Here is a 60948-nt window from a genome sequence, read left to right as displayed (position 1 = left end):
ATACTTTTATAAAAAGTAAAAATATCTGCCATTCTGGAATTCAGTGTCCTAGTATATTCCTGAAAGGAACCAATATTACAGTTCTCATGCTACTTACTACATAGATGGAGATTTGAGTGACATGAACCACTTAATATTGCAAAGCCTTCTTCAGATTTCTTGTGCAACTACTTTTAAAAATACATTTCTTTCTTTTTAAAAAAAATTTTTAATTAGTTAATTAATTTGGCTGCCCAGGTCTTAGTTGCAGCATGCTGGATCTAGTTCCCTGACCAGGGATTGAACCCAGGCCCCCTGCATTGTGGCCGAGGATTAGATGGTTAGATAGCATCACTGATTCAGTGGACATGAGTTTGAGCAAACTCCAGGAGACAGTGAAGGACAGGAAAGCCTGGAATGCTGCAGTTCATGGGGTTTCAAAGAGTCAGACATGACTTAGTGACTGAACTATGAACAACAGCAACAACCCCTGCATTTGGAGCATGGAGTCTTAGCCACTGGACCACCAGGGAAGTCCCTTGTGCAATTATTTTGAATTCCATGGTAATTCACAAGGACTTTGAGAACCACAAATGGGAACATAAATCACGTCAAGATCATAGACACTTGGGACTTCTGGGAAGTTATTTGTTGTTGTTGTTCAGTCACTAAGTTGTGTCTGACTCTTTGTGACCCCATGGACTGCAACACACCAGACTTCTCTATCCTTCACCATCTTTTGGAGTTTGCTCAAACTCATGTCCATTGAGTTGGTGATGCCATCCAACCATCTCATCCTATGTAGTCCCCTTCTCCTGCCTTCAATCTTTTCCAGCATCAGGGTCTTTTCTAATGAGTCGGCTCTTTGCATCAGGTGGACAACGTATTGGAGTTTCAGCTTCAGCATCAGTCTTTCCAATGAATACTCAGGGTTGATTTCCTTCCAGATCAACTGGTTTGATCTCCTTGCTGTCCAAGAAACTCTCAAAAGTCTTCTCCAGCACCACAGTTTGAAAGCATCAATTCTTCGGCACTCAGCCTTCTTTCTAGTTCAACTCTCACATACATATATAGCTACTGGAAAAATGATAGCTTTGACTAGATGGACCTTTGTCAGCAAAGTGATGTCTCTGCTTTTTATTTCACATAATATTCTTGCATAATCTGTTATTGTTGCAGCATGGGTCTCTGAGAAGGATTTGACTAATTGATTTGCCTTTCCCAATCCTTGTACCTCAGTGGCTCACACTCCCCGAGGTGGGGCTGCTCTGCTTGAGAGCAACACAGCACAGAAACTGTGTCACCTTGGGTTTCAGGATGAAGAAAAGAGCTGTGGGGAGGTGTTTACCTGGGGCCAGACAGTGTTATCTCTGAGGGCGGTAGAGCCATTGGTACCATTATGTGTTCCCTATGCCAGCATGAAGCACCAGAACTCCAGCCACTGGAGGTACCATGCGTTCATTGTGTCTGTTGGATCTGTGGGGCCCTGCCCTGGACAGAACGGATTTTATGCAACAGTGTGTTTAGCTTGATGTGTCTCTTCTGAGTATCTGGATATATGCAATGCGAGCCTTCATTTGCCCTTTTGTCCTGGGCGCTGCAGCATTGGAGGTGGTCTGAAGTTGGAGGGACGGATCTACGGGTCACTCACAGAGACCTGGTTATCACACAGAGAAAGCGTGAAGAGGGAGGAAAAGCCAGCATATATGATGGCTGACATCCCACTTTTCTTTACAACATGTGCTTCTTTCTTTGCTCCACTCTGCGTTCTTCCTCTGATTTCCCAATCACTTTCTCTTTTCCATTTCCTTTTTAGTTGACTCCTTCCCACGTGTCAGAACTCCTATTGGCATCACGAGCCTCGATTATCCCCAACAGAGACTGTTCCCTGAGCTGGATGGATAGATGCTTGGGGGAAGGGTGGGGACACTGAACCTTGAAAATATCCACCTTTGGGGAAATAGGGGCTTCTCTGGTAGCTCAGCTGGTAAAGAATCTGACTGCAGTTTAGGAGACCCTGGTTCGATCCCTGGGCTGGGAAGATCCCCTGGAGAAGGGAATGGCTACCCACTCCAGTATTCTGGACTGGAGAATTCCATGGACTGTATAGTCCATGGGGTCTAAAAGGGTTGGACATGACTGAGCGACTTTCACTTTCACTTTGGGAAAATAACAAGTGCAGACAGTGAATAATCTATGGTTGAGAATACTTCTAATATGTGTGCTGGCAGGACAGGAGCATATTTTATAAGAAGCTTATTTTCAGGGTCTATTTCTCATTCTCTAAGTATTGTCTTTTATCTTATTTAGAGTAGTTGAACCTTCATGCTGTTTAGCCTCAAACTATACTCACTTGAGATATTCAGTCTTAGATCCACAACCAATCAAATTAAAACAAAATCTCTGCCCTGGCTTAGAATGAGATGTTTAGAATATGATGAAACAAATATTATTGCTGATGTTGTTTGTGCTGATACTTTGTTGGGGTTATCTCTGATTTAGTTTGGGAAGGCTTTTTGGAAGAGATGATTCTTTTGTTATTGCCTTGAACAGTTTAGAAGGCTAAAATAAATAAAGCAATGTGATATATATTTTAAGGCAAATGAAAATTGTGCTAAAAGTGTATTACATCTTTGGCTAGCTTAAACATTATGAGCATCTAGCTAGCAATAGAATTGCTTTAGCCTCCTATTATGATTTTATCAAACAAGAATGCAGTAATGTGAACATTATCAACCTCTTGACACACCCAGATGAAGCCATCTGTACACAGTCTTCAGTAGAATAATTCTGGAGTAGTTGATTTTGTTTAACTGTAGGCTGGTAAAACTAATCTTGAGAATCTTTTGAGCTCAGTAAAAACTCTTATGTCATTGGCCAAGATTCAGAAAGTGAGCTAATTCCTGTGCTAGGAAACAACACATAATCACTTTCAGGGGAGGTAATACCTCTGCCCACAGAATATCCAAAATGTAAATTAGCAAGTAGCATTGAGTTAAATAAAAATATAGTCCAGTTAAATGTCAGACTGTCGTGTTAAACCCAGAACCCCACATGTAAATGAGGTTAGGCTGTGACGTTGAAAGTGTTAGGAAATTATCAGCAGTGCAATTTGTACATTGTGATGCTCCTACATTTGGCCAACTCTGCTGAAGTTGGTGGAGGGGCTCCCACAGTTATCACAGGGAGAATGACTCTCAGATGATGCTCAGAATCTAGGAATAAATTTGTAGATAGCCCAGGCATTTTTCTTCTTCTCTCCTGATACTTGCCCTGGTTGCTTTACTGATCATGGCTATAGGAGGCTAGGGAGGGAAATTTTTGTAACAATAAGTCTTATAATCACAGCTACTCCTTTCTTGAGAACTATGTGCCGGGCATTGAACTAAGCACTTCATATTCACTGTTTCATTTAATCCTCTCTAAATGAAGATGGGGTACAAGGTTCCTGTGTCTGTAAGGCATGGCTGGAAAAGCTGAGATTTAGGGGGTTTTCGGCCTTTTGGCTAAGGTTAGGCGTAGTGTGGGGGCTTCCCAGGTGGCTCAGTGGTAAAGAATCTACCTGCCAATGCAGGAGACAGAGGAGACGTGGGCTTGATCCCTGGGTCAGGAACATCCCTTGGAAAAGGAAATGGCAACGCAGTCCAGGATTCTTGCCTGAGAAATCCCATGGACAGAAGAACCTTTCGGGCTATAGTCCATGGGGTTGCAGAGAGTCGGACACCACTGAGTGAACCCAAGAAACTTGCCCAAATTTGCATTACCATCAAGATAGCAAAACCTAGATTTGATCCAGATCACCATGACAAGAAAACCTGGACTCTTAACCACGTGCTATACTCTACTATTCCCCTTTCATGGGGTGTGGGTGAGGTTGATAAGATTGGGGCATGAGTAACAAATCAAAACCACAGTGAGATAGTTGACACCTACTTGGATGGCTATAATAAAAAATTTTGTTGTTGTTGAAAGAGAAAAACCCACAGAAAACCAAGAAGTGGTAGCAAGGATGTGGAGAATTTGAAACCCTTATTCATTGCTAGTGGGAATGTAAAATGCTGCAGCTGCTGTGGGAAACAGCCTGGTAATCCCTCAAAAAGTGAAATAGGATGACCACACAATGGAGCAATTCCACACTCAAGAGAACTGAAAACATGTTCATACAAAACTTTGTACAATGATCTTCATAGCAGTGTTATTTATACAGTCAAAAAGTGGAAATGACTCAAGTGTCCATCAACTGATGAATGGATCAACAAAATGCAGTAACCCTACAGAATGGAATAGTATTAAGCCCTGAAAAAGGAGGAGAATACTGATACATGCTGCATCATGGAAGAACCTTGAAAATACTAAACTAAGTGAAAGCAGTCCAACACCAAAGACCAGCTAGCATATGATTTTATGTATAAATATATGAAATGTCCAGAACTGGCAAATTCATGGAAACAGAAAGTAGATTAGTGGCTACCAAGGGCTGGAGGAAGGAGGATTGAGGAGTGATGCTAATGGATATACAGAGCTTCCTTTTGGACTAACAAAAATGTTCTTCAATGATATACTGGTGATGGCTGCACAATATAGTGAATATTCTAAACTCCACAGAAATGTACACATTTAAACAGGTGTAATTTATGTATGGTTTCAAAGGCTGACTATATATATATATATTTTTTTTTAAACAATTTCAGATCAGATCTGGAAAGTCCTTGAATACTGGACTACAGAGTCCAGGTTTTCTTTTATACACGACAGGAAGCCATGAACATTTCTAAGGAGGTTGATGGCATAATAGGAGTTGTAGAGACATGTAAGGGGCTTCCCTGGTGGCTCAGATGGTAAAGAATCCACTTGCAATGTGGGAGACCTGGGTTTGATCCCTGGGTTTGTAAGATCCCCTGAAAGAGGGTATGTATTAAGCACAAATGCCTGCATGCTAAGTCACTTCAGTCAGGTATGACTCTTTGCGACCCTATGGACCCCAAAGTGTGCCAGGCTCCTCTGTTCATGGAATTCTCCAGGCAAAAATACTGGAGTGGGTTGCCATTTCCTCCTCCAGGGGATCTTCCTGACCCAGGGATGGAAACTGTTTGGATCTTATAGAAAAACATCTGTCTTACTGGAAATCACTCTTCCTCTTAGTTCCCTTACTTGTCTTCCTGAGGGCCCCTAGCTGGACTCAGTGTTTTAGCATTTTGAAAGCATTCTCCTCCTCTTCCTGCTCTGCCTCCTCTCCTGATCCTCTTATTCTTTTTTTTTAAATTTGAAATAATAATTTTCTAAAATCCTTCATTGGCTTCCCAGGTGACTCAGTGGTAAAGAATCCACCTGTAAGGGTGGGAGAAGTGGGTTTGACCCCTGGTCATGAAGATCCCCTGGAGAAGAGAATGGTAACCCACTCCAGTATTCTTGCCTGGAAAACCCCATGGACAAAGGAGCCTGGCAGGCTACAGTCCATGGGGTCACAAAGAGTCAGATATGACTTATTGACCAAACAACAATAACAACAAAAACCCTCATAAATCACAGCTTCACCCAATGAAGTCACCAGCCACATGAATTCTGTTTCCTTTGTCTCCAGTTCCCCTCCATTTCTTTCTCCTTCTTCCATCTCACCCACACAGCAAGCACAGTCAAAAGGAGTCAAATTGTCCTTGGTTAGACTTGCTGATAATTTGGCCAGACTCATAGCTCCAACGTTCTTATTTGCATAATACCCTCTTCCTCCTCCTCATCATCATATCAACTCTTAGGGATCATTTGCAGCTTAGTTACTTCTCTGATGCCTGGATCATCAGCTGCAGTAAATAAATTATAGCTATAGCATCACTAGTACTATGGTGATTAACCCTGTTATTATAGGGTTAAGGGGTAGTAATTGACAGGAGTGCTGATCTTTCTTTAGAAGTGGGTTTCTTCCCTCAAATCTCCAATATGTTGGTGGTGGTTTACTTGCTAAGTCGTGTCCGACTCTTGCAACCCCATGGACTATAGCCGGCCAGGCTCCTCTGTCCATGGGATTCTCCAGGCAAGAATACTGGAGTGGGTTGCCATTTCCTTCTCCAGGGGATCTTCCCAAGCCAGGAATCGAACCTGGGTCTCCTACATTGGCATGTTCTTTACCAGCTGAGCTACAAGAGAAGCCCGTTGAGGGCTTCACATATATTGAGGATGCCTTAAAAGCTTTAGCACAGAGAACTACTTTCAAGTGACAAAATCCATTTGCCAAAGTCATCTGAAACAAACAAACAAAAATACCCTAACATTAGGGGGCTGCTTTTAGTTTGAATTGCGTTATCAAGTGGGGACAGACCTCTAAGGGACTTTAAGGTCAGCAAATACCAAGTGAGCTATTATACCTCTCAGAGCTGTCTCTGGGGATTTCCCACAAGGCCCCGCCCCCGCTGAGTCACCAAACTCCCTCTGAGAGTCTTTGACCTGCAGCTCTTCTCAGCTGCAGAATCTCACTGCTGTGAAGATCAAGAAGCAAAGTTCTTCAGCAGCCCTGCAATCTCCAGGTTTGTCCATTTGGGGCAGATGGTGCGGGGAGGAGAGGAAGAACCGAGTAGGGATGAGGATGGGAGCTTTGTTCCCTTTGTACATTTCTAGACTTTCTTCCCTTCTAATTTCTAATGACTTTCATTCCACAGCCCATTAAATAAAGACCAGGAACCTGGCCTCTAGAGATTGTTGGACTCTAGTTTTATGACTTCAAATCTCAAAATGAACAAATACATATCTATTAAGAAAGTGTGATAGTGAGTTCAACAGGGTGGTCTTTCAACATTTTCGCAATTAGGTGTTGTAATTCCACATACTGTTTGGACAAAGGAGGAATTTTAATAATGAGGTGTCTTCTCATAGAGCTGAACTGTCAGATTCTCTTTTTAAAGACTGTTATTTCAGTGACAGTATGCCGCTGCCATTGTTGAAATCTAGATGCTAATGCTGAATATCTATGAAAGTCCCCAAAAGTTCTTGCTATTGTTATTTCTGCATTTTGGCAAAGCATGTTGGAAAGTGCACTCATAGACTTTGGCAAATCTGCACAAAGCTGTGTGTTTAATCATGCAGGTCTTATCATAGAAGTTTCTATGAATTCACTACTTTTCCGTGGTATTCCATCATTAATTGCTCTTGAAAATCCCTGAGTTGTGATCTTGTAGAAATGCACAGGTAATAAATAGGTGAACTGTTGATAATTATGAAAGGAGAAACCACCTCATCCTTGAAACTTTTTACCTTCTGCAGAGTGGATATTTGTGAAACCAGCTACTTTGATTAAAATTCTGTTGGACTCCGCTTGGCTAATAAATCTATGCAAGATTTCATCATGGGAAATGGCTATTACAACATAGTGGCTACTGTGCTATTGGTCATGAATCTTGAGAGGACACGATCATTGCAGGATTTCTGTAACTGTTCAGCAGGTAAGAACCAAATTATCACGTGTGCTTGATCTGTTGAAAACATGGTTCAGTTAGTCTGCTAGTGAGAGCTAATTAGCTCTGTTTTAATGATCCTTTTTAAAAATTAAACTATAGTTGATTTATAATATTGCATTAGTTTCAGTGTGTTAGCTCCTCAGTCATGTCTGATTCTACCTCATAGACTGTAGTCCGCCAGGCTCCTCTGTCCATGAAATTCTCTAGGCAAGAATAAGGAGTGGATAGCTATTCCCTTCTCCAGGGAATCTTCCATGATTCACACACACACATGTATATGTCTGTGCTTGTGCATGCTAAGTTGCTTCAGTTGTGTCCAACTCTTTGTGACCCCATGGACTGTGGCCCACCAGGCTCCTCTGTCCATGGGATTCTCTCGGCAAGAATACTGGACTAGGTTGACATGCCATCCTCCAGGGGATCTTTATATATATATATATATATATATATATATATAAAGATATCTATATATATATATATCAGTGTATCTATTAATCCCATACTCCTAATTTATCCCTCCCCTCCATTAATATCTTTTATTCATTCATTTACAAATATTTCTTGGATGCTGCATCTTAGCTGTGTGAACATAGCCTTGTCACTTAATCTCTTGTGTCTCAGCTTTGTCATGTAGGGGTGATATGAGGACCTATCATAGGATTGATTGCTGGAAGGACTGTATGATCGGCTTAGATCAGTGCACAGTACAGGAAAAGACCTTAACAAAAAGCTTGGTATATGAGGACAAATATTCAGACCGGGGGTGCAACAAGGAATAAGCAAGTGGCTTAACAGAGTGGGAAAAGGCAGACACATTTAAATGTTAGTGTGCCAATAAAGGACATTGATCTCCTCCTTAATCCAGTCATACTGGTCTCCCAGATCAATCAAGAGAAACTCTGTTTTATTCAATAGATTAAAAAAACTGTGTTTTCCTGTTGATTTGTTTGGTGCTCTATCTACACTTTGCTATTTTTAATTCTATGATCACACTTAGGGCAACCTTGCAAATGGATTTTTTTTGGCTGTACTGTGTCTTCGTTGCCGTGTGGGCTTTTCTCTAGCTGTGACAAGCAGGGTCTGCTCTCTAGTTGCGGCACGCAGGCTTCTTCTCATTGTGACGGCTTCCCTTTTTGCAGAGCATGAGCTCTAGGGTGCTTGGGCTTCAACAGTTGTGGCTTTGTGGGCTCTAGAGCACAGGCTTAGTTGCTCCCAGGCATGTGGGATCTTCCCAGATCAAGGATCATACCCGTATCTCCTGCATTGGAAGGTGGATTCTTTATCACTGAGCCACCAGGGAAGCCCCAAATGGATAATTTAAAACAGTCGATCAACAAATAAAGTGCGTTGCTATGTTACCTAGAAATCGAATCTTTATTTCGTATTCTGTGAACCTCATAATACTTCAGGTGATGACTGTCCATTGAAAAACAGGAACAGCTCTTATCTTCCCTTTTTAGGTACTTTCTGTGGGAAAAGCAGCCTGGAGCCTTGCATTTCTTGTCCTTTAAACAGTTTCTCCAGCACAAGTGGACAGAAGTCCTGTGACATATGCAGAAAGTGTGAAGGTATGATTTTAAAAATGTAGTCTTTATGCCGATATGTGTTGGGAAGACAAGTTTTTATTCCCTAGTGTACTGATCTTGCCTGAATGTCTGAAGTGTCGGGTTGGCCGATTCCTCTGCCAACAGGCAGGGTCCAGTAAAATAATTTACTGTAAGAGCCAACACTGGTGGATTGAGCTTTTTAAATATTAGAGGGAACACTCACTGGACAAGAGAGAATTCTTTTAATAGCAGAATGTAAAATGTCTTCTTTAGTTATTTAAAAGTAAGCTTTGTACTCTGAGGTCGTTGTTTGTTCGGTCGCTAAGTCGAGACCAACTCTTATATGACCCGTAGACTGTAGCCCATCTGGCTCCTCTGTCCATGAGGTTTCCCAGACAAGAATACTGGAGTGGGTTGCCATTTCCTTTTCCAAGGGATCTTCCCAACCCAGGGATTGAATCCAAGTCTCCTGCATTGCAGGACGATTCTTTACCGCTGAGCCACCAGGAAAGCCCCTGAGGTCATTAAGGAACGTTAGAAGTAGAACGAGCATAGTCTTTATTGCAGAACATGAATTTGCTTCCTGCTTTTGGAGGTCAAGGGTCAATGTAACCCTGACGGACTTTGTAGGTATTTTCAGGATCAAGAAGCCGTGTTCCCCCACCAGCGATGCAGAGTGTGAATGCATTTCAGGATTCCACTGCCAAGGGGCAGGATGCTCCATGTGTGCAAAGGACTGTAAACAAGGTCAAGAATTAACAAATGAGGGTAAGTTTCCTCTTGTAGGGTGCAAATTTGTTATCTAGACTTACATCATTCGCTTAGTTCATGGTCCTTTGATTATAAAACAGATTTGTAGAACCTTTAAGTAATAAATAATGAACCATGGAGTCACATATCTGATATTTGCAAAATTACTTTTCAGTCAATGAAACTAATTTGAGATGACAAAATTTTTCATCAGAACCATGCTTTTTGCATGCATATACAATACTATACATATAATTAGAATAAAAACCTTTAGTCATATTAGGGTTTCATTTCAAGAAAAACTGTTGAACAATCTGTGTAGATTGTATTAAGCTAATAACTTTATTACAGGATTATATTTATCATCTACTGTTCAAGAAGAATTGTTTATCACTAATGAAATTCAGGAAGAATTGTTGGATAATCAGCACAGATCATATTAAATTAATGACTTTATTGTTATGAGATCATGTTCATCTCAGGGAAAGTTTAAAATGATAAAAATGCTTCCTTTTATTATTCCTTTAATTTTTATAAAAGGTTGTAAAGACTGCTCTTTTGGGACATTTAATGATCGGGAACACGGCATCTGTCGACCTTGGACAGAGTATGTATCATTTCTTTTTGCTTAAAAGTAAAGTGTCTGGGTTAACTTTTCCAACTGATGCTTTTAAAATTTTTAGTTAATTAATTATTTTAATTGGAGGATAATTGCTTTGCAACGTTGTATTGTTTTCTGCCATGCATCAACATGAATCAGCCATAGGTATGCATATGTTCCCTCCCTCTTGAACTTCCCTCCCACTCACTGATGCTTTTTTAAACCTGTCAAGTGTAAATATGGAGTAACTGTGCAAATAGGCAGCATGGGAATGGTATGAGGTCATTGTGACTGGTTTGCCAAAATGGGCATTTTCTCCAGGAGTAATGCCCAGAACAGCTAAGTCAGATTTGCCAGTGGAACTTAGTTACTGTCTGCCCCAAGAGTTCTTCTGTCTCCCTCCAATCTCTTTGCTGCCTCTAATCTTTCCTTATTGATCAGTCCATCTTCAAGTGCTCGTGCCAGTACTGATAATGATATAGAAGAGGGTAAAATATCTTTCCTTTCCTTGGAATCATTAACATAGACTTGGGCAAATAAGACCATCCCAGGCAGTCAAACAGCCAACAGTGTATTTTGTATGTCTTTGTTCCTTTTGCATTTTATTTTCTTACAAGATCATTTTTATTATTATTTTACCTTTACATTCTTATTGTGTTTTACAAAAGTATTGATTCATAGCACATTAGAAAGTTTTGTTATTTTATTTTTGTTTTTTGTCTTTTGACACAAATAGTTCTGAGCAGCGAAGTGAGTCTGTGTGGAAAGTGGGATTGAACTGGCTTTGGGGAATGGGTGGGTTCGTGTTAGGTAAAGGACAGGGGAGAGACATAGGGCAATGATGATGTTGATGATGACCACAATCATGTGCTTCATTGCTCAGTCGTGTCCGACTCTTTGCAATCCCATAGGCTGTAGCCCACCAGGCTCATCTATTCATGGGGATTCTCCAGGCAAGAATACTGGAGTAGGTTGCCATGCCCTCCTCCAGGAGATCTTCCCAACCTAGAGATCAGACTCAGGTCTCCTGCATTGCAGGCAGATTCTTTACCATCTGAGCCACCAGGGAAGTCCCAACAATGATTATGGCTACAATTAATAGGGAGTGAGCCAGGCACATAAAATCATTTACTCTTCACAACAGCCCTGGGACATGGATATCTTATTTTTCAGATGAGCTGTAGAGAAATTTCCTAACTTGCCCAAGGTCATTCTGCAAAAAGACCAACTCAGGACTCAAACTCTGATCTGTCATATGCCAACACATCATGGGGTTAGGAAATCCTAACCCTATTAAGGAGACCCAGGGTTCGATCCCTAGATTAGGAAGATCCCTTCAAGAAGGGAATGGCTACCCACTCCAGTATTCTTGCCTGGGAAATCCCACAGACAGAGAAGCCTGGCTGGCTACAGTCCATGGGGTTGCAAAGAGTCGGACATGACTGAGCAACTGTCACACACACCACTACAACCCTAAGCTAAGTTGTCTGTCCTTTCTGTGTGCCAGAGATGCTCAAATACACTTAAGAAGGTGGAGGTGACAGACTAACCAGGCAACAGCCTGATGTAGGCTCTCATGGGCCAGGGTTCTCCAGACTGGGGAGGAAGAAGAAGCCAGTTGGACAAGTAGAGTGAGATGGACTGTGGAGAGCCGTGAAAGCCAAGGGAACACTGGAGGAAGCCCGATGTTCAGTGAAGTTTTTCAAAATATCCTTGCTTTGTCTATAAACCCAGATCCACATACCCTTGTCACTAGAACTCCTTAATCGAGTAGAAAATGTCAGTCTTTTAAAATTAGAATGATCTGTACCTGAATTAATTATTTGAACTCTTTTCATTGGACCCTCTAAGCTGTTCTTTGAATGGAAAGGCTGTCCTTGTAAATGGGACGAAGGAAAGTGACGTAGTGTGTGGACCACCGCCACCTGACTTCTCTCCAGGTGCATCCTCCACCATCGTGCCTGCCTCTGGGAGAGAGCCAGGTAGCTGGTTTGTTGCTGTTAAATAAGTGAATGTATCATGGCCCTTCTGGTTGGCATCTAAATCACCCCAATGTCCTGATGTCTTGCATGTTAATCTATAGCAGGCACCTCCGACATGCCTTCTTTCTCTTACTCTGGCTTCAGGGGACCCATCTCTTTCATCAGTGTTTATTATTCAGTCTGAGTTACATATTAATGAGCAGAGCAAGGTGAGATTGGATCCAAATAGACACTAACCCCTTTGATCTTGCCAAATAACAATGGTGATAGAGTCCCATGTTTCCTATATCCTAGAAGGCCAAACCACTTAATTTTGTGGGTCTCTAGGAAAATTATTGGGCTTCCCTGGTGGCTCAGTGGTAAAGAATCCACCTGCTAATTCAGGAAACATGGATTTAATCCCTGGGTCGGGAAGATCCCCTGGAGAAGGAAATGGCAACCCACTCTAGTATTCTTGCCTGGAGAACTCCATGGACATTGGAGCCTGGTGGACTACAGTCCATGGGGTCGAAAAAGAGTCGGATACGACTTAGTCACTAAAAATCAACAACAAAGGAACAACATTATTAAAGTTTTTTTTTTTTTAAGTTTTCTTAACAAGCAAGCAGGCAAATTCACTAAAAGAGCCGGTGGGAGATGCCCGAAGCACCTCTTCTCATGCTGAAGAGTTTACAAATGCAAGTTTACATCAGCATATTTGGAAAATTATATTTTTGCCTCAGTTTTCCTTTTGCTCTTTTTTGTTTTTCAAACTTTAAACTTTTTATTTTGTATTGGCTATTTTGTTAATAGCCAATTAGCAATGTTGTGGTAGTTTCAGGTGAATATCTAAGGGACTTAGCCGTACATACATACATGTATCCATTCTCCTCCACACCACTCCCTCCCATCCAGGCTGCCACATAACACTGAGTAGATTTCCATGTGCTATGTAGTAGGACATATAGAAGTACATGCATAACCTTCCCAAATTTCCTAACTATCCCTTCCCGCCATTCTTCTCCCAGCAACCATAAGTTCGTTATCTAAGTCTGTGAGTCTCTTTCTATTTTGTAAGTAAGTTCATTTGTATCATCTCTTTTAGATTCCACATATGAGGGATGTCAGATGATATTTCTCCTTTTGGTCTTTTTCTACAGGTCTCACCTCCCAGATCATCATCTTCTTCCTTGCCCTGACATCAGCTGCCATGCTGTGCCTGGCATCCTTTGTGATTCTCCGTTTCTCTGTGGTTAAACAGGGCAGAAAGAAGCTCCTGTATATATTCAAACAACGTAAGATGAATATAAAAGTGTGAGATATGAGCTTTCTGAGGCTAGACGTTTTGCAGTAGAAAGCAAAAGATGATGATTATTATTTTTAATTACAGAAGTTAGGTTAGTATAGCACAGTGGTTATCAAGCAGGATAATTTGGTCCCAGGGGACACTCAGCAGTGTCAGGAGACAGGTTTGATGGTCAAAGTCTAAGAGGTGGTGGAAGCGGTGCTGTGCTCTGGTATCTAGTGAGTGGAGGTCAGCAGTGCTGCTAAAATCCTATATGTACAAGACAGCCCCACAACAAACAGTGACCCAGCCCCAAAGGCCCATGGCTGAGGTAGAGAAAGCTCAGTGATGGCAGAACATAGCCCAGAGGTTCTGGAAAAATTACCACTTTAAGTGTGCTGCAGACTGGGACAACTCTGTGTGCGTGTGTGTCCACTCAATTGTGAATACAGGACACTGAAAAGAGGAATCAAAAACAACATTGCCCCATCTAGCACGACTTCTCTGGCTGATAAATGACCTTGACCTAAGCTAGACCCACAGCTAGAAGAAGGCCTGCTGCTGCTGCTGCTGCTAAGTCGCGTCAGTCGTGTCTGACTCTGTGCGACCCCATAGATAGCAGCCCTAAAAGGGAGTTTGAAGTGGTTTTAATGGGATGAGGCATTAGGACACTGGTCTGGATTAAATGAGAAATTTCAATGATGGATTCCACTCACTACACAAGATACTATTTCTATAAGGAATTCAGCAAGTGTCTAGCACAGAGTCAATATTCACTAAATGAAAGCTACTAATATTTATTCCAAAAGGCATGTAGATGGAGGCAATCTGCATTTTTGACTTTGTGGAGGACAGAACCTTAGATAACAGGAAAGACTTACTAAGACGAATTCGTATACAAGAGGGTTGCTCCAAGAGCTCTGTAATGTAGCCCAGACCATCATAATATGATTAGAGAGTGTCTCCTTGTAAATTGCTAAAAATATAGGAGGATAATTGCTTTATACTCTTGTGTCAGTTTCTGCTATACAAAAACATGAATCAGCCATAGGTATAACATGTCTCCTCCCTCTTGAACCTCCCTCCCACTCCCCACTCCCTCCTTCCCCTCTCAGGTTCCTTGTGTTACAAGCAACTTTCCACTAGCTATCTGTTTTACATAGGATAATGTATATGTTTGGAGTAGGAAATGACAACCCACTTCAGTATTCTTGCCTGGAAAATTGCATGGACAGAGGAGCCTGGCGGGTACAGTCCAGGGTTGCAAAGAGTTGGACAGACTGAGCAGCTAAGCACTCACATATGCAATGTATATGTGTTAGTATATAGTATTTGTTTTTCTCTTTCTGACTTACTTCACTCTGTATAACAGGCTCTAGGTTCATCCACTTAACTAGAACAGACTCAAATAAAACAATTATCCTCCAATTAAGAATGAATTTTTTTCTTAAAAAAGGCAAAGACCCTGGAGACAAAATATCAGTAATAATGACATAAAGTCCTGCATTGTTTCAAGAAAATGTCAAAAATATGTATAGAAGTTTTTTTTTTAATATGGGAGGGAAAGTACTAGTAAAGTCTTATCTAAAGATGCAATACACTAATTTGTATAAAGGTTCTTTTTGGAAACAATATAAAATATTTTCAACATTTTGAAATACACAGAAAAAAATGCATGCATGTAAAGTTTGCATGTATTCAAGCTAAGTTGCTTCAGCTGTGTCAGACTTTGTGCAATCCTATGGACTGCAACCTGCCAGGCTCCTCTGTTTAACAAACTAAAATGAACACCTGTGTAACCCTACCCAAGTCAAGAAATAGAACACACTTTGCTCCCCGGAAGCCCTTCTTGTGTTCCTTCCAGACTAAAACCCTCCCTCTGCTAGTGCTAACCACATCTAGATTCTTACGGTATTCACTTCCTTGCTCTTACTTATAGTTTTGCTACCCAAGAACATGGTTTAATTTGGCTGCTTGTGAACTTCAGATCAGTGGAATCACACTATATCTGTTCTATATTTTCCTTTCCCCTTTCACTCAACAATGTATCTTTATGATTCATCCATGTGTGGCATTTATCTTGAGTTGATTTCCATTGTTAAATGTTCTTCTATTGAAGGACTGTATCACAGTTTGTTTATCCATTCTAATATTCCTGGACAATTGGGTTGTTTCCAATTTGGGGCTCTTAGAGAGAATAATATTTGGATATTTTTGTCTATATATCTCAGTGTACATAAGCACGTTTCTTTCCTTCCTTTTTTTAAACCTAGGAATAAAGGTGCTGGAATATGTATCTTGGTCCTTCAGTTCTGTCGCTCAGTCTTGTCCAACTCTTTGCGACCCCATGGACTGCAGCACACCAGGCTTCCCTGTCTATCACTAACTTGTTCAAACTCATATCTACTTGGTCCATAGTACTAGATTTATAAAACTTTTTGAGAGTGATAGGAGTCCAATTAGCAGCGTATGAGAATTCTTTTTGTGCCAGTCCCTGCTAACACTTAGCATTATCAGACTTCTTAATTTTTATCTGTCTGGTGGGTGTGTAGTAGTATCTCGTGGTTTTAATTTGCATTTCCCTGATTACTGGTGAGACTGAACATCTTATCACGTTATGTTTGGTCACTAGGATTTCCTCTCCTGCAAATCACCTGATCTTTTGAGCCTTTTCCCATTGGATTGTTTGTCATTTTCTTACTAATCTATAGGATTTTTTAGTCTAGTGTTCATGGGCTGCAGATATATTTTCCGACCCTGTGGTTTGTTCTTTGATTCTCTTTTTGAGGTCTTAACCTCTGATTTAAACCTCTAAATTCTCACCGAAACTTCTGATTTAAACAACTATCCGTCCCAGCTTTACCCCAAACTGCAATAAAGGTCTTTATAAAATGGTTTTCAAAAGTATTTATGAGTAATTAGGGAGTTTCAATGGAACTGTCATCTATTTAAAAAATTTTTAGGTTATTTTTTAAAACTTTCTATTTTGAAATAGAGATTCACAGGAAGTTGTAAAGACAGTACAGAAAAGTCATATGTGCCATTCGTGGGGTCACATCATATTTAACTATCTGGTAGCTCAGCTGGTAAAGAATCCTCCTGCAATGCAGGAGACCCTAGAGATCCCCTAGGGAAGGGATAGGAAGCCCCCTAGGGAAGCTTCCCCTAGGGAAGCCCACTCCAGTATTCTTGGGCTTCCCTGCTGGCTCAGATGGTAAAGAATCTGCCTGCAATGCGGGAGACCTGAGTTCAATCCCTTGGTTGGGAAGATCCCCTGAAAGAGGACATGGCAACGCACTCAGTATTCTTACCTGGAGAATCGCCATGGACAGAGGAGCCTGGCAGGCTACAGTCCATAGTGTCACAGAGTCGGACGTGACTGAGTGACTAAGCACAGCACAGCACACAGCGCATATCAAAACCAGGCAGCTGATACTGGCGCACTGTGTGTGTCTAATTTGCACGCGTGTGTATGCTCAGTTGCTCGGCTGTGTCTCTTTGTGACCCCCAGGGACTGTAGCCCACCGGGCTCCTCTGTCCATGGGATTCTCTCAGCAAGAATACTGGAGTGCGTGGCCATTTATTCCTCCAGGGGATCTTCCTGACCCAGGGATCGAACCCGCATCTCCTGCGGCTCCTGCACTGGCAGGTGAATTCTTTACCGCGAGCCACCTGTGTTTAGTGTATGTCATTTTATCACACGTGTAGATTGGTGAAACCCGCAGCACAGTCAAAATGCAGAACTATTCCATGACTATGACATTAGCGCTGTTATGAATAATCATGTACAGGACGTGTGTGGACATAAGCTTACATGTCTTGAAGATAAATGCCCAGGAGTGCAATTACTGGGTCATATGATAAGTATGTGTTCATTTTTAAAAGAAACTGCTAAACACTTTTCCACAGGAGTTGTACCATTTAACCTTCCACCAGCAAGGTGTGAGAGATCCAGTTTTTCCTCATCTTTGTCAGCATTTTGTATTGTTGCAATTTTTAATTTCAGGTGTTTGAATAGATATGCACTAATATCTTAATGTGGGCTTAATTTGCCTTTCCCTAAAGGCTGAACATTTTTCACGTACTTATTTTCCATCTGTCAATCTTCTTCAGTGAAATGTTCCTTCATGTCTTTTACCCATTTTCTAATTAGATTGCTTATCTTACTTTTGACATTTGAGTTATTTTTTAAAGTTCCAAGATATGAGTCTTTTATCAGATATGACGTTTGTAAATATTTTCTCCAGTCTGTCACTTGCCTTTTCATCCTCTTCACATGATCTTCTGCAGAGAAAAAGTTTTTAATTTTGATGAAGTCCAACTGGCCAATATTTTAAATTTATGGGATTACATCTAAGAACTCTTTATTAAGTCCTAGATCTCAAAGATTTAGACTTTCTCTTATGTCATACGCTAAATGTTTTCATTTAAATATACATTTCATTTTTAGCTAAGTTCTATATAAGGTGTGAGAGTTTCAGGTCAATATTTTAAAATTATTATTATTTTTGCCTATGGGTGGCCAATGGCATCAGCATCATTTATTGGAAAGATTATTCTGCTCCATTGAATTAACATTGCATTTTTGTAAAAACTCAGGTGGCTGTACTTGTGTGAGGACTATTTCTGGTTTCTCTCTTCTCTTCCATTGATCTGTGTCTTTTTCCTTCTGCCAATACCACACAGTCTTGGTTACTGTAGCTGTAAAAAAGTCTTGAAATTAGGTATAGGGTAGAATGAGCCCTCCCACATTATTCTTCTCTTTCAAGATTGTTTTGACTATTCTAGTTCATGAAGATAATTTTAGGATAATCTTATCTCTATCTACAAAAAGTCAGCTGGGATTCTGATAGCAATTGTGTTAAATCTGTACATCAGTTCAGGAAGAATTGAGATCTTTCCTATGTTAACTTCCCTGGTGGCTCAGACGGTAAAGCGTCTGTCTATAATGCCGGAGACCCGGGTTCAATCCCCGGGTCGGGAAGATCCCCTGGAGAAGGAAATGGCAATCCAGTCCAGTAATATTGGCTGGAAAACCCCATGGATAGAGGAGCTTGGTAGGCTACAGTCCACGGGGTTGCAAAGAGTCGGACACCACTGAGCAACTTCACTCACTCACTTACTATGTTAACTATTCCGGTCCATGAACACAGTGTGTCTCTCCATTTATGTATATTTTCTTTGATTACTTTCATCAGTGCTTTGTAGTTTTCAGCATACAAGTCCTGCACATGTTTTTTAAATTTAGGCCTTAATATTTAAATTTTAGAATTGCAAATGATATTGTATCTTCAGTTCAGTTCAGTTCATTTCAGTTGCTCAGTCGTGTCCGACTCTTTGTGACCACATGAATTGCAGGATGCCAAGCCTCCCTGTCCATCAACTCCCAGAGTTCACTCAAACTCACGTCCATCGAGTCGGTGATACCATCCAGCCATCTCATCCTCTGTCGTCCCCTTCTCCTCCTGCCCCCAATCCCTCCCAGCATCAGAGTCTTTTCCAATGAGTCAACTCTTCGCACGAGGTGGCCAAAGTACTGGATTTTCAGCTTTAGCATCATTCCTTCCAAAGAAATCCCAAGGCTGATCTCCTTTAGAATGGAGTGGTTGGATCTCCTTGCAGTCCAAGGGACTCTCAAGAGTCTTCTCCAACACCACAGTTCAAAAGCATCAATTATTCGGTGCTCAGCTTTCTTCACAGTCCAACTCTCACATCCATACATGACCACAAGAAAAACCATAGCCTTGATTAGACAGACCTTTGTTGGCAAAGTAATCTCTCTGTTTTTGAATATGCTATCTAGGTTGGTCATAACTTTCCTTTCAAGAAGTAAGTGTCTTTTAATTTCATGGCTGCAATCACCATCTGCAGTGATTTTGGAGCCCCCCAAAATAAAGTCTGACACTGTTTGCACTGTTTCCCCATCTATTTCCCATGAAGTGATGGGACCGGATGCCGTGATCTTCGTTTTCTGAATGTCGAGCTTTAAGCCAACTTTTTCACTCTCCACTTTCACTTTCATCAAGAGGCTTTTTAGTTCCTCTTCACTTTCTGCCATAAGGGTGGTGTCATCTGCATATCTGAGGTTATTGATATTTCTCCTGGCAATCTTGATTCCAGCTTGTGTTTCTTCCAGTCCAGCGTTTCTCATGATGTACTCTGCATATAAGTTAAATAAGCAGGGTGACAATATATAGCCTTGAGGTACTCCTTTTCCTATTTGGAACCAGTCTGTTGTTCCATGTCCAGTTCTAACTGTTGCTTCCTGACCTGCATATAGGTTTCTATTTTGGTTTTTGACATGTTCATTGCTAGTATATAGAAATAGTTGTGGTTTTTTTTGTACTTTGAGTTTTGTCCTGTGATTTTTCTGAACTTGCTTACCAGTTCTAGGGTATTTTGTAGATTTCTTCGGATTTTTTATGTAGATCATAGTGTCATCTGCAAAAAAAAAGTTTTGTGTTTTTTCATTTCCAATCTATATGCCTTTTATTTCTTTTCTTGCCTTATTGTGCTAATTAGAATGTCCAGGACTATGTTGAGTCAGTGGTGAAAGTGGATATCTTTGCCTGCAAAAAAAACCCTCAGGGCAAAAGTATTTAGTCTTTCATAAAGTGTAATGTGAGTTACAGATTTTAGCAGATATTCTTTATTAAGTTGAGAAAGTGCTCTGAAGATTTTTTTAAAATCATGTATTAGTGCTAAATTTTGTCAGGTGCTTTTTTGGTATCAATTGATTTGATTATGTGATTTTTCTTCTTTAGCCTGTTGAGATGGTGAATTCTGTAGACTGATTTTTGAATTTCAAACTAACCTTACATCCCTGGATTAAAGTCCATTTAGTTATAGTATATAATTATTTTTATATATGTCTGAATTCTCTTCATGAATATTTTAAGAATTTTTGCAGCTATATTCATGAAGAATACTGACCCGTGGTTTTCTTTTCTTGTACTGTCTTTGTCTGGTTTTGGTATCAAGGTAATATTGACTTCCTCAACTTATTCTGTTTTCTGGAAGAGGTTGTGTAGAACTGGTGTTAGTTCTTCTTTAAATAGCTTTGTCTAGTGAAGCTATCTGAACATGGAGCTTTCTTTTTGAGGCTTCTTAATTACAAATTCAATTTCCTTAATAGGCCACTGAGGTTATTTAATTCATATTGAGTGAATTATGATAGTTTATGTTTTTTGAGGACTTGGTCCATTTCATCGAAGTTGTCAAATTTATGTGCTTAAGTTATTTATGCTACTCCCGTACTATCCTTTTGTTGTATACAGGTCGGTAGTGATGTCACCTACTGATACTGGTAATGGGTGCCACTCTCCTTTTTTGTGAATAAGTTTTGGTAGAGATTTGTCAATTTTATTGATCTTTTCAAAGAACCATCTCTTTGTTTCGTTGATTTTCTTTGTCATCGTTCTATTTTCAATTTCACCAGTTTCTGCTTTTACCTTTATTATCTCCTTTCTTCTGCTTGCCTTGGATTTATTTTGTTCTTTTTCTATTTAGGTGGAAGTTATGTTATTGGTTTGAGAGTTTTCCTCTTTCTAATATAAGAACTTCATATTATAAGTATCCTCAGTACTAACTTGGCTGTATCCACACATTTTGATATATTGTTTTCCATTTTCTTTCAGTTCAATGTACTTTTTGTGTTTCTCTTGATTATTTAATAGTATGGTTTTTAGTTTCCTAGTATTTGGTGATTTCTTGGTTTTCTTTCTGTTGTTGAATGTCTATTTTGATTCCATTATAGTAAGAGGACACCCTCTGTGTGCTTTCTTTTAAATTTGCTGAAGTTTGATTCATGTTCACGGTCATGGTTTGTCTTGGTCTTTGTTCTGTTGTTGTTTTCACTCAGTCATGTCCAACTCTTTGTGACCTCATGGACTGCAGCACTCCAAGTTCCACATTCTTCACCATCTCCTGGAGCTTGCCCAAACTCATGTCCATTGACTTGGTGATGCCATCCAGCCATCTCGTCCTCTGTTGTCCCCTTCTCCTCCTGTCTTCAATATTTCCCAGCATCAGGGTCTTTTCTAATGAGTCTGCTCTTGGCATCAGGTGGCCAAAGTATTGGAGTTTCAGCTTCAGCATCAGTCCCTCCAATGAACATTCAGGATTGATTTCCTTTAGGATTGACTGGTTTGATCTTCTTGCAGTCCAAGGGACTCTCAAGAGTCTTCTCCAACACCACAGTTCAAAAGCATCAATTCTTCGGTGCTCAGCCCTCTTTATAATTCAACTCTCACATCCATAATGACTACTGGAAAAACCATAGCTTTGACTATACAGACTTTTGTCAGCAAAGTAATATCTCTGCTTTTTAATGTGTCATCTAGATTTGTCAGCTTTTCTCCCAGGGAGCAAGTATCTTTTAATTTCATGGCTGCAGTCACCATCTGCAGTGATTTTGGAGCCCAAGAAAATAAAGTCTGTCACTGTTTCCATTGTTTCCCCATCTATTTGCCATGAAGTGGTGGGACCAGATGCCATGATCTTTGTTTTTTGAATGTTGAGTTTTGAGCCAGCTTTTCCACTCTCCTCTTTCACCTTCTTCAAGAGGCTTTTTAGTTCCTTTTTGCTTTCTGCCTTAAGGGTAATGTCATCTGCATATCTGAGGTTATTGATATTTCTCCTGGCAATCTTGATTCTGGCTTGTGCTTTGTCAAGCCTGGCATTTCTCATGATGTACTCTGCATATAAGTTAAATAAGCAGAGTGACAATATACAGTCTTGATGTCCTCCCTTAGACACTTGAAAAGGTGGATAGACTGTCCTATAAATATCAGTTCAATCCTGTTGATTGATGATGTCGCTGAATTCTATATCATCTCTGATTTCCTGTCATGTTGTTCTATCAACTCTTGGAAGAAGGCCATTTAATTCTTCAAATATAATTGTGAATTTGCATATTTCTCTTTTCACTTTTATCAGTTTTGCTTCACCTATTTTGTAGCTCTGTTGCTTGTTGTATACATATTTAGTACTGCCATGCTTTCTGGGTGAATTGACTCTTAATAATGTAAGGTCCCTCTCTGTGTCTGGTAGTTTTCTTTGTTCTGAAGTCTACTTTATCTGATAGTAATATAGCCACTCTTGCTTTTTAAAAGTTAATAATATACATGGTATATCTTTTTGCATCCTTTTACTTTCAACCTTCCTACATTTTTATATCTGAAATAAATTTCTTATAGATAATATATAATGGTCACACTACTAATTTCTGTCTTTTGATTGGTATATTTTAAAAATGTACATTTAATATAATTACTTATATGTTAGGACTTAAGGTGTTATTTTGTTTTTGTTTTCTCTTTTCTTTCTCTGGCTTTCATTAGAAATTCACTGTCATTTAATTTGCTCTTCCCCTCTAAGTGATGTGTTACTTCTCTCTGGCTGCTTTCAAGATTTCTTTTTGTTTTTAGAACTTGAATTGAAGGATTCACTTAGCTTCCTGAATCTGTAGATTTAAAGCTTTTTCTAGATTTGGCAAATTTTCAGCCATTATTTCTTCAAATACTTTTTCAGTCCTACCCCCTTTCTCTTCTTCAAGGACTCCAATGACATCAATATTGGTCTTTTTTTTTTTTTTTCTATAGTCCCACGTGTTCTGGAAGCTCTGTTCACTTTTCCCCCAGTCTCTTCTCTCTGTTCGGATGGGATAATGATTCTTTCCTTTTCTTCTTCTCCATTCTTGTGCTGAGCCCATTGACTGATATTTTAAATTGTGGTTATTGTAAATTTTCAGTTCTAAAATTGCCACCTGATTCTTTTCTAAGATCTTGTATTTATTTTTCATTTGTTTCCAGTGTGTTCCTAATTGCTTGTTGAAGCATCCATCTTTTTGATGGCTACTTTAATGTCCTTGCCAGATAGCTCTAATATCTACATCACCTAGACCTCCTCAGGATGGGATCCTTGTTATTGCTAGACATGTGTGGGGGTTCAGGCTACCCATTAAGCCTCCATTGATAAGACTCTGGCTAGATTAAGGCACTTTGTTCCTGCTCCCTACATGGCTTCCACTGATAATAAATGGATGGGATTGAGGGTGACCTTGATACTGTGAGTGGCGATGAAGTCCTAACTCTCCATTAGGACTCCTCTAATGCCACCCTAATGAGTATGGGCCAGTGAGCCTTGATAGCACTTGGCAAGAGTGTAAGTCTAAGTGCTCTACTGGGTCTTAGTGGTGGGCTTGGGTGTGGGACCACTTTTATTAGTCCACTTTTACAGTTCCCAGTCCAGGGCATATGAAGCAGAAAGAATACTCAGGGAACTCAAAGCCATAGTTCCTTGGGTTCCAAGATCCTTAACAGGTCTACTTTCTTGCCACCTTTCAGGTTCTTCTTATGTTTGTTATATAAAAGTTCCAGCATTTTCAGCAATACTTAGCAGGAAGAACAGAAGAAAGTGTGATTACTATGTCTTTCCAGAATCAAATTTTAATTTAAAAATTAATCTTTGATGCTATTTCGAAAGGAAAAGGACATTTCATTGGGATTTTAAAGACTTGGAGATGGTGTGCTTATTGAGCTTTTGTTATTTTTTTACAGTTAAGAAGCATATAAAGTTGGGGTAGGGCTTTTTGCTTTGTCAGGGTATAAAAATATACATATATATATTAACTGATATTATATTGTATATGGTATATATATATATATATTTAACTGATATACCTGTATATATGGGCTTCCCCTGTGGCTCAGTGGTAAAGAATCTGCCTGCCAATTCAGGAGATACAATCCTTGAGGTTCAATCCTTGAGTTGGGAAGTTCTCCTAGAGAAGGAAATGACAATCCACTCCAGTATTCTTACCAGGGAAATCTCATGGACAGAGGAGCCTGGCAGGCTATAATCCATGGGGTTGCAAAGAGTTGGACATGACATATATATATATATATTTTAATATATGTATATATATATATTTAATTGAAGGACTTGGGTGTGAGACCACAGTCATATGTGTGTGTGTGTGTGTTAGCTATATATAAATTTTAGTATTATTTTAGAATTTCAAGTTACTCGGCAATAGCACAAATACTTTACACTAACATGTAAATGAAAATCTGGAAGCTAGTGCATAAATCATTTCTTTACTTACTAATTGATGGAAGCAGTAGGAGTATATTTAACGTCTCAGAGCCATAAGCATTTCATTCAAAAGAAACCATCTAATGTGAAATCTAAGTAACCCTCAAGACTAAAACATGTGTTGCTGAATTGAAACTGCAATCATGTTTGGCATATGACTAATTTTATGCTATAATGACTCATGCTCAAGACTGTTTTTAGCTTTTGTGGACACCAAATAAACTAGTTTGTTCAGGACCAATAAAACAGTATTAGGTAAAAAGAAAAAAATCTTAAATAATCCTGAAAAAAGTTTATATTTGCTATTACCTCTCTTGCTGATGAGTTTGTTCAAACTAAAGCTGAGAATGTTTGCTGTTCAGAGATGTTCTGTAAATGGGATTTATGGAAAATGGATGTTAAATGATTAAAACAGACAATGAAAGATAACTCTTTTAAATTACCTTTTAGCATTTATGAGACCAGTACAAACAGCCCAAGAGGAAGATGCCTGCAGCTGCCGATTTCCAGAAGAAGAGGAAGGAGAGTGTGAACTGTGAAGATGTGTTGGGACACTCTTGAAAAGAATCACAGGAGAAATATGAAGGATCCCACTATTGTACTTTCTAAAACATCATTCCAGATCACATCCAGGATTACCCCAACAAACTTTTCCTAAATGCTAATGAATTGGCCTTTGAAGATGTAGCACTTTTAACAGAACAGAAAAATGGGACAGAACTGGTGGTGAAGGGGGCATTTTGTAGATACTGCTTAAGCGGTTCAGGCTAGTTTTCTTGAAACCCAGAGAAGTATATTTTAAATTTAATCATGGAATCCAATGGTGCAGCTAAAATGATAATCAAAATCAGCTCTATCTTTTTTCTGGTGCTCATATGACATGTGTCAATAAGCCATAAGATGGAGACAGTATCCCCGACCAGATTCTCCACTGGTTCAAGCATCCTCAACAAGGGCCTCCTCCACTGCCGGGGGAGAGAATGATGACAATCATCATCACGGCCCAAGTTTGGGGTCAAGAGCAAAAAAATGAAAAAAAAAAAAAAGGCAGACCTTGGGACTTCCCTGGTGGTATAGCAGTCAAGACTCCATACTCCCAATGCAGAGGGCACAGGTTTGATCACTGGTTGGGGAGCTAAGATTCCCTCATGCTGTGTGATGCAGTCAAAAACAAAAAGGGAAAAAAAGGAAAAACAGCAGACCTTGATGAAGAGTCTTGAAGAGTCCATGGGTATCCTGTGGCCCTCTCCATCTTCACATCTTCTACCTTTGTCCTACTCCCCTCTGAGTCACAACTTACTTTTTTATATTCTTAAAAAACTTTAACTGTAATATTTGATACACATAAACTAGGAGACCCATGAACACATCACCCAACCAAGCTAGAGTTGCCAAACTCCCATGGGCCAAATCTGAGATGCCGTGTGCCTTCGTATGGTTTTGCATGTATAAATAGTTTAAAAGCAAATCAAAATAAGAATAATATCTCATGACACATAAAATTAGCTGAAACTCAAATTTTGGAGTCTGTAAGTAAGTTTTTTTTGGAAAACACAAGTCACCCTCAGGTACCCTTTGCATTACAACAACAGAACTGAGTAGTTGTGACAGAGACTGTATGGCTCACAAAGCCTAGAATATTTAATAACTGACATATAGGGTCAAAGTCAGGATCAGAGCATCCATACTTGTGCTCCTTCCCTCCTTCATCTCCTATCCACCTCCCCACCCCAAACCCAGAAACTTCTCACAGGAATGTTGTCTATCATTTTCCTGCTTTAAAAAACCCATTTATCTTATAATTATGTGCCCCACAATTAGTTTACTTACGTTTGTTATTGACCTTTATGAAAATGGTATTGTGCTGTACGGAAACTTATTGTGCTTTAATCACTGGAAAGTATATTTATAAGACTCACTCATGTTATTTTGTATAGCTAGAATGCTTTCATTTTTATTGCTGTATAGTCTTGCAAATATACTTTTATTTATCAACTCCACTCTGAACTACAGGACATTTGGGTTGTTTCCAGGTTTTTTTTTTTTATAATTATGGAAAATATTGCTGTGAATGTTCTTTTGTGTGTTTCCCATTGATGAGTGTCTCTAGGGAAACTTCCTTATAGTAAGAATTTCTGGATCTTAAGGCATTTGAATGTTCAACTTCATGAACTAGTACCATATCAGTAAGGATGTGCTAAATTATGCAGAAATAACAAGTGACCCCACCTCCAAAGTCTTAATGGGTCACAACCACACAAAAGAGGTAATCTTCTGGCTGTCATGGTATGCCCACTGTAGGCTGGCTGTGATTCTGTCACATGTTATTTCACTCTGGGATTTAGGTGTATAAATCCCAGAGCACCTTCTCCTTGGAACATTGACCATCTCGTGGCAAAGGAACACAGGTCGCTTTGCTCATATTTAGTTGACTAGATTCTAACTTTAAGAAAAGGTCATGCAGCCAACTATGGGCGACTATAGGGTGGAAAGTATAATCTTCACACAGGGAGGGGCAGCAAATATTTCTGAGCAGTAAAGAGTCTTCTGCAGGGCTGAACTGCTTTTCCCCGTGGTGGTTCTCATTTGTACTCCTGTCAGCAGTGGACAAGCACCCCATTATGTTTCATCCTTGCCACCCTCGGGTATTTTCAGAGTCTTAATTTTGCCAACCCAGGGAGTTTAGGATGGCATCTCACCATGCTCTTATTTTGCATATCCTTCATTACTAATGGTCTTGTCACATTTTTATACCATTTTTTTTCTTTTTTGAGAAATGCTAAGTCGTGGTTTTTAACCATTAACAAAAACGTATGTGTTGTTTTATTATTGATTCATAGAAGTTCTTTACGTAGTCTTGATAATAATCTTCCATTACTTATATGTGTTATAAATATCTGCTTTATTTGCAATTTTTTCTCTTTTTGTAGTGTCTCTCTTTGTCTTGACAGTAATAAGAGGTAAAGTTCTTAATTTAATATGGTTAAATTTACAACTCTTTTACTATATAGTTAACATTTCTTTGGCATCCTGGTTAAAAAAATTTTTTGCTCCCCCAATATCATAAAGATCTTTCCCTACATTTTATTGTAAAAGTTTTAAGTTTTGTTTCTTGTATTTAATTCTAATCTATCAGGAAAATTTTTTGTGTATGCTATGAGTAATGATCCAATTTTGAGTTTTTTATATGGATAACCATTAGTCCCAGTATCAATTAATCAAGAGGCCATTTTTTTCCTTATGGATCTGTAGTACACCTCTGTCATTTCCTAAATTTCCCTCTATCTATGAGTGTTTTCTGGGATCTCTATTCCATTGGCCAATTTGTCTGTCCGGTGCCAATACACACTGTCTTTGTTACATTAGTTTAATAATAGCTCTTGATACTTGGCAGGACAAGTCTTTGATGTTCTTCGATAAAGTTTCATTAAATTTCTCTATAAATTGTATAGCTTTAGTTAGATTTATCTCTTGATTCATTGTTGTTGCTTTTTAAATGATTTTGTTTGTTATTGGAGTAGAGAGATGTCATTGATTTTCTTATATTAGTTTCTAACCAGTCTCCTTCCTAAACTTTCCTATTATTTTTAGGAGTATGTATGTGGATTCTTTAAAGTTTTCTATATAGACAATCATGTTGTTTGTGATAATAATAGTTTCTTCCTTTTCTAGTCTTTTATATTTTATTTCATTTGCTTGATGTACTGCTTGGCTTCATGCCAGGACCTCCAGTACAGTGTGATAGTTTTTAAAGTCTTATTTATAGAGGATACTTTCAGGGTATTATTATTTCTTTGGTAAATATACTTGATCAGATTAAGGAAGTTCCCTTCTATTCCTGGTTTGTGAAGAGGGCTAGTTTCCGTTTTGTAATCAGGAAAGGGTGTTGAATTACATCAAATGACTTTTCTGGAAAAAAAAAAAAAAAGCATTGGCTTGTAGATAGCCCATGATTCTGTCATGTTGATTTGGATCTAAACTTCAGTCACATTCCAAGAAAATTTCTGCCTGAGAAATTTAATGCAGCAACAGGTATAATAATAGGTATTCCTTCTTCCCCTTAAAATATGCTTTGGCGTATGATGTAAAGATGGCACTTGCGGTGAAGAACCCACCTGCCAATACAGGAGACGCAAGAGGTGCAGGTTCGGCTCCTGGTTGGGAAGATCCTGGTTGGGAAGATCCCCTGGAAAGGGAAATGGCACCCCACTGCAGTATTCTTGCCTAGAGAATCCCATAGACAAAGGAGCTTGGCAGCCACAGCTCACGGGGTCACAAAGAGTCAGATACAACTGAACCGAGCACACAGCACAGAGTATGTGTTCAGAAAACATTTGCGATTTTAACTTAAGTCAAGGAAGTACCTTCCATTAGCTTTTTGTTTACTATTTTGGTTAAGAGTTTGTTGTTTTTAGTAGAAGACTGCAATGTTTGTGGAGGATTTTCTGAAACTTTCTAGGAAATCTCATCAAACCCATGAAAAAATAACAATGGGCATGATTAGTCTTCCAGAATGAGAACATTTGAGATTTGATTTGGACACTTTGACTGACTCTGAACGGCTCATAGGCAGTCTCTGGCTGTTAATTTTGGGAACCTGACGAGGATGCTTCAGGCAAGAGTCATCCTGTTAACCTGGTATTCCGGCAAGAATAAGAGAACAGTCATTGGTGGTACAATCCTTTGAAAATAAGAGGCAGGGACACCCTGGAAGTCCAGTGGTTAAGTCTCCATGCTTCCACAGCAGGGAACATGGGTTTGATCCCTGGTCAGGGAACTAAGATCCCACATGTTGTGCAGTGTGGACAAAAGATATAAATGAACGAAGTGGTATAAAATAAGAGGCAAGGCAAAGCTGAGGGATTTTACCAGTGCTGCTTCAGAACAGAGTTAGGTGTAATTTTTTTCTCTCTCTTCCAAACTACACCGCTAAATTCCAACATGGCTTTTACTCTTCACTTTGGTGCCTTTGTGTTTAATTCTCTGTTGCCCATTATCCATAAACACAAAGGGACTGATCATACCCCACAGGCTTGGGTCACCCAAGATAGCTCATCTGTCCTAGACTGTAAACACAGAAAATCCACAATTTATTCTACTTATCTGACCTAGGCTGTGTTTATTACACAGACTGTACCACACTTTTATCATAGTATATTTTGGCATAAAGTCTAAATGGTATAAATGAAAAACACAGGAACTTGGGGGTATGAGTCATCTTTCCCCCTAAATGACAGTTAACAAAGAATGAAAATCAAGACAGAACTCAGTGATCCCCTTTGGGGATAAATTTAGGAAATCCACTAGTTAAGTTGAATAGAAGTTGCTCTGGTCAAAAGAAATGAACCTATTTAGGGATGGACAAATTGGAAACAGTCTTCCAAGTGCTTCAAAACAAGCCTTGGTGAATTCTGAAGCAAATTTTGATTTTCTCCTCTGGTGGCAGGTGTCAGTCTGATGGAAACTTCTGATATGAGGGGCACTGAGAGGCTGTAATGTGTGCCTCCCTCCTCTGCAGAGCAGAGCTTTCCACTGTGGGTGGGTGTACACTCAGACCACAGAGGGTGTGAGTTATGTGCGGTCTATGTGTGGTGGGGCCAGCAGCGCAATCATTACCTATGTTTTTTTTAAAGGGCTCTATAAAAAGCATAAAGTAAAAAGGACTCTATAATAAAACATATACTGATTGTTTTCACAGGAAAAAGGAATACTTAAGAAAATTCCTGGTTTAAAAAAGTTCTATACCCCTTGCAATGTCAAATCATAAAGGCTAATAGTGAATTGCTGTGATATTCTTTTTTTTATTAAAATTAAAAAAAATTATCTTTCGTCATGGTGAGCAGGGGCTACTCTTCGTTGTGGTGCACGGGCTTCTCATTTTGGTGGCTTCTTTCGTTGCAGCTCACAGGCTCTAGAGCAGGCACAGGGTCAGTAATCGTGGCACCCGGGCTTAGTTGCTCTGAGGCACGTGGGATCTTCCCAGACCAGGACTCAAACCTGTGTCCTCTCCCTTGGCAGGCAGATTCCTAACCACTGGACCACCAGGGAAGTCCCTGATGTGCTATTCTTTGTAAACACCAGAAACAGACTTTAGTGCCAAGCTATGTGAAAGATTTTGAGTCTGGGATTTCTTTGGCTCCAACAACTTACTTTTTATTCACATATAAAAATGAATGCTGTTTTTTAATATCAATATTGATTCAGATAAGTGTGTTTCAAATTAAGTCACTGTACCTTTCAAACAACACGCCTTTTACAAATTCATGGAAGGGGCTGATTCTGACAAACCCAGGGAAGGGATGACTGTGAAATACAAGGGCCTCTTCATCGAACCTGCATCCTCCAGATGCTCTGATCAGCCCCATGCTAGGACACCAAGACAACAGACCCACCTCCCTCTTGTCAGCTTTGAGTCCAGGGGAATGACTAACACAATGTTACCAGGACTTATGGCATGCTAGGAGCAGAACGGGAACTAGGAGGCAAGAATGCAGCCTTCCTGGAGCCTCCAGGTGTGTCAAGAGATAGCTGTGTGCTAGGGAGCCTGAATGCTTGGTGGGGAAGCATACACATAGCAAGGGTGGAGGAAGGGCTTCCTTGGGGGAGGGTGAGGACAACAAGTGGGAGGAATAGGTGATATCTACTCAGGTTGTGTGTTTTCCAGAAGAAGCAAGGTGCCCAGGCAAACAGGAGGGAGGGTCAGGGTCAGGAGATGGGCAGAAGAGATGAAGGAAGCTGCAGGTTGTTGTCCAGTCACCAAGTCGTGTCAGACACCTTGCGACCCCATGCCAGGCCTTCCCATCCCTCGCCATCTCCCAGAGTTTGCCCAAGTTCACGTTCATTGAATTAGTGATCCAACTAATCTCATCCAACCATCTCATCCTGTGTTGCCCTCTTCTCCTCTGCCTTCAATCTTTCCAGCATCAGGGTCTTTTCAAATAAGACGGCTCTTCGCATCAGATAGCCAAAGTATTGGAGCTTCAGCATCAGTCCTTCCAGTGAGTATTCAGGGTTAATTTCTTTAGGATTGACTGGTTTGATCCCCTTGCTATCCAAGGAACTCTCAATAGTCTTCTCTAGCACCACAGTTCAAAGGCATCAATTCTTTCATGCTCTGCGTTCTTTAAAGTCCAACTTTCACATCCATACACGACTGTGGGAAAGACCATAGCCTTGACTATATGGATCTTTGTTGGAAAAATGATGTCTTTGCTTTTTAATATGCAGTCTAGGTTTGTCATAGCTTTCCTTCCAAGAAGCAATCATCTTCTAATTTCATGGCTGCAATCACTATCTGCAGTGATTTTAGAGCCCAAGAAGAGGAAATCTGTCACTGCTTCCATATTTTCCCCTTCTATTTGCCATGAAGTGATGAGACCAGATGCCATGATCTTTGTTTTTTAAATATTGAGTTTTAATCCAGCTTTTTTACTCTGCTATTTCACCTTCATCAAGAGTCTCTTTTGTTCCTCTTCACTTTCTGCCATTAAAGTGGTATCATCTGCATATCTGAGATTGTTGATATTTCTTCCAGCAATCTTGATTCCAACCTGTAACTCATTCAGACCAGCATTTTGCGTGATGTGCTCTACATATAACTTTAATAAGCAGAGTGACAATAACAGTCTTGTACTGCTTTCTCAATCCTAAACCAGTCAGTTGTTCCATGTCTGGTTCTGTTTCTTCTTGACCCACATATAGGTTTCTCAGGAGACAGGTGAGATGGTCTAGCATTCCCTCTCTTTAAGAGTTTTCCACAGTTTGTTATGATCCACACAGTTAAAGGCTTTAGCGTGGTCAATGAAACAGAAACAGATGCTATTCTGGAATTCCCTTCCTTTCTCTATGATCCACCCAATGTTGGCAATTTGATCTCTGATTCCTCTGCCTTTCCTAAACCCACCTTGTACATCTGGAACTTCTCAATTCAAGTACTTCTGAAGTCTAGCTTGAAGGATTTTGAGCATAACCTTACTAGCATGGGAAATGAGGGCAATTGTCTGGTAGTTTGAATATTCTTTAGTACTGCTCTTATTGGGAATTGGGATGAAGATTGACCTTTTCCAGGTCTGTGGCCACTGCTGAGTTTTCCAAATTTGCTGACATATTGGGTGCAGCACTTTAATAGAATCATCTTTTAGGAATAGCTCAGCTGGAATTCTATCACCTCCACTAGCTTTGTTCATAGCGATGCTTCCTAAGGCCCACTTGACTTCACATGCCAGAATGTCTGGCTCCAGGTGAGTGGCCACACTGTCATGGTTACCCAGGTCTTTAAGGTCTTTTTGTACAGTTCTGCTCTGTATTCTTTCCATCTCTTCTTAATCTCTTCTACTTCTGTGAGGTCTTTACCATTCTGCTGCAGGTTAGCAGGGACCACATACTCAGATCCTAGAACCTAAGTTAAGAAGCTCAGATTTTCAACTTTGGACACCGACAAGGGAGCCAGGGAAGGGACCTGATGTGCTTTGCATTTTAGAAAGATCTCCTGGACTACAGTAAGGAAAATGGATTAAAGATATCATCTGGCAGGGGGAGGTGGGGAATGAGGCCCTGATTCCTGGCTTGGGCGGTTAGGAGGACAGTGGTACCATCAGCAGAAGCAAGAAACCTGGAGGAGGAAGAAGAGGAGGAAGGGTCAGCCCTGGACCCTTTAGGATACCTCAGTGGAAGGGCCAAAGGACGGGTGGAAGTGGGCGAGGAGATGGAGGACAGGGAAGATGACCTGGCAGAAGCTCAGGGCAGGGTCTCCAGCATCCAGAAGATGATGGCAGACTCAGGGTGACCCAAGGTCAACAAGACGCCGTGACAGTTGACAATGAAACATGCAGTGGGTTTAGGCACAAGGTTTTAGCCTTAATGAGAGGCTTTCAGGGGACAGCCAGACTATGGGAATCTGGGAATTCATGGTGAGTGACAGCAGGTGAACTCAAAGCCATCAAAAGTTAGTGAAAAAAAGGTGTTGGGGCAAGAACTGGGGAGCCACATGGAGTTGTGGGGTCTTGGGATAAAACGGGGATGCCCAGTTAAATTTGAACTTTAGAGAAGCAATGAATAATTTCTCATTATAATAAGTCCCAGTATCTGGGACATGCTTTTAGCAAAAATTTTCTGTGGTTTATTTGAAATTCAGATTTACCTGGGTGCCTTTTTTTTCTCCTTCTTGTTTTGGCCACACCGAGGGCCTTGTGGGATTTTAGTTCCCTGACCAGGGATTGCAAGGAGATCCAACCAGTCCATGCTAAAGGAGATCAGTCCTGGGTGTTCTTTGGAAGCAGTGATGCTAAAACTGAAAATCCAGTACTTTGGCCACCTCATGTGAAGACTTGACTCATTGGAAAAGACTCTGATGCTGGGAGGGATTGGGGGCAGGAGGAGAAGGGACGACAGAGGATGAGATGGCTGGATGGCATCACGGACTCGATGGACATGAGTTTGAGTGAACTCCGGGAGTTGGTGATGAACAGGGAGGCCTGGCGTGCTGCAGTTCATGGGGTCGCAAAGAGTCAGACACGACTGAGCGACTGAACTGAACTGAACTGACCAGGGATTGAAAGTGAGACCTTGCAGTGAGAGCTCAGATGGACCACTAGGGAATGCCCATGGGTGTTCTGTATTTTTATTGCTAAATTTGGCAAACCTCATTAAAGCAGAGTATTTGGTTCTCTTTCAGTGGAAGAGACTTGAGCAAGGTGACGTGCAGATGTTAAGGAAAGAGTCTAGAATGGGAATCAGGTGAGAGCACCCTGATGGGTGGACAGGGTGTGGCTGGAGCACAGGTAATGACGGTGGAGGTATCCAGCGGGGCCAGGCAAATGCAGATGCTTGTAGCTTTCTGGGCTCCATGGAGGGAGAGGGGGTTGCTTGCCACCAGGGTCTCTGGGATCCTCTGCCAGCATTGGGGTGGTGGGGCATGTATGGAAGGCTGGAGGATGGGAGATAAAGAACCCATTTGACTGGAGGCTTGGAGAGCTCATTTCAGGTAACAGCTTCACCGTGCAGGGGCAGCAGTCCAGCTCCACTAGGGCCAAGGTTCCTGTAAAGGCTCAGAAGAGGGGGAGTGGACTTCCTCCCACCCTCACATCCATCCTGCCCACCACCCTGGGGTTTTCCAGGAGAAACAGAGGTCAGCGGGAGAAGGAAATTGATGTTGGCAAGAGTTGCAAAAAGATTCCAAGTTCCAGTTGTACAAATTAACTATGTACTTACCATTATATAAAGGCCATTCCAATGCATCATTCAATCTTTCTGAAGATAGGTTGTGAGAAACACTCAAACTAGTGGGTGATGTTAGGGCACCAGTGGCAACAGTGTCCTGCAAAACAAGCTCTTCTGGTGCATGGGAATTTCAAGAAGGAAATGAAGGAAGGAAATGGACGTCAGCAAAGAAAGATGTCAACTGAAAAAGTGTTTCCTTCCTCCCTCCCCACTTTCACCTCCCACCCAGGTCTATGGGATAAGAGGAACTCAGAATCTTAATACCAGAAAATGGCTTTGACCATGACAGAGACTGGGCTGTATGGGCTGTTGTATAGATTGTAACCCGGAGAGAATTCACTGTCACCAGTCATCCTCACCGCCTAACATCCCCTTGTGCAGGTCTTTCTTTATTGTCTGCCTACCACTGACTCTCTGCTATGATCCTTGGAAAGTGCCTGTGACTGTGGGTTGAATGAATGTGTGAATGAATGACATCAAGGAGGCACACTAGGAGCCAGCCATTTATCGAATGAGTGGCAAGAAAATATTCCTGCAACATCAACTCTCTTCACTTATTGTAAGAAATCCTGCCAAAATTCCTACCTTTCACCCAGTGAAGCCAGGTTGGCTGAGCTGCTCACTATGGTTCCTGAGAACTCTAAGATTGACAGTGGTGTATTTTCTTTGAGCTTTGATCATGATTGCTGCTCATACCATCAGGGAGAGGGATTTGCATGACAGCTGTTGTTTAGTTACTAAGTCGTGTCTGACTCTTGGGACCCCATGGACTCTAGCCTGCCAGGTTCCTTGGTGCATGGCATTCCCCAGGCAAGAATACTGGGGTGGGTTGCCATTTCCTTCTCCAGGGGAATCTTCCTGACTCAGGGATTGAACCCGCATCTCCTGCATTGGCAGGTGAATTCTTTTCCATTGGCTGAGCACCATATAAGTGTTCGTTTCCACTTTGGGATAACTGGGGAGAAACTTAAAAGATTTTACCTTCCATTTGAGAGGCATATCATTCCCTTTGCATTCTGACTTTGCTTGTCTTCAGAGGATCTGAGACTTCTATGGGATTTCAGTTTCTGCTCTTGGTGTTGGCAGGATCCTGGGAAATAAACAACTTACCCCAGTGTGGAAGAGACAACTTAACCTGTCAAACACAGAGAGCTGAGATGAGGTGGCATTAAATGAACACAGGCTCACATACTTGTTCTGTCGCTAAGCTGTGTCCAACTGTTTGCAACCACGTGGACTACAGCACACCAGGCTTCTCTGTCCTTCACTATCTCCCAGATATTGCTCAAATTCATGTCCATTGAGTCAGCAATGCTATCTAACCATCTCTATGCATGCATGCATGCGAAGTCGCTTGTCGTGTCTGACTCTTTGTGACTCTATGGACTGTAAACTGCCAGGCTCCTCTGTCCATGAGGTTCACCTGGCAAGAATACTAGAGTAGGTTGCCATGCCCTCCTCCAGGGGATCTTCCCAACCCAGGGATTGAACCTGAGTCTCTTATGTCTCTTGTATTGGCAGGCAGGTTCTTTACCCCTACCGCGACTTGGGAAGCCTAACCATCTCTAAGAAATCCCAAATTGTGCTCTTTTAAGATTTCTTTTCACTATTATTGAAGATATGTATAGCAAACCAGAATCTTTAGTGAACTCTCCCATCTGATACACCTAACAGACATCTGGGTTCTGTTCATGGGCATTGGACTCAGCCAGTCTGAGGTTTGATCCCTGTCACCATCCCTTTTGTCTGAGTCAACATAATCCTCTAATGAGGATAATGGTTTCCTCCTGCCTAAAATGTCATGGGACCGTTGCATAGATGATATAAATACGACATTTAGCACCATCCCCTTTGCAAATCAAGCACTCAATGAACTATCTTACATTCTTCTTAAATAAGCATGAACAGCACATTTAGCTGTGCTCAATGCAATAGCACTTCTCTTGAGCAATTTAGCATTCCTGATTGCAGTCAATGCCAATAACTCAATGTAATTATAATCAGACATCCTGCAGTAGTGGTGTTTCCAAATATAGACACTGACTGGTCTGGTCCTAAGAGGTCCCAAGAAATCAATCCTAGCAAAACTGTCCAAAGTGGGGCTGCCTGCTCACCTCCTGTGCAACTTGGCAGTCTGATAACCACTGCTGTTTTCTAATTCTTCGTCTTTCACTGAAACAAATACAGAAGTATTTGCATGCACTTCCCTCTACTGTAAAACATTCCATTTATTAAACTTTACAAGTGAATTCTGAGTATATGTTCGACAGTGAAAGAGCGTTTCCTTATTTTATTTTATTTTTATTTTTTTGGCTTGTGTGCTGTGTTGCTCAGTCGTGTCCAACTCTTTGCGACTCCATGGACTGTAGCCCGCCAGGCTTCTCTGTCCATGGGATTCTCCGGACAAGAATACTGGAGTGGGTTGCCATGCCCTCCTCCAGGCGATCTTCCCGATCCAGGGGATCTTCGAACCTGGGCCTCCCACATTGCAGGCAGGTTCTTTACCGTATGAGCCACCAGGAAGCCCACATGGCTTGTGTAACAAATACACGTTTGGTGCTTGAAATTACCCCATGCTCTGCTTACTGCTGTGCTGCAAGAACACTGTTTGAAGAACATGTTTTTAAAACTGGAATTCTTCTTCTGGCATATAGATCTCAAATGTGAAGCATTCCTGAAATAAATTTAAATGTTCATGGAGAATACTATGGAAAAATCATTCTCTATTAGGATTTTTAGGTATCAATGATTAAGTTTAATAATTTTTAATATACAAGTTTTTTTTAAATATTTTTTAAAGTTTTTTTTAAATGTAGATCATTTTGAAAGTTTTTATTGAATTTGTTACAATATTGCTTCGGTTTCATGTTTTGTGGAGAAGGCAATGGCAACCCACTCCAGTACTCTTGCCTGGAGAATCCCATGGAGGGAGGAGCCCGGTAGGCTACAGTCCATGGGGTCGCAAAGAGTTGGACATGACTGAGCAACTTTAATTACTTACTTACTTCATGTTTTGGTTTTTTGGCCTCAAGGTAGGGTGAAATCTTAGGTCCTCGACCAGGGATCAAACCCGCACCCGTTGCATTGAAAGGTGACGTCTTAACCACTGGACCACCAGGGAAGTCCCTGAGATACAAAATTTTAAATAAAGATAGAATAAGAGTGTTAAAACAATCTCAAATGTAACTGCTTAAGTTGCTACAATAATGAATAAAAACAAATTTGTTTTCAATAATACATTTTCAATGATATTTTTTAATTAGGCTATTCCACTCAACTATATATACTTATTAATTATTAAATTGAATATTAATACAGCAATGAATTTCTTCTCTCATTCTCATGAATAGTTTTATAGAGCCCTGGAGGTGAAACTGCTAGATGACAGGGCATGTGAATTTAAAATGTTTAAAGGTACCATATAGCACAGGGAACTCTATTCAATACTCTATAATGACCTATATGGGCAAAGAATCTAAAGAAGAGTGGATATATGTTCGTGTATAACAGATTCACTTTGTTGTACACCTGAAACTAATACAACATTGTAAATCAACTATACTCCAATAAAAACAAACAAAAAACATATAAAAGGTACACAAGTGACACATCTTGGTAGAAAAATAAAGTCATATTTTCTGATATGAAAAAAAGTAATATTTTAAATATTGACCTGTAGATTCAGTGATGCTCCATTAGAATTTTTACCATTTTGTGTTCTTCATGAAATTTAACAAACATTTTCTGAAAGGTATTTCAAATACCAAATAACCTGGCTTATCTACATCATTACTTTCAAAGAGTCCATCTTTCATGTGCTATCCAGATTTATTATTATATAAATACAGATTGAGAGGAAGCAGTGAACATTTATTTTCTCTTTCAACACATGTTCCAAATTTATTAAAACAATGAATCAAAATATTTTGCTTTTTAAAATAAAATAAAAACGTTTATAGGTGTTGCAAAATTGTCCTTTAACGGGGGCTGGCAGGAAGAATGATGAAAACGTTCCGGAAATAGTGGCAATAGTTACACAACACTGTGAATGTTCATTTTTCCCTCTAAAGTTTTCTAATGCCATGTTTATAATACAATATTCTATAATTCAATCATTTCTTTTTTTACTGAAGTACAGTTGACATGTAGTATTGTGTTAGTTTCGGGTGTCCTCCATAATCATCTGACAATTTCATACATTATAAAATGATCAGCACAAAAATTCTAGTAACCATCTCTCCTCTTATAAAGTTATGATGATATTATTGACTTTTAAAAAATTTTATTTATTTATATACTTATTTTTGCTGTGATGGGTCTTCGTTGCTGTGTGGGCATCTCTAGTTGCAGAGAGTGGGGTTACTCTCTAGATGTGGTGCAAGGGCATCACATTACCATGGCTTCTCTTGTTGCAGAGCAGGGCTACTAGAGCTCAGGCTCACTAGTCGTGGCCCTGGGGCTCAGCTGCTCCACCACACGTGGAATTTTCCTGGACCAGAGATCGAACCCGAGTCTCCTGCGTTGGCAGGCAGATTCTTTACCATTGAGCCACCAGGGAAGCCTCCATTTCTTTTTTTTATTGAAATATAGTTGACTGCAGTGTTATGTTAGTTTCAGGTGTGTTCTGCAATGATCTGACCCTGCATACATTGTAGAATGTTCAGCACAATAATTCTAATAACCATCTCTCCCATGTAAAGTTATAACAATATTGTTGATCATAGTCTTTAAGCTGAATATATTACATACCTGTTGCTTATTTGTTACATAATTGGAGGTTTGTACCTCTTAATCTCCTTCATCTATTTTGCAACCCCACCAGTCCCCTCCCTTCTGGCAACCAAATATTTGTTCTCTGTATCTGTATTTTTCCATTTTGCTTTTTAGATTCTATGTGTAAGAGAGATCATATGGTATTTGTCTTTCTCTGTCTGACACATAGCATAATGCTCTCTAGATTCATCCATGTTGCTATAAATGGAGAGATGGTCTCTCTCTCTCTCTCTTTTTTTTTTTTTGCTGAGTAATATTCCATTCCAGTAATATTCCATTGGAATACTCCATTTCATACCCATGTGGCTCAGTGGTGAAGAATCCGCCTGCCAAGCAGGAAATGTGGGTTTGACCCCTGGGTCAGGAAGATCCCCTGGAGAAGGAAATAGCAACCCACTCCAGTATTCTTGCCTGGGGAATTCCTTGCACAGAGGAGCCTGGCGGCTTATAGTCCACAGGGTCACAAACAGTTGGACGTGATTTAGCAACCAAACAACAATATTCCACTGTACGTATGACACATCTTCATTATCTGTTTATCTATGGATGGATGCTTGGGTTACTTTTCTATCTAGGCAATTGTAAATAATGCTGCAGTGAACATTGGGGTGCAGATATCTTTTCAAATCAGCATTTTTGTTTTCTTCAGGTAAATACCAAGAAGCGAAATTGCTGGATCATATGGCAGTTCTATTTTCAATTTCTTGAGGAACCTCTGTGCTGTTTTCCATAGTGGCTGCACCAATTTACATTCCCACCAGCAGTGCACGAGGGTTCCCTCCTCCCCACAGCCTTGCCAGTACTTGGTATTTGTTCTTTTTAATGATGGTCATTCTGACAGGTGTGAAGTGATACCTTATTGTGCTTTTTACTTGCATTTCCTGATAATGAGTGATGTTGAACATATTTTCATGTGTCCCCTGGACATCTCTATGTCTTCTTTAGATGTTGAGTTGAATGAGTTCTTTGTATATTTTGGATATTAACCCCTTATTGGATATATTGTTTGCAAATTAGTCCTCCCATTCAATAGGCTGCCTTTTCCTTTTGTGGATAGTTTCCTTTCCTGTGCAAAAGTTTTTAGTTTGATGTAGCCTTACTTATTTATATTTGCTCTGTTTCCCTCTGCCTCAGAGATATAACAAAAAATTTTGCTAAGACTGATGTCAGGGAGTGTTCTCCCTATGTTTTCCGCTAGGAATTGTATGTGTAAGGTATAGTTCAGGCCGAGGCAGAAAGAGGAAGGACAACCTCAACAGAAGTAGGTTACCTTTATTCAGGCAAGGAGGGGTGACAGTCGGCCTAACGACCAGGCTGAGCGCGGAGAGGGATCAGGGAGGCTCCATATTTATAGGGAGGTTTATGGAAGCAATAAGGGAAACATTAACAGGTGGGATGTTTGGGTATTCTTTAGTTGAGATGGCATTCGTAGTTGGGCAGGGGGTGATAAGTCTTTGTAGGAGGTGGAAGGTTTCTGGACAGGGGGTGATAAGTCCCAGATAGATGCAACCGGCCTGGAGCATCAGGGCGGGACCTAAAGTTCTGTTTTGTTTTCTCCGATGTTAGATGATTCAGGAAGGGCCTTTGAAACTGTTGTTTTTCTTTCTAGGCCCCAAAGACTCCTTCAGTATGGTTTCAGGTTTTACATTTAAGTTTTTAATCAATTTTGAGTTTATTTTTCATATGATGTGAGAAAGTAGTCCAGTTTCATTCTTTTGCATATAACTATCCAGTTTTCCCAAAATCATTTATGAAAGAGTTTATCTTTTCCCCGTTATATATTCTTGCCTCTTTTGTTGCAGATTAATTGCCGACATATGTATGAGTTTATTTCTGGACTCTTTATTCTGTTCCAATGATCTATGTGTCTGTTTTAGTGCCAGTAACATATGGTTTTGATTATATTCACCTTGTAATATAGTTTAAAATCAGGGAGGATGATATCTCCAACTTTTTTCTTCTTTCTCAACATTGCTTTGGCTATTCAAGGTCTTGGCATTTCCATACAAATTTTGGGTTGAATTTATAGATTGCTTTGGGTGGTACAGTCATTTTAACAATATTAATTCTTTCAATCAGTAAGAAAGGTAAAACTTTCCATTTGTTTGTATTGTCTTCAGTTTATTTCATCAGTGTCTGATAATTTTCTGAGTACAAGTCTTTTCAGTTCAGTTCAGTCCCTCAGTCATGTCCGACTTTTTGTGACCCCATGGACTGCAGCACACCAGGCTTCCTTGTCCATCACCGACTCCCGGAGCTTGCTCAAACTCATGTCCATCAAGTCAGTGATTCCATCCAACCATCTCATCCTCTTTAGTTCTCTTCTCCTCCTGCCCTCAGTCTTTCCCAGCATCAGGGTCTTTTCTAAGGAGTCAGTTCTTTGCATCAGGTGGTCAAAGTATTGGAACTTCAGCTTCATCATCAGTCCTTCCAATGAATATTCAGGACTGATTTCGTTTAGGATTGTCTGGTTTGATCTCTTTGCAGTTCAAGGGACCCTCAAGAGCCTCTCCAACCCCACAGTTCAAAAGCATCAATTCTTTGGCACTCAGCTTTCTTTACAGTCCAACTCTCACACTGGAAAAACAATAGCTTTGATTAGATGGACCTTTGTCGGCAAAGTAATGTCTCTGTTTTTTAATAGGCTGCTAGGTTGCTCATAGCTTTTCTTCCAAGAAGCAAGTCTTTTAATTTCATGGCCACAGTCACCATCAGCAGTGATTTTGGAGCCCAAGAAAATAAAGTCTGTCACTGATTCTATTTTTTCCCCACCTATTTGGCATGAAGTGATGGGACCGGATGCCATGATCTTCGTTTTCTGAATGTTGAGTTTCAAGCCAGCTTTTTCACTCTCCTCTTTCACCTTCATCAAGAGGCTCTTTAGTTCTTCTTCACTTTCTGCCATAAGGGTGGTGTCATCTGTATATTGAGGTTATTGATATTTCTCCTGGCAACCTTGATTCCAGCTTGTACTTCATCTAGCCTGGCATTTCTCATGAGGTACTCTGCATATAAGTTACATAAGCAGGGTGACAATATTCAGCCTTGATGTACTCCTTTCCCAATTTTGAACCAGTACATTTTTCCATGTCCAGTTCTAACAACTCTTTTACTTCCTTGGCTAAATTCATTCCCAGCTATTTTATTCTTTTTGATGCAGTTGTAAATGAGACAGTTTTCTTAATTTCTCTTTCTGTTATTGTTGGTATATAGAAATGCAACATATTTCTGTATATTAATATGTATTCTGAAACTTCAGTAAATTTATTTGTTCTAATAGTTTTTGATGCTATCTTTAGTATTTTCTATCTATAATATCATGTCATCTGCAAACAGTGACAATTTTGCTTCTTCCTTTTCAACTTGATTTCTTTTTCTTGTCTGATTTCTATGGGTGAGACTTCCAACACTTTGTTGCTGTTCTTTTTTATTATTTTATTTATTTTTGGCTGCTCTGGGTCTTCACTGCTTTTTGTGCAGGCTTTCTCTAGTTGAGGTGAGCAGGGGCTACTCTTCATTGTGGTGTGCGAGCCTCTCACTGCATTGACTTCTCTTGCTGGTGAGCACGGGCTCTAGGTTTGCAGGCTTCAGTAGTTTGTGGAACACAGGCTCAGTAGTTGTGGCTCACGGGCTTATTTCCCCGAGGCAAGTGGGATCTTGCAGGACCAGAGATCGAAACTGTGTCCTCTGAATTGATAGGTGGATTTTTAACGATTAAGCCAGCAGGGAACCCCAAGGCTTCCAATACTTTGTTGAACAAAAGTAGCCGGAGTGAGTATCCTTGCTTGTTCCTGATCTCAAAGGAGATGCTTTCAGCTTTTCACATTTGAGTATGATGTTGGCTGTAGGTTTATCATGCATGTGTATGCTTAGTTGCTTTAGTCATGTCCAACTCTTTGTGACCCACTGGACTGTAGCCTGCCAGGCTCCTCTGTCTGTGGGACTTTCCAGGCAAGAATGCTGGAGTGAGTTGCCATGCCTTCCTCTAGGGGATCTTCCCAATCCAGTCATTGAACCCACATCTCCTGCATTGCAGGAGGTTTTTTTAACACTGAGCCACTGGGGAAGCCAGGTTTATCACATATAGCCCTTATTATGTTGAGGTTTTTATCCTCTATATCCACTTGTCAAGAGTTTTTATCATAAATGGATGTTGAATTCTGTCAAAACCTTTTTCTGCCTCTATTGAGATGATCATATGATTTTCATTCTTCAGTTTGTTAATGTGACATATCACACTGATTGATTGGCAGATACTGAGTCATTCTTGCATCTCTAGGATAAATCCCATTTGATCGTGGCATATGATCCTTTAAATGTATTGTTGAATTTGGTTTGCTAATATTTTCTTAAGATTTGTGTTATTAAATTTATTGAGAACTGTTTTGTAGCCCAGCATGTAATTTATCCTGAAGAATGTTCCATGTGCACCTGAAAAAAATATGTATTCTTTTGCTTTTGGATGGAATGTTCTGTATATTATATCTATTAAGCCTACCTGATCTAATGTGTCATTTAAGGCCACTGTTTCCTTATTGATTTCTGTCTGGATGATCTGTCCATTGATGTAGGTGGGGTGTTAAAGTCCCTTACTTGTATTGTGTTACTGTCAATATCTCCCTTTATGTCTGTTAATATTTGCTGTATGTATTTAGATGCTTCTTTACTGGGTGCATACACATCTAAAATTGTTACATCTCTTTGTTGGATTGATCCTTTGATCATTATGGAATGTCTTCCTTTGTCTTTTGTTTGTTTGAAATTCTGTTTTGTCTGATGTAAGTATTGCTACCCCAGTTTTTTCTTTCCATTTGCATGGAATGCATTTTTCCATTCTCTCATTTTCAGTCTGTGTGTGTCTTTAGATTTGAAATGAGTCTCTTGAGGCAGCACATAAATGGATCTGAGGTAGTAGATAGACTGGGCTCCCAGTTGGCTGATTTACAATCAGCCAGCCTCCTCTTTGCATTTCCTGAGACAAGAGATAGGTGGGTTCCAGCTAAGGAATTTACAATCAGCCTCCTGTTTGCTCTTAGCGAACGTGAAAGTGAGTTGCTCAGTCGTGTCCAACTCTCTGTGACCCCCATGGACTATACAGTCCATGGAATTCTCCAAGCCACAATACTGGAGTGGGTAACCTTTCCCTTCTTTAGGGGATCTTCCGAACCCAGGGATGGAGCCCAGGTCTCCTGCAATACAGGCGGATTCTTTACCAGCTGAGCCACAGGGGAAGTCCTTAGTGGAAGTAACAATATAAACAAGGTCAGTCTTTGTCTCTTGTAATCACCTCAAGGGAATAATCGTGGCAAGGACACAGAGAGGCAAAAACTCTGTCTGAGTAAAAGATAATGGAGACACTACATATGTGCATAAAGGCTCCTTGGAATAAAAAAGTCAGAGGATAATTCCAGACCATAATGAGTCTTGCTTGTCCCAGAAGCCTTTGCTTCGAGATCCATCTTAGCTAAGATGTGCGTGCACACCCCAGGGGAGGGTCCTGAGACAATTTAACCAGAGAGGGACAAAGCAAGATGCTTGGCCTGAGGGAAGACTAAGACTGGAAAAACTGCCCCCTGTTAAAGGATTTAAATTCCCAAAGGCATGACTCTCTGAGCTCACCCATGAGTCTTTCTGCCTGTACTTTACTTTTCAGTAAACTTCTTACTTTACTCTTGCCTTTGGCCTCCTCACCTGAATTCTTGACTAGGCAGGCAAAGACTAGGGACCTTAGCCCTAACTGCTAGCTCCTGTGATCCAGTGGTTAGGAACTCCAGATCTAAGACCCTGCTTTCAGCTACAGCTTGCTGCTGTTCACTTCCAGCACTTTGTTACCACTTACTGCTATGTGCATCCAAAATCAGGTCTAGATTTTTTTTATCCATTCAGCCACTCTCTGTCTTTTGATCAGAATGTTTATTCCATTTACATTTTAAAGCTTTAAGTATAGTTGATTTACAATGTTTTAGGTGTACAGCAGAGTGATTCAATTTTATATATATATGTAACTGAATCTATATATAGATTTTTTTTTCTTTCATAGTTTTCGTATCTCTACTTGTGGTCTTTTCTTTTCCACCTAGAGAAATCCCTTTAACATTTTTTGTAAAGCCAGTTTAGTGGTGCTGAACTTTTCTAGATTTTGCTTATCTGTAAAACTCTTTATCTTTCCTTCAAATATGAATAATAACCTTGCCAGTAGAGTGTTCTCGGTCTTAGGTTTTTTCCTTTCATCACTTTGATATAGCATATCTTTTCCTTCATGCCTGCAGGATTTCTTCCCTTGCATGTAAGTAGTTACTTTTCTCTTGCTGCTTTTAAGATTCTTCTTTATCTTTAATTTTTGTCATTTTAATTATAGTGTGTCTTGGTTTGGATTTCTGTGGGTTCATCTTGCTTGGGACTCCTGTGTTTTCTGTGTCTGGATGTTTGTCTTCTTTCTCAGATTAGTAAATGTTTAAGCTACTGTTTCTTCTTATAAATTCTCTCCCTCTTTCTGTTTCTTCTTTTTCTAGGAGCCCTATTATGTGAATCTTAGCTGGCTCCTGGCCTGATTTGGCGTTCAAAGACAGATGGGGGCTCATCTTCCCAGACTGAGGAGTTAAATGTGGAGCTCAGATCCCTCACTGTTCGGGAAGGTTCTCTGCAATTATGATCGTTTGCCCATGTGTCAGTTGCTTATCTGCAGTATGGTAATAATAAGTCAACTGTTTTCTTGAGTTTTATGAGTTTTATTGCAAATTATTAAACTTGAGGGAGGGGTCATGGGGTTCCCTCAATTTATAGCTCATCAGTCAGAAATACTGACGGAACTTGTGATAGGCATTGGAAGAGAGGCAGTCTTATGGGACGGAGCCCTTGGCTTATGAGGTCTATTCTAACACCAGTAGTTAGGGCCAGATTTGAACTGAATTGTAGGGCTTCAGGTTAGTGAATTGGTTGGTGTGGAGGAAAGAGAAAAACAAAAACACATACATCTGATGTCAGAAATCAGAGTCAAGTGATTTGCTTCTTCCCCTCCAAGCCTTACTCTCCACGCCCTGTGTATCAAGTCTCAATCAGACCCAGCTTCCCAACCCCCTACAGTCTTCCCCTGAGTCCTCTGGAACCCAAAGTCATTGTCACAAAACCCCCTGGGTGCGGTCTTCCTGGTCCTGCCTAGTGGTCCTCTGGCTGCCCACCCAGGACCCTGTGCCCTCTGCAGAATCAAAGTATAGGGGCTGGACTCGAGTTAGCGACGCCTCTAGGACTCTTCCTTTCTTGTAACAAACATTTTAGCATCAGGCTCAGTAGCTTCCTCCCCACCGTTATCCCATTAACATTGTATTCTCCCCTCCACTCCCCCAGCCACACCACATGGCATGTGGGATCTTAGTTTCCCAGCCAGAGGTCAAGCCCATGCCCTCTGCAGTGGGAGCGTAGGTTCCTAACTACTGGACCACCAGGGAAGTCCTAAGCATTGTATTCTTATTATAAACTATCCATGACCCATCTAAAGTTGACCTCCTCTCTCCTAACACCTCAGTCACCACTCCTTTTGTCAAGGCTAGAGGGAACTTGTCTTTTCCAATAACTGCACCATCTTAAAAAATTCTGGTTTTAAGCATCCCCCCAACCTGTGGCTGCACCATTCAGTTCCAGCTTACATTCTCTACTACTGACAACCCCAAATTCGTCATCAGCCTGTAATCTGCAGATTGGATCACATTTTCCAGTCTAGCAGCCCATTCTATTTTTTATAGTTGTTTTTGAATCGAAGTATAGTTGATTTACAATGTTGTGTTAGTTTTGAGTGTATAGCAAAGTGATTCATATATATAATATATATGGTTGGTGATGGACAGGGAGACCTGGCGTGGTGCAATTCATGGGGTCGCAAAGAGTTGGACACGACTGAGCGACTGAACTGAACTGAACTGAACTGATATGTACGTATATTAATTTTCAGATTTTTCCCTTATAGCTATTCCTTGGGCTGTATAATAGAATCCATTTTTATATAGTAGTATGTATATGTTAATCCCCAACTCCCAATTTTTAAAATTTATTTTCATTTTTATATTTTTTAATTTTAAATTTGTATCTTTTATTTTTATTTATTTATTTATTTTTTACTTTAAATTTTTCTTTCTTTTTTCTTTCTTTATTTTTTATTTTACTTTACAATTCTGTATTGGTTTTGCCATACATTGACATGAATCCACCACAGGTGTACATGTAAATTAAAAAATATTTTGGCCACACCACATGGCATGGAGGGTCTTACTCCCTGACCAAGAATTGAACCTGTGGAAGTGTTGGTTTTTAACCACTGGATCGCCAGGGAAGTCCCTCAGACTCCCAACTTATGACCCTCTCTTCCCCTTTGGTAACCATAAGTTTGTTTTCTGTGTCTGGGATCTATTTCTGTTTTGTTTGTAAGTTTATTTGTATAACTTTAAAAAAAAAAATTCCACATATAAGTGATACCAAGTAATAGTTGTCTTTCTCTGTCTTAGCAGCCCATTCTTGCTTTTTCTTCCCCCAGCTTAGATTCTATGATGTACTGTCCCTCCAGTCTCTTTCTACTAACAAGCTCACTGGAAAATCTCACCCCAATTAAATTCTGCTCCCTGATTGCACTCCAGAAGCTGGCAGAGCTGGAGAAAACCTCAATGAGATGCCTGCTTTCTCATCACACTTCCCACCAGAGAGCTCCAGGTTTCCTCATCATGACCCATCGCCCTACATTTCCCTGGCCAGACGGCTTTCTGCCACATCAAGATGACCATCTTGAATTTTCCCCTCTCTTCTCAAATTTCAATAACCTCTGCTTGCTTCCCGCTCTCAGCTGATAACCCTTTTATTTCATTGAAAAAAGCAGGAAAACTCAAACCAGAGTTTTGGCTGGCTGAATAATGGCCCTTCAAAGCGATCCACACCCTGACCCCCAGACCTCTGACTATGGTGCCTTACATGGCATGTGTTACCTCACATGGTGGAATTTAAGGATATTGCGGTGGGGGGATTATACTGTGATTACATAGGGAACTCTCCAAAAATGAGGGCAATTTCCCTATTTTAGTGTTATCTGATTGGCGACCTCATTTCCATTTGTGGGGGATATCTTTAGAATTCTGCCCACCACATCACCCACGCCTGCATCGCCCATGTTTTGTTTCATTTTCCATCAAAGCACTTAACATCATTGAACATAAACACACACATATGTATTATAACATTTACATTATGTGTGATGTGCTGTGCTTAGTCACTCAGTCATGTCTGACTCTTTGTAACCCCACCAACTGTAGCCCACCAGCCTCCTCTGTCCATGGGGTTCTCCAGGCAAGAATACTGGAGTGAGTTGCCATCCCTCCTCCAGGGATCTTCCCAACCCAGGGATCGAATGCAAGTCTCCCACATTGGAGGTGGATTCTTTACCATCTGAGTCACCAGGGAAGTCCTGTATGTTATATACACACACTCAAATAAATACCATATATTGGACCATTAAGAAGGCTGGAGAATGGTTACTTTCAAATAGTGGTGCTGGAGAAGATTCTTGAGAGTCCCTTGGACAGCAAGGAGATCAAACCAATCAATCTTCAAAGAAATCAACCTTGAATATTCGCTGGAAGGACTGATGCTGAAGCTGAAACTCCAATACTATTGCCACCTGATGTGAAAAAAGACCCTGATGCTGGGAAAGATTGAAAGCAAAAGGAGAAGAGGGCAGCAGAGGATGAGACGGTTAGATAGCATCACTGACCATGATGAATGAATAATCACAGGTGAACGAACAGAACAGACATGAATCTGAACAAACTTCGGGAGATAGTGAAGGACAGGGGAGCCTGTGTGCTGCCGTTCATGGGGTCACAAAGGCTTGGACACAACTTACAACTGGACACAACTTAGCAACTGAACAACAACAGCAAACTACATGATGGCAGATAATAGGCTTTACTTAAAGTCTTCTGATTTTAATGTTAATCACTTGCTTAAAAAAAAAAAAAAGACCTTTCATAGCACATCTAGATTGGGGTCTGACCAAAGCCTCGTTAAAAGAGCCTAACCAAACTGGCATATAAAATTAACTATCACAGAGGTACTTAACTGTGTTGGCAATGTTTATTTCCTTAACCAGGTGGTGGGAAAACACAGGTATTTATCAAATTATTCTTCAAACCATATTTATATATCTTAAATACTGCATGGCCTTCCCTGGTGGCTCAGAGGTAAAGAATCCACCAGCAATGGGGAAAACCTAAGTTTGATCTCTGGATTGGGAAGATCCCCTGGAGGAAGGCATGGCAACCCACTCCAGTATTCTTGTCTGGAGAATCCCCATGGACAGAGGAGCCATGGCTACCATCCATGGGGTCCCAGAGAGTCAGATACGACTGAGCAACTAAGCACAGCACAGCAAATACTGCATACAGAAATTTAAGAGTGAGTAGTAAATAGCAATAATAAGAACGCATTCTTAAAGTACAAGAATAAAAACAATTACACATTAAACGCATGCTTTAAAAAGCCTAAAATAAAAATTTCTATAGAGCCATAAAGTTTAAATTATAATGAAATTGATCCAAACAGATTCTAATATAAATTTAGGGGAAGTTTTACTCCAAGATTTGAACTTTAAAAATCACAGAAACTTAGAGCCTATTACACAGAGTGAAATAAATCATAAAGAGTAAAACAAATATAGTATATTAATGCATATATATGGAACCTAGAAAGATGTACTGTTGAACCTATTTGCAGGGCAGCAATGGAGACGCAGACATAGAGAACAGCCTTGTGGACACGTTGGGGGAAGAAGATGGGACGGATGGAGAGAGCAGCATGGGAACGTGTACACTACCATATGTAAAATAGATAGCCAATGGGAATTTGCTATATGACTCTTGGAGCTCAGACCGTCCTCTGTGACAGCCTAGAGGGGTGGGATGTGGTGGGAGGTGGGAAGGAGCTTCAAGAGGGAGGGGACAGATGTATACCTAAGGCTGATTCATGTTGATGTACGGCAGAAACCAGCACAGCATTGTAAAGCAATTATCCTTCAATTAAAAGTAAATTAAGATGTATTTTTAAAAAGTAAAAACAAAAAAATCATAAAACCCTAAAATTCTAACCTCAGTAGTTTGTGGGCAACAAACTTTTCACCTACCTCTTGTGTGAGAAATATATCAAATGGATAATCAAACACATGGCTCATTTTACAAATTTGAGGTACCAGTCAAGGAGAATAAGGAATAAGTTTGTTTGGAGATTTTTTTTTTTTTTTTGGTTCTTGGATCAGAGATTAGCCTACTCAGATTCTAAAAGGCTGTGGCTCGTTTTCTCCCTCCCCCCTCACTCCCTCCCTCCGTCCTGTTTTCTTCCTTTTCTCCCTCCCTTCTCCCTTTTCTCTTTCTATACTAAGGATGTCACCCAAATATAAATATAATAACATGTAAGCCTGTGTTCTTGCGACACTTGATCTTTTAGATTTCATCTAAAAAAAAGTCAATCAACTGGAAAGAGCAAAAATCCCTCTACCACCAGAGGGCAGTAAATACCACTCGATGCAGAAGTCTGGCATGTGCTCAAAGAGTGCAGGATGGGAAAGGAACAAAAGATCATTGAATTCCTGCCTCTCCTTCTGTGGATGAGTAGAAGCTGGCTTGTTTGATACCATGGAGCTAGTTGCTATAGTCTGTTAACCTCAGAGGTTGCCAGGCCCCTAAATTGAATGACTTTGAAATAGTGTTATTTCGAATTGAATGAATGAGAATGAAATAGTGTTAGTGTGTGTGATAGTCGCTCAGTCCGACTCTGCAATGCCATGGACTGTAGCCCGCCAGGCTCCTCTGTCCATGGGATTCTCCAGGCAAGAATGTTGGAGTGGATTGCCATCCCCTCCTCCAGGGGATCTTCCCAATCCAGGATCGAACCCAGGTTTCCTGCAGTGAAGGCAGATTCTTTACCATCTGAGCCACCAGGGAATGAGATAGGAGGTAACTTATTAGGGATACTCTTCTCCAATAATTTAGTCTAATGATTGTGTACAACTCACCAGAAGAAAGAAAATGTGTGCTCATGGACAGGATACAAGAATAGAGGAAAAGCAACGCTGACCAAGGCCATTGTAGGGCACATATGACCTAATGTTAATAGAAATGCTTTCCAGGGCCTTTACCAAAGGGGTAAAATTGTTGGGACTTACCCCTAGCTCCAGGCTTCCTGCCTGCCAATACAGGAGATGCAAGAGATGTGGGTTTGATTCGTGGGTAGGGAAGATCCCCTGGAGGAGGACACGGCAACCCTCCCCAGTATTTATGCCTGGAGAATCCCATGGACAGAGGAGCTTGGCGGGCTGCAATCACTAAGAGTCGGACATGACTGAAGCGACTTAGCACGCACCCCTACCTCCAGCAAAAACCCTCTTCCCTAAGCAGTTGGCTGGACCCCTTCAGAAAAGGAGCCTCTAACCTGGAGCCCAAAGAGGCTGGAAGATACTTTTTTTCAATTAAAAAGCACTGGTAAGAGTGGGGTAGAGGCACATGTTAGTTCTATCAGGACAAAACTTACATGAAAAAGTCAGGTCTTTATAGCCCCCATATGGAGGGCAACAGTGACAGCCTGAGACACAAAGGCTCCCAGCCTGATCCCAGCTGCAGCTGTTGGACCGGGTGGAGGACGGCTGCCATCTGCAGTCCTCTCAACCCAAAAGACAGAGCCCCATAGCCTTGCTCCCACCCCCCTCCCCAGGTCTCTCCCATCTCATCTCTCACCTCTTCCTCTCATCCCCTCTGCTCGAGGGTCACTGCCTTTCTGTTCCTTGAACCCACTCAACCCTTTCCTGCTTTAGGGGACTTGAATTTACTGTTTGTTCTGCCTGTAATGCTTTTCAACCAGACCCAACCCCCAAAGGCTCAGCCTCATACATTCTATTACCTGCTGGACGTGTCACCCATTACCTGGGTCCTCACAGATGGGTCATGCTCATAATATTCCAACCTCATCATACATTCTTGCTTTGTGTGTGACGGCCCTGCATTGACCCTGGTTCCTCCACTATGATGGCTGAAAAGTTCCTTAGCTTCTCTGGGTCTGTTCCCTCATTTATAAAATAAAGACAATAGCACCTACATTACAGGTTTTTGTGAGGATTTAAATGAAATTTTACATCTAAATCATTAGCACAGGGACTGATCCATAGAATATATTGGGTTAGTCAAAAAGTTCATTCAGGTTTTCTATAACATGTTACAGAAAAACCTGAATGAACTTTTTGGCCAACTCAATACCCCAATGAATGGCAAACTTCACAGTAAATTATAGCATGATGTTACTGTTGTTTAGTGGCTAAGTCATGTCTGACTGTTTGCAACACCCTAGTCTACAACACGCCAGGCACCTCTGTCTTTCACTATCTCCTGGAGTTTGCTCAGATTCACTCCATTGAGTTAGTGATGCTATCTAATCATCTCAACCTCTGCTGCCCCCTTCTCCTGTTGACATCAGTCCTTCCCAGCATCAGGGTCTTTTCCAATGAGTCGGCTCTTCGCATCAGGTGGCCAAAGTATTTGAACTTCAGCATCAGTCCTTACAATGAATATTCAGGGATGATTTCCTTTAGGATTGGTTGGTTTCATCTCCTTGCAGTCCAAGGGACTCTCAAGAGTCTTCTCCAGCACCACAGTTCAAAAGCAATAGCATCTTCCTCCATAAACCAGCTCCTCTCACTCCCTTTCCCAAGGCAGATAACAGATAAGCATTCCTAGATGTTGCTTATCTTTCACCATCTATATTGAACTCATCAAAAAATCCCAGTGTGTGCAGCCAGAATCCAGTCCCTTCATTTAGTCCTGACAACCACTTTCTTAATTCATGTCATTATTATTTTTTTTTTTTGCCTGGGTTATTGCAGCAACCTTCCAACTTGACTCTCATCCATGGTCCACATGATGTTTAAAGTAATCTATATTACTTGGTACACTTCGTTTTATTGTGCTTCACTTTACTGGGCTGCAGAGATAATTGCATTTTTCAAATTGAAGGTGGGTGGCAACCCTGTGTTTAGCAAGTCTATTGAAGCTGTTTTTCCAACAGCATCTGCTAACTCTGTATCTCCAAGTCACATTTTGGTAATTCTTGCAATATTTAAAATTTTATTATTATTAATAATATTAATACTATGATATTTACTATGGTGCTCTCTGATCAGTGATCGTTAATGTTGCTATTGCAAAAAGATTAAAACTTGCCAAAGACTCAGATGATGGTTCCCATTTTTTTTAGCAAGAAAGTATTTTTTTATAATTAAGGTATTTACATTATTTTTCAGACATAATGATATTGCACACTTAATAGACTATAGGATAGTGTAAACATAACTTTTACATTATATGTATTAGGAAACCAAAAAATTTGTGTGACCCACTTTATTTGGATACTCATAGTTTTACAGTGGTCTCAAACCGAACTGCAGTATCTCCTATGTATGCCTGTAATGGGGCTTCCTGGATGGCACAGAGGTAAAGAGTCCACGTGCCAAAGCAGGAGCCACAAGAGACGCAGGCTTGATCCCTGGGTTGGGAAGATCCCCTGGAGTAGCAAATGGCAACCCACTCCAGTACTCTTGCCTGGAAAATACCACGGACAATGGAACCTGGTGGACTACAGTCCTTGGGGTCGCAAAGAGTCAGACACGACTGAGAGACTGAGCATGCACGCATGCCTGTAATCAATAGGGTTGATTCTGTATACTATAGAACTTTGTCATAAAATGAGACTGCAAGGTGAGAATAGCATTATACCTGTAAAGTCATCTAGATTTATGGTTTAATTTGATGAAGTTTTTTACTGTTTTTACTGTTTTAGTTCATCTGCTGCTGCTAAGTCACTTCAGTCGTGTCCGACTCTGTGCAACCCCATAGATGGCAGCCCACCAGGCTCCCCCGTCCCTGGGATTCTCCAGGGAAGAACACTGGAGTGGGTTGCCATTTCTTTCTCCAATGCATGAAAGTGAAAAGTGAAAGTGAAGTTGCTCAGTCATGTCCGACCCTCAGCGACCCCATGGACTGCAGCCCACCATGCTACTCCATCCATGGGATATTCCAGGCAAGAATACTGGAGTGGGGTGCCATTGCCTTCTCCTAGAACTTACTTTTATGTTTGATGTGAGGTAGGGATTCTGTTTTATTTTTCCTTTTAAATGTGTGTGTGCTTAGTCACATGATATGTCCAACTCTTTGCAACCCCATGGACTGTAGCCCTCCAGGCTGCTTTGACCATGGGGATTCTCCAGGCAAGAATACTAGAGTGGGTTGCCATGCTCTCCTCCAGGGGATCTTCCCAACCCAGGGATTGAACCTGCCTCCCACATTGCAGGCAGATTCTTTACTATCTGAGCCACCAGGGAAGCCCATCCCTTTTCCAGGGGATCTTCCCAAGAGTCCCAGGAATCGAACCAGGGTCTCCTGCACTGCAGGCGGTTTCTTTACCAGCTGAGCTACCAAGGAAGCCTTTTAAATGAATAACCAGCAATTCCCCAATTAGTTGCAAAGTGTTTTTTTTTTTTTTTGTCACACTACTCAGCTTGTGGGGTCTTATTCCCCAGTCAGGGATTGAACTCCAGGGCCCTCAGCAGTGAGAACACAGAGTAAACCCTAGACCACCAGGGAATTCCTTGCAATGTTGCTTGTTTTAGGAGAGGTGCCAGGTCTCCATAGCGGCACATGGGATCTTAAATCTTCATCATGGTGTGTGGATCTTTAGCTGTGGCATGTGGGATTGACCAGGGATTGAGCCTGGGACTCCTGCATGGGGAGCGAGAAGTCTCAGCCGTTGGGCCGCCAGGAAATTGCCTGCAGTATTACTTTTGAAAACTCAAATATCTAATTATAGATGAAGTGAAAACACAGTTTGGAGGCTTAATTCACACATTAAAGTTCAAGTTTATTTGATAAATTAAAGGCTTTAACTATCTTCACTTAATATCTTTATTAAATAGAAGAAGATTCCACTCGGCACTTGTGATATTTCCCTTGGAAAGGGTTCTCAGAATAAACTGAAATAAGGAAAGATGGCATTTCCCTACCCCCACCTCACTTTCCACCTATTGTCTGGATGACAGAAACACAGAATGTCATTTAACTCAAGCACTGATGTAAAAATCTCTGCTGCCTCTGAGATTTAGTATCTCAAGCACTGGCCCAGAAAAACAGAGCATCCTGTGATGTACATTCAACTCTTAGTTCAGTTGCAAAACATAGTTCCTGAATGAACTCTAATGATTCTTGAATAATCAATGAGAGTTGGTTTAAAAAGAACAAAATGATGCCATTTGCAGCAACATGGATGGACCTAGAGATTATCATACTGAGTGAAGTAAGCCAGACAGAGAAAGACAAACACCATGTGATACCACTTATACTTAGAGTATTAAAAATAATACAAATAAGTTTATAAATACAAAACAAAACAGACTCATGGGCATAGAAAACAAACTTATGGTTACCAAAGAGCAGAAAAATGGGGTGAGGCGGATAAATTAGGAGTATGGGATTAACAGATACATACTACCATAAAACAGATAAGCAACCAGGACCTACTACACAGCACAGGGAACTATATTCAATATCGTGTAATAACCTATGGGGTCGCAAAGAGTCGGACACGACTGAGCAACGGAACTGAACTGAACCTATAATGGAAAATAATCTGAAAAAATATATACATATAATGATCAAATTGGGTTCGATCCCTGGGTCAGGAAGATCCCCTGGAGGAGGAAATGAATCAGTTTGCTGCAAACCTGAAACTGATACAGATTGTCAGTAAATATATACACTTCTTATTTTTTATTTTAAAAAAATTTTAAATTGAAGTCTAGTTGATTTACAATGTTGTGTTAGTTACTGCTGTATAACAAAGTGATTCAGATATATATATATATGTGTGTATATATATATATACACATTCTTTTAAAATATTCTTTTCCATTATGATAAACCATTACAGTTTATCTTGGATATTGATTACAGTTTCCTATACAGTAGGACGTTGTTTATCCATTCTGTATACAAAAGCTTACTTCTATTAACCCCAACCTTACTTCATCCCTCCCCCAACCCCCTCCTCACTGGCAACTACTAGTCTGTTCTCCATGACCATGATTCTGTTTCTTTTTCATAGATAGGTTAATTTGTATCACATTTTAGGTTCTACATATAAGTAATGGTATTTGCCTTTCTCTTTCTGACTTATTTCATGATAATCTCTAAATCCATCCATGTTGCTGCTAATGGCATTATTTCATTCTTTTTTAACCAACCCTCATGTTTTATTCTTTTTCTTCAAGATTGCTTTGGTGATTCTGATCATTTACGGTTCCATATGAATTTTAAAACTATTTCTTCTGGCTCTGTGAAAAATGTCACGGGTGATTTGATAGAGATCACATTAAATATGTAGATTTCTTTGGGTAGTATGTAAATTCTTTCCCCCTCAAGTGCCTCTTTATAACTGAAAAAAAAAAAAAAAACACCATTGGCACCACCATCATTATCACACCTAACCCTGGTTGAGCACATTGCTGTATTAACACTTTTAATCCCCACACCAAACCTAGGGGTAAGCAATGTACTCATCCCCAATTTGCCAATGAAGGAACAGAGATGCAGAAGGAAGAAAAATGTCCAGAGGCAAGGTGGGATTCCCTTCCTGAAAGTCTGCCCTGAGCCTCATGGATCAAACCTCAAAGTGTTAGCAAATAGAGCCTCTGCCCCTTCAATCTTCCCCCAGCTAATTGTCACCTCAATTATTCCTCAATCCCAGAGGTGATTCCCAGACACCCAGCCATCATCTGGACACAATTCAGTTGGTCAAAAGTCATGCCTATGAAGCAGGGCGCTCAAAGTTGTTGCTGTGGGACAACCCAGAGGGATGGGGTGGGGAGGGAAGTTGGGGGGGGAGTTCAGGATCGGGGGACACATGTATACCCGTGACTGATTCATGTCAATCTATGGCAAAAACCACCACAATATTGTAAAGCAATTAGCCTCCAATTAAAATATGTAAATTAATTTTTATAAAGGTCATGCCTAAATCTCTCACTTAACAAGTGGTCTAGTGAGGCAGAAGCACAGCACTTTCACCTCCTTCGTCTTAGACATTGAGTCTTGGATGAGATGGCTGGGGGACTTTTAGCAGCCGGGTCATCCTGTTGGCTCTGGCAGCTGATGGAAACCTTGGCGTAGAGACAGTGCTAAGAGTGGAGAAGGAATGAAGAGAGGAGTACAGCCTTTTTCCGGAAGAGCTACCTCAACCTCGTTATTGAAAGAACAGAAGAGCAGTGACTCAGAGATGATGCATCAAAGGCCAAGGCTGGTCCCTATGGGTGGGGGTGGGGGCAGGGAACAGAACCTGCTGGAGGGTGGGGAGAAGACCGTGGAGACTGCTGAGAGCTTTTCGGGAATTGCTGCATTTCAGAGGAAAGTTGTCTATGTGAAAGGGAACTGTGAGCTGGAAGTGTGGTTTAGGTGAAAAAAGTTATTAAAGAGACAGATGTGGATCATAAATACAGATGTATAAGTTAAACTTCAAGGCTAGCCTGACAAAGCGATGAATGAATCCAAGAGTCAGGACTGTTTCAGGCTCTTCATTTGATGGAGAGAAGCAACTGTTTAACATTTGAAGTCTTTAAATGTGCTCATTTCCTCATTGATCCCCTAAATTCCTAGGCCCCTTATGCTCAAGCCAGGGCAAGAATTCTCAGCATTTTCTTTCTACATGTCCACTTTAGGCTGCTCATGGCAGGTCATTTCTGCTTTTGAGCCTAGCTGCAGTCAAACCTATAAAATGTCAATCTAAATGGTTTCATGTTAAAAGAAAAATGATCACCAATGAATATCCCAAGTTCACTTCTAATCTGTTTTAAATTTCTAATCTAATCTGTTTTAAATTTCAGGTATTTTTAAAGTAATGTGTTTATTGCTGCAGATAAAGTTAATGCTTCAACTTGATGCTATGTGTGATCACATTCATTATCAGGAAGAAGAATTTTGTCCTTCTGCTTCCCAATCTCTGCTTTAGCAACCGGATTGTAAGTATGTCCCCAAGCCCAAAGGTAAAGTAGAAGTCCTTCTGGACATTGGCACCCTGCTATGTGAGACCCTACACTATGGTAAGAAACACATTATAGGGTGTTGCCATTATGAAAGGCCACTGCAGGGCCCCACAAATGGAAAAGGCCACTCCAGCAACTTAATTCTATTATGGAATCTCTTAAGAACTGGAAGAAATCAGAATGATGATTTTTGTGATATTACTATGGTCATGTTGATGGAATCATACCACCTGCTACTTGGCAGTCAAGAACAGGGACAGCTCAGAGAGAAAGAAATAAAAGCTGGAAAATACAGCCTGTAAGAATGGCCACATTTGGACTTTAAAGCTGCAGAAGAGTTACTGTGTAATATAATGGCTGTATTGATGTATTGAACTGAAGCCCAAAGTGAGAGAAGGGCAAGAAAAAATGCCCGGTTTCCCTGGTGGCTCAGTGGTGAAAAAATGCGCCTGCCAATGCAGGAGACGCAAGAGACACAGGTTCGATTCCTGGATTTCCATTTCCCAGAAAAGGAAGTGGCAACAACTCCATTATTCCTGCATGGGAAATCCTATGGACAGAGGAGCCTGGCGGGCTATAGTCCATGGGGTCGCAAAAGAGTCTGACATGACTTAGCGACTGAACAACAACAAAGTTGTGTTGGTTTCTGCCAAACAACAATGTGAATCAGTCATAAATTAAAAAATTATTAATGAAACAGAGTGAAGTAAGTCAGAAAGAGAAAGAAAAATATTGTGTATCAATGCAATCTAGAAAAACATCTACTTCTGCTTCATTGACTATGCTAAAGCCTTTGACTGTGTGGATCACAACAAACTGGAAAACTCTTCAAGAGATGGGAAAGCAGACCACTTTACCTGTCTCCTGAGAAATCTGTATGCAGGTGAAGAAGCAAGAGTTAGAACTGGACATGGAACAATGGACTGGTTCCAAATTGGGAAAGGAGTACGTCAAGGCTGTATATTGTCACCCTGCTTATTTAACTTCTACGCAGAGCACTTCATGTGAAATGTCAGGCTGAGTGAAGCACAAGCTGGAATCAAGATTGCTGGGAGAAATGTCAATAACCTCAGATATGCAGATGACACTGCCCTTATAGCAGAAAGTGAAGAACTAAAGAGCCTCTTGATGAAGGTGAAAGAGGAGAAGTGAAAAAGCTGGCTTAAAACTCAATATTCAAAAAATGAAGATCATGGCATCTGGTCCCATCACTTCATGGCAAATAAATGGGAAAACAATGGAAACAGTGACAGACTTTATTTTCTTGGGCTCTAATATCACTGCAGCCATGAAATGAAAAGATGCTTTCTCCTTGGAAGAAAAGCTATGACCAACCTAGACAGCATATTAAAAAGCAGAGACATTATTTTGCCGACAAAGGTCTGTCTAGTCAAAGCTATGGTTTTTCCAGTAGTCATGTGTGGATGTGAGAGTTGGACCATAAAGAAGGATGAGCAACAAAGAATTGGTGCTTTTGAACTGTGGTGTTGGAGAAGGCTGTTGGGAGTCCCTTAAAATGCCGAGAAATCAAACCAGTCCATCCTAAAGGAAACCAGTCCTGAATATTCATTGGAAGGACTGAAGCTGAAGCTGAAGCTCCAATAATTTGGCCACCTGATGCAAACAGCCACCTCACTGGAAAAGACCCTGATGCTGGGAAAGACTGAGGGAAGGAAGAGAAGGTGATGACAGAGGATGAGATGGTTGAATGGCATCACCTACTCAATGGATATGAATTTGAGCAATCTCCAAGAGATGGTGAAGGACCTGGGGTAGCAAAGAGTTGGACATGACTGAGCAACTGAACAACAGCAACAACAATTACCTCTAAGTAAAGATAAAAAATAAAAATTTAAAAAAGCAAAAATACCCATTGGCAAAACAAAACAAACAAAAAAAGTGTTCATGCTTTTTGTAAAGTGTTTGTTCTAAGCACATTAAATGTCTTTCGAGGGTTAAAAAATATAACATGTTCATGGATTATGGAATTCAGACAAGGGTGGCTTGTCCCTGCTCCACAAAGCCTTGACCTTTAGCTGGAGAGATCTGGTGCCTGGAAGCAACGCAATTGCTGGGGTTAGACTCAACCCAGAATCACCTTCACTGCCATGCCGCGGTGGCAGCTGGTGGTCTGTGGAAACCCATCTGGGGCTGTCAGTGAGAATCCCTATGCATGGCTCTCCTTGTGGT

General features: G+C 40.6%; 1 protein-coding gene across 1 annotated transcript; it reads left to right on the top strand.

Moving 5' to 3' along the window:
- Positions 1-7238: 7238 nt before the first annotated feature.
- Positions 7239-26665, top strand: TNFRSF9 (TNF receptor superfamily member 9). The gene is made up of 7 exons (XM_040263334.1): positions 7239-7409; positions 8885-8992; positions 9602-9739; positions 10262-10328; positions 12174-12304; positions 13444-13578; positions 25116-26665. Exons 1-7 carry the CDS (start codon positions 7298-7300, stop codon positions 25202-25204), a joined length of 780 nt encoding a protein of 259 aa, XP_040119268.1. The 5' UTR covers positions 7239-7297; the 3' UTR covers positions 25205-26665.
- Positions 26666-60948: the final 34283 nt, after the last annotated feature.

Source organism: Oryx dammah, unplaced genomic scaffold (assembly GCF_014754425.2).
Source record: "Oryx dammah isolate SB20612 unplaced genomic scaffold, SCBI_Odam_1.1 HiC_scaffold_21, whole genome shotgun sequence".
In the NCBI taxonomy this organism is placed as follows: Eukaryota; Metazoa; Chordata; class Mammalia; order Artiodactyla; family Bovidae; genus Oryx; species Oryx dammah.
Note: the sequence above shows the minus strand (reverse complement) of the source record. Positions and strands in the feature narration are given on the sequence as shown.

What these genes read in the sequence shown, in the direction of transcription:
- TNFRSF9 (XM_040263334.1), top strand. Translation starts at nt 7,298, where the DNA reads ATGCAAGATTTCATCATGGGAAATGGCTATTACAACATAGTGGCTACT. An exon ending in TCAAGAATTAACAAATGAGG is followed by an intron (nt 9,740 to 10,261) that starts GTAAGTTTCCTC and finishes TTTTTATAAAAG; the next exon opens with GTTGTAAAGACTGCTCTTTT. An exon ending in TGCCTCTGGGAGAGAGCCAG is followed by an intron (nt 12,305 to 13,443) that starts GTAGCTGGTTTG and finishes CTTTTTCTACAG; the next exon opens with GTCTCACCTCCCAGATCATC.